The 72,089-nt window shown below is 42.3% G+C and overlaps 1 long non-coding RNA gene across 2 annotated transcripts; it reads right to left on the bottom strand.

The window, feature by feature from the left end:
• Window positions 1–16,602: 16,602 nt before the first annotated feature.
• Window positions 16,603–51,570, bottom strand: LOC139826468 (uncharacterized). Of its 2 annotated transcripts, XR_011736548.1 has the most exons (6): window positions 51,500–51,570; window positions 42,393–42,524; window positions 34,057–34,187; window positions 19,607–19,736; window positions 19,393–19,451; window positions 16,603–17,213 (listed from the first exon to the last, which is right to left on the bottom strand). It is a non-coding gene; the product is annotated as an uncharacterized lncRNA (long non-coding RNA). The 2 variants fall into 2 exon arrangements; XR_011736547.1 differs by lacking the exon at window positions 16,603–17,213 and having other exon boundaries at window positions 18,695–19,451.
• Between the last annotated feature and the right edge of the window lie 20,519 nt (window positions 51,571–72,089).

The raw sequence follows: 72,089 nt of genomic DNA, 5'->3' as shown, positions 1-72,089 counted from the left end.
AGATCAGTTTCTGCTTCCGGGTGTGCTCTTTCCAGACCCTGGGAACATCCTGCCAGTATCCGCCTTCTTTGAGCAGACGGTTTTGAGTACAGCACAAATGTTGCTCTTCTTCCAAGAGCAGCAACCTCTGAGAGTCAAGATCTAGGCTGTAATTTTCTGCAGTATGGACAAACATAACTACAGAGTTTCTGAATTCAGATATAATCCAGCAGCTGGCCACCCTGCAAGTACAGATATTGTTCCTGTATCAATGGATGCACACAGTAATGCCCATCACCCTTTTACTTTTATTAAGTCCAAAGACCAACATTCAAGTCCTCAGTCCTTTACAATAAGGAGGGAGGACATCCGTCTCCTGACAGTGCAGAGACTTGCAGTGTGTAGGTCTCTCCCCTCTGCACTTATGCTATTACTATTTCTAGAAATCCAGTCTCTACTCCTTAGAGTGAGATCCCATTTCTGTAGGTAGAGTGGACCCAAAAAAAGGTGTTATGAAACAGCAAGTTATTAGCTGCAACACTTTGGAATCAGCCTCTGAGGTTGTATTTGGCCCGTACTTAATATTTGATAAAACACAACATTTATCAAAACGAAATGCAGTAGGGATATCCCTCCTTTGATGAAGCAGGTAAATTTGTTGGGTACTGTGTACACATCTCAGCCAGCACAGCATCAAGGGAGGGGGAATAAACAAAGAATGAAGTCAAAGAGTGAAACCAACTGTTCAACCACAACCAACACAGCAAAAGTAAAGGCAGCAGAAGTGTGTGATGAGAGAAAAGACACAATTATGTGTGTAATACTACCTGGCTGCTTAAGCTAACTTAGTAGTTGCAATGCTGACTACAGGGTTTTTCATAATATGTGGGGTCAAATTTTTTGCAGACCTTCCTTCCTTGAGAAGCCATGGTATGGGCTCTCTCTCTCTTTGGGAGGAGAGGCCCAAGGAAGAGGGCAGTACTAAATCACGAGTCCAGAATGCGGATCTCTGTCTGTCGCCATGGAGTGGCTGCCTATGTCCACCCCTGATGTAACCACAGGGCTTTCAGCAACACAGCTGGCAAGTGAAACATTACCATAACTATGCTTTAATATTTTAAAATGTTTTACCAATGAAAGGAATTAAATTAATAATGTGGAGAGGGTGTGAGGATGAGGAGACCCTGCATACCTATTCAGCATCAGATGGAAATGAGTTATGATATTCTGTCGAAGAAGAGGAGAGTTAGTTATTCTCAGGATAGTTTGGGGAGCCAAATCTCTTGCTTAATTGTGAACTATTTCAGATAGCAGTTGCTTTGTATAAATTAATTTGGGCCAAATTTATTTGGTCAAAAATCATTGACCAAAACTGACAAAAATTGTGTCTCTTTCTGAATGTTTGCCATCCACAGGGAACTGTTGTTCATATTTGGACTCAGCAGCACATATGAGACTATTTGTTAATATTATGTAGGAAATTAAATCAATGGGTTAATATTCAGGCACACACAATGATGCCACCATTTCCTGCTCTGCTGATTAGCCCTGCTCTTGGGGCCTGCTGACTGGTAAAACAAACATGCAAATGGCTCAGAGTATGGGTCCATTACTATGTGGCAGACATCCTTATTTCTGCCTTCACTGTGCACTGCAGGAGCTCTTGAGCTCTTGAGAGAAGAGCCTCACAGAGGAAGGTCATTAACCTCTATTGTGTCCTCCAGAGAGCTCCTCCCTCCTAAGGTTATTTTGCTGATTTCACTGTTTTGCACTTGCTCTGTCCCCAGTGGGTAAGTGCACAGATGACTTCTTAAATCAACAGGAACCTAATGAAAATGGACACATCTACGAAGACATCTCCCTGTTGCTCACAACTCCCAACTATCCAACATGGAAATCTAAAGCAGTCACAGTGCTGTCAGTGGGTGAAATCCTTCACACGTAAAGCCAATAAATTTCACCAGGCATCCCAAACTCAGACTTGCCATGACTCTGGCCATGTGGTCTTGGCAGGCAGCACAGCTTCCCATGTTGCTTTCTCTCCCAGGAGCAAATGATGAAGATGCAATGTCTCTTCTTGGACAGCATCTTTTTTCTTCACCGGTTCACTAAACCACTCTAGTACTTTGGTCTGGGAGATGAAAGCTTCAGCCAATTATTGTGGTAGGACTATAATGTTTTATTGATTTTTTTTTTTTAGTACACATTTGCTAGTTTATTTCTGTGTTTGAATGTGTTTTTAATTTCACACCACAGTGAAAGGGTTTTAAAATCTGCTTTATCTACTCTGACATGCTGAAGCAGGAAGAGGCGCTGGCATTTTTGATGTATCTCTTGATTCAGTTAATGTGCAAGATGCGTGAGGCTCACAAAACAACTTTGATTCCTTGTGTCAAGTTATCTGCTTCATTTATTGCAATAAGAAAAATGTGGCAGAGAGATGCAGTGAGTGGTCTTGAGGCTGATGTGCCTGAGTGTTTTGTTTGGCAAACAGGCTCCTTTTTGCCACAAAACTCATGCAGGCAAGTTGCCTGTTCTGACCCTTGTATAAGTGGTTTCTCGCTGTGCATCCCTCAATTCTAGTGTCCGATTTGAGGCAGAGCCTGGATGCAGAACTGCCCGACATCCACTCCTATAATTATTCTCCTATGTGTTCCTGTTATCATCGCAAGCCAGCTTTAGAGCAGGATGGAGCTAAAAGTGACAGTGCCACCTTTACACCTTCTCCAGCTCCATGTTCCTGCCCTCTGCTCTGTGCCTAGAAAGCTCACTCAGGCAGAGCTCTATCTTTGCCAGGCTTTGACCAACTTCAGTTGCCAGCTGCCAAGTTTGCTGTATTCTACCAGGGATGTTGCTTCTCCCCCTGATTTTTCGAGTGAACAACTAGTTACCAGAAAACTTAGTGATGCCAGAATATAAAAGCCAGACAACAGATATTAGGAGTTGGAACCCAAATTCAGTCTTCTCTTTCAATCTTAATCACCTCTGCACTTTCAAGTCCCTTTTATAGTGTCTGCCTGAAGTGCAGTGACAGCTAGAGATTTGCAGGAAAATGATCCTGTGAAAAGTAGAAGTGTCACCATTGATAAAAGACAGAAGCAAGTACAAACAAATTAAGACTGCAGAAGACACCTGATTTCCGACAGTTCCTAAAGTATCTGTGTTGTATTTTATATTTTATAAGTTGCTCTTTCTTTAAGTATTCAACCGTATTTCATACAAATCCGTTTAAGAAAAGTTATTCTGAGACAGCTGATTTAGTTCTTTCTACATGAAGTTTAAGGGAATATGAAATGTGAATGCAAAAGAACACTAACTTAAAAGCACAAAAGAAAGTCTACTCTTCCTGAGGCCTGTAAAGCAAGATCACCTTCTGAGTCAGGGGAAAACTGCAATTATAGGGATTCTCCAGTACAAGACAGTTATTTTGGTCTTAGTTAATGCTGATTTCATTGCTAAAAATGTCTGCACTGGGTCATGAAAGACTGCATGCACTCACATGTGCATGTGTGTCATTGAATACACGTTTATAGAAAAGAGCAGAAGAGAAAGTGAGTTTTCTCCTGCTTGCAGAGTAGCAAGGGTGGGAGGGTGGGAAAGGTTGGGCCACTGCCCCAGGTGTCACGTGGCACTGCAGCCAAAGTGTGCCAGGATAGGGACATGGTTGGCTGTCACTTGCGTTTGTCCTGCCCAGACTGACTGTGACGTGGCTCAGCTGTGCGGTCCCAAGGGAGTCCGGTCTTGTACACATACGCATGCACACACACACATATATACAAAAATAAACACACACACATTCAGTGCATGCCCTCTCTGGTCCAAGTCATGTCTTAAAGCCACAGTAGAGCTCTAGATTGCTAAAATGATTTAAAGAGTTAGTCAGCTTAATTTTTCCTGACAATCACAGATTATTCGCTCCCTTTCCTTTTTTGCAGCCTGACAGCTGCCAAGACGTGAGATACTCAAGTGTGTATGACTCTAACTCCCCTGTTTGGAAAGGCAAGTCCCGAGGAAAAGCTGTCTTGCAGGCTCATTCCTCAACTACAATGCTGTCTGTGCAAGGAGAGGCTCATCCCCAGGGAGGGAATGCCCTTACCGCTTACTTTTGCCGTGACTGGTGAACAAGCACTCATGGAAAATACTGGCTTGGCCTGCAAGGATGCGCCCATACTCTGAGCCTTGTCCTCTTCAGCTTACTTAATGCAGGTGGAATTTTATCTGCTGGTGCGGGTGTGTAATATCTGACCCATTTTCTTTCTGATGACTACCTACCTCTTCCCTACAAAAGAAGCCTTTTTTTTTTTTTTTCGGTAATGTCCTGGAGGCAATAACCAGCAGATCCCTGCTCTGTGAAAACAGAAAAATAGACCCAGGTTTCAACATGCATTACTTCTGTCCCATTTCGGAACAGTTCGCCTTCAGCCTAGTGACTTGCAGCAGCTAGCCTGATTTTGTCCTGTCACTTTATTAGATCTTAAAATGACAATACTCTAAACACATTTATTGATTCAAGAACTGCAAAACTTTGGCATCCAAGGAGGAGCTGCTGCTAACTGCTATCAGTGTATCTCCATGGCAGTGGCTTGGTTTCCACCTTTGATCAGTTCCAAAGACCAAGTACCTCGCTTTCAGCCATATGCCAGAAACTCAGCTCACTTGTGCCAGTTTACGGGCATAACACTGATGGCTTCGTCACAAAAAGTTATTCTGAGAGTTTCTGAAACAAAGCCTTAATGATATATGGCTGCCAAAGTTAGCTGTTTCACAGCTGTAATAGCAGACTGTAGGCTGCGTGGCAGCCAAGCTGTCTTTGTTGCTGTATTAAGTGAGGTGCGAGTGCCTGGAATGCTACAGGCAGCAATAGCCATCGTGGGTGGCAGCTGCCTTCAGAGTCCTTGAAAGGATATGCTGTGATAACTTGATAAGGTGTTTGCATGTGTTAAAGGGCATGACATCCATGCAAGGCTGGGTGATTAGAGCACAATTTTCTTTGGATGTGAGGTGCTCCAAACAGCATAGAAATTGGACGGAAAATATGAAGCATAATGTGTGTTTTCCACAGCGCTCCAATTATTTCATGAGAAACAGTTTTCCTGCTAATGTCTGATTCAGTTAATGTGTTATGCATTCTTTGAGACTGCTCCTCAACTTTTCCAATCAGGATACACTGCGTTTTTATAGACACCATGACAATTGTGACATTGGGATGTGGGGTGACATTCCCATTCTGGGGGCTGGTCTCTGTAAGACTGGTGTAAATCAGCAAGAATTCCACTGACGTTATTTTGGTGGAAGTACAGGGTAGGTGAGATGAGTCTTAGACATGCTGTTCATATTCTCTGCATCCACATGGACTTAAACATTCCAGATACCATGACAATTTGACCACTGCACATGGCAATCTTTCTTCCTGCTCAAAACTTGTCAGTATATTTCTTGAACAGTTTGCACTTCTGTCAACCACAGGTTAACCCTCTTACACAGAGACATGAACCAAAGTCTTCTCTTAGTCAGATGCTCTCCCCACTCTGTTTGTCATCAGCAGAAAGCCCCATCAGCCCATCCATGCACTCAGGTGCCACTCAGCCATTCTTGTTAGGTTGCTGTGATTCTAGTCGATTGTTACCAGGCAGGGCAGCTCTTTTTAAAATATGTGCATAGGATCCTATATCTAAGGACTTATGCTAAGGTGCATGAGGATGATTGTCCCCTCAGTCACATTAGTCTGTGGAGCTATGTTAGCACAATGGAGTGAGATGCAGGACCCATATATAGTGTGAATACTGGCATTCCCTGCAGAGGGTTAAATGGCATGCCCAGCTTCTTTAAATTGCCTGTAGTCAGTCAGAGGTACTGTAGCTGCATTTTCCAAATAACTGAGAAAGCTGATTTTAACATGGCTCTGTTTTTCAGAAATGGGGATTACACCATATGACTGACTGGCATGCCGAAATTAGATGTGTATTCCGTAGTGAAAGAGTATTTTAAGACTGTATCTTGCCCTTGATGAACAAACTTAATACATATGATGAACAGGGCTTGGTCCCATTTCCTCTTGGTAAAATCTCCTACTTCATGAATACAAGTTCTCAGAGTTTTTTATCCTTATGTGGTTAATTTATCCAAATTCTACTGAAGTTGTTGAGTTATGACAGCTTAGCAAGAAGAAAATGAACTCTTAATGACTGTCTTGTTATGAAGGCTCCCTATATATTATATTTTATCATTAAACCGTGGATACAATCCAAATATGTTTTGAGATAAACACAGCACAGATGCTGAACAAGTTATCAATAGCAGTGAACCATTTCCATGGTAGGAACCTGAGATGAGTGATTTGGCCTGCACTACATGTAGCTCATAGCAAAATCTGTACTGCTTAAACTTGACAAGGCAAAAGCACATACTAACTTGCACATGACTGTATTTGGGTTTTCAATTATATTATGCCAACAAAAAATACAAAATCTCTCTCTCCCTTCCAAGATGTCTCCAACAAGCGAGAAACCTGTAAATCCTAACCATTGGTAAATGTCTCTTTTTGCAAAACAGTATTCACAAAATATTTCTCTCTTCAACAGAGGTAAATCAGGGTCAGACCCATCGCACCTAGACCAAATGTACTTCAGGAGGTCTTTTCAAAATACCAATAGAGATCTTCTGTCGGCAGTGTGCCCCTCAAACAGGGTAAGGCACGGTGTGAAATGAACTCGCTGCAGTGCACACATGCCTGTGATCAGCCCACCATGAGTGTAGAGCACCTTACTCCTTTCTCAGAGTAGGAAGAGCTGCATCACATTTACTCTAGGCTTTCACAGTGCATGAAGCAACTGTTGTGCTATAAATTCACATCTTTCCTTGTCTTCCAGTACCTTGTTCTTGTGCCCTTAACTTGAATTCCTGTCCTATCAATTCCCTAATATCGTTATTGGATAATGTGGTGTATTGGATCCTGACCTTCAGGTTATTTCAGTATGCTTTGAAGCGGGTGTAGCTGGAGATCTTGGGCACAGGCTGTAAAAGTGAATTTTGAACTGAAGTCAGCTATAGGTTAGAAATCCAGAAACATAAGGCTAAATTTCCAAAATTAATCTAATGAATGCTGCAATTCAAAAATTCTTTGGACCTATGATTCCATGCTGCATAATCAAATGGACTGTAGTTGTTCAGTTGCCTGCAATGAAACTATTTTCATGCTTTCTGAAGCTGCTTTTGTTTAATATGTAGTTAACCTGGTAGATGAAAGGGATATGTTCCACTTGTGTCTTCATATGTTAAGCACAATAGAAGTGCTGAAGATCCAGATGAGCTGACAGTAAGTTAACTTTTAATAGGTGTTTTCTAAATAGACTTGCAAGTTGCAGCAATGCTGGTCTATTAATACACACTGGGACTTGCAACTCCCCAAAAACTGAAAAATTAGCCTGCACTAAATTCCGTCTCTTTTAATAGCTTCCTGAACGGTGCATTAGGATTGTGTTTCTAGCTGAATACCACGTATTTTCAATGTGTTTGGTCTTCCATGTGAACAGAAAACTTGACCTTCTAGGCTCTGCTACACAGTCCTGCCTGTTGCACACTGAGTGAGTGAGTGGGTCAGATCTATGTCAAAACTCATGTGGTTGTTTATCTTTTAGTTCCTTTTTCAGTAGCCAGGAGTATGATGCACAGGCAGATGCTGAGTTTCATTTCAGAATCCAGGTACTGGGTGGCTGGCTGGCAGCTCTCCTAGGGCATTCAACCCTAAATTACAGAAAGACCAATGAAGTGTTACGTTTGTTCATACTATGAAGTAGTGTTTTTCTTCACTGCAGCTATTACAGTATTATTTTATTATTACTTTAGTATACAGGAGATGTTAATACTCTCCTTAGTAACAGACAGAGGTGGCCTGAGGAACATCAGTTCAGTATAAGCTCAAGTGGCTACTCACCTTATGTGCATAACAGATATGAGATGTGGAACAGCTTAGAAATGATAGATAGACCAAAAAATCAATGATGAGGTGATGAATCTTGGGTGCGTATTGGATTTATGTGTTAAGTCAGCCATCTGGGAGCTATTTAAATCAACTCAAATCGTTTTGTCAACAGATGAAGATAGCAAGTAATCATTCATGGTATGGCTGCTATTCAGAGGGCGGTTGGGTTCCTGTCCTGCCTGTTTCCCTGTCACATGGAAAGTTTCATGCTGAATTTGTGTGCAGAGTCATGAGCAGAAAAATTAGCATCCAGGGAATTCACTTTTTTAATAGTCTGTGAAAAGGCTGCTGGAGCCCCTTTTTGCGACCCTCTGCTCATCTTCTCTGATGGCTTTCCCTTGGCCTTGTTCCCTGACTAAGCCAGGTGGCTGTGGGAAAGACAGTTTTGTGCTGTTCCATTCTACATTTAGACATGGCCAGAGAGCAGAAGTGATACTATAAAAAGTTTAAACTCCAGTGAGAAGTTTAAATCTGCTGCTCATCCTGTAGAGCCCTCCAGAGTGCTGCCCTTTCTCCTAGGCCCCCTTCTCCCATCACACACAGGCAGGAAACATTTGCCAAGTCTGAAACAGAGGTCACACCTAAGCCCCAGACAATTTTTTTTGCAAGCCCTTTGTGTGCAATGAATAAGGTACTAATTATAGGTTTTTCTTCCCGCTTTGTCAGAAGAGCACATGAAGGGACAGATGCAGTCCACGTTGCAGAGGGAAAGCAGAGTGGGGCAGCTGGAGGATCAGCAAAGTGCACCTGTGGAAGTTACTGTCTCGGTGCTCAACTGGTGCATCTCTTGCATGTAGGAAAGGAGCAGGGAAAAAAAGGCTCATAGACTCAGAGAGGACTTCAGAGGGGATGCTCCCTGTTTCCCACTCGTCGCAGCTGCTGCTTCTGAGGGAGAAGGGCTTTGGCTATGGTTGGCTTGTCCAGAGTCTGCTGCTCAGTAGATTCCTGCTAGCTTCATTGGTCCCCCATTCAGTAGAAAAAGTGGTGAAGTTGTAAAGAAAAAAAACTTCATTGACATTTTTTATATTGCCTATAAGAGCTCTGGTTTGGCTTCCCATGTGATGAAAATAATGCAGTGTATATATGTGTATGTGTGTATATATAGAGGGTGTTCCAAAAAAATAAACCCTGTATATATATGTATACATTGAGCATGTTTCATTGTTGATTAGCCACCTTCTGGCTAACCTTGAAAAAAAAGTTACTTTGCCAAAATATCAGAAGAATCATAGAACAGAATCATGGAATCATTTTGGTTGGAAAAGACCTTTAAGGTAATCAAGACCAACTGTTCACCTAACACTGCCAAGTCCACCACTAAACCATGTCCCACAGCACCATGTCTACACATCTTAAGCACCTCCAGGAATGGTGACTCCATCATTTCCCTGGGCAGCCTGTTCCAGTGCTTGACAACTGTTTCTGTAAAGAAACTTTTCCTAATATCCAATCTGAACCTTCCCGTCACAACTTGAGGTCATTTTCTCTTGTCCTATTGGTTGTTACCTGAGAAAACACAATGACACCCACTATGCTACAATCTTTCAGGTAGTTATATGGAGTGATCAGGTCACCCCTCAGCCTCCTTTTCTCCAGGCTAAACAGCCCCAGTTCCAGTTCCCTCAGCCGCTCCTCATCAGACTTGTGCTCCAGGCCCCTGACCAGCTTTGTTGGCCTTCTCTGCACTCTCTTCAGCACCTCAATGCCCTTCTTGTAGTGAGGGGCCCAAAATTGAACACAGGATTCAAGGTGGGGCCTCACCAGTCCCGAGTACAAGGAGACAATCACTTCTCTAGTCCTGCTGGCCACACTATTCCTAACACAAGCCAGGATGCTGTTGGCGTTTTTGGCCACCTGGGCACACTCTGGCTCATGTTCAGCCACTGTTAGCCCATAATGCAAATGTGTGAAATGGTCTCACTCTGTAACACTGAAGGTAAAATACCCACCACTCTCTTCACTGGAAGAAGAGAATGCTGAGAATTTTCAGAGGTATCAACATTTAAAAGACCTGATCCAGGGGTTATAAAGTGTTTACTCTGAAGTCTTGCTTTGGTTAATTCAGTGTGTAGAGCAGGGATGTCAAATTCATTTTCACCTGGGGCTGCTCCTACACTTATACAGTCCTAAAACTACGTTCGACCATTTGAAAGGAACTGCGAGATTGATGTGGCCCCTGGTGAAATGAGTTTGACGCCCCTGGTGTAGAGCATCATTGCCTAAACAGTGTGTCCTTTTACCTCACCTTCTGCAGCATGGCCACCACCACGATTCATGTTTTCCCTCTCCTGGGTGAATGTTAAAAAATATGGTCAAGGATGAAAAACTGTGACATGAACAAGGCTGTAGAGGCTTTACTGTTGGGTGGTCTTGCCTGTTACAGTGTCTAAGAAAAAATGTTCCTGTTCAGAGACAGAGTGAACTTGCATCTTTGTTTTTCCTGAGATATTTTAGATATATGGCATCAAGTACCACAAGCCAGTTACTTTCTGATGTCACTGTAGGATCATTTACAATATTGCAGCCAGACTTATATTGCTATAATCATTAATTATGTTGGACTATTTGCTGCCTTCCCCATAGGCCTCAGTTATTTACGTTTCAGAGACCCAGCTGAATTTCAAATTGCAATTTTGTTTTTCAAACAAAACAAGTTTTGAGATTCACCATTAGATATGGTAATCCCTCATATATTATTTTTAAAGCAGTTGCTATTCCCAGAACAAGATATTTAATTGGTAGGGAGAACATCCAAGCAATAGTGAGTCCAGACAGACTTGTGGGACACAGTTCTAGAAATTCAGCAAAGTAATTTCAGACTGTTTGTACTAAAAACTGGTCTAACTCTGATCATATTTAAACTGATATAAATACATGAATCTATATGACTTTGAACACCTAGTAAGGGATTAATACTAAAATGTTTAGCTCTCCAATTGTAATTGGCCATTTCCAGCTCTCTTCTTCTCTTTTGAAAACTTTATATATAAGAGGATAGTGAAGCTGGCAACAATATTTGATATCTTTACATGCCTTCAAAAACGTTCATATTCAAGTGTGGTTTTCCATGTGGGTACTGGCATCAGAAATGCTAAGAGGCATTTCAGAGAGCCATGATTGTGCTCAGATGTGTTCTCACTTTCCCACAGCACAGGGACTGTGGAAAGAGGCATCAGGGATGTTCATGTGAATACCTGCAATGGCTTCTTTTTCCACTATTTTGACAGAAAGTCCTAAATGTCTGTGATAATTTGAAGAGATAACAATTAATATTGCTCCATATGGCCTCATAACAAAAGCAACTGAAAAATAATTTAAAAATACTGTCTTTACAATAAATAATTCTGGAAAAGCCTGAATAAGTGATTGTATGAGGGACTGTGCTGGTTTGACTGAAAATTGGTTAATTTTATTCATGCAGTTTAGAACCTTTCTTTTTCATAACTAGCATGCTCATTATTTGAACTTAGTTCGAGAAAAAAAGATAACACCCCAGCACAGAGTTAATGTTTTTAATTGCTCTGGTCTGAGGGCCAAGGACATTCTGAGGGCCAAGGACATTCTGATCGCCCTTCCCACAGGTGTGAGGCATCAAGGAAGAGGGTCAGAGATGGGGCAGAACTTGGCTGACATCCAGATTTATCAATAAGAGTATTCCATCCCAGTAGTGTCATGCTAATTATTTAAGAAGAGTTGGGACTTGGGAACTTCTGGATTTTGCTCTTCCACTATCTCTTGCTCTCTCTGGGATGCAGCCAGGGTAGGTCTGTATGGGACTTGTAGTTTGGCTTTTTGCCATTTTGCGGAGGCCTCTGAGCCTTTCTGCCTTTTTTGTCTCTTCTCTCTCCTTGGGGTCAGCTGCTGGGAGTCGGCTGTTTCCTAGGACTGGCTGCTCAGTGTGTTCAGGAGTATCTTTTATTTCTATTTCTATTTTATTTCTATTTTATATATATTTACTAGTAGTGTATTAGTGTTTTGTTATTTTATTAAACTGTGTTTATCTCAGTCCAGGTTTCTCCCTTCCCTTCTGATTCTCTCCCTGACTGGAGAAAAGAGTTGTGGAGGCGGGGGCGGTGAATGAGCGGCTATCATGCTTGTATTGCTAGCTCAGGTCAAACCATGACAGGGACATGTGGACATTGTGTAAAAGGGACAAACACCACAACTGTTTCTGTGGCAGCAGTCAAAGAAGGAATTTTAGTTCCCTGAACCTTGAAAAAAAAAATCTTGTCCTAAAAAATGACAAAAAGGGAAGACAAAACAGACAGTTTGTTGTAACTTTAATTGACTTATATGTGAAGGATTTATTTAACTATTTAATTGGTTTTGCCCCAAAGGGATTTTATTCTATTATCTCAGTCATTTTGTTCTGTGGCTAAGGTTATCTTGCTAATGAGCCCACAATTTGGTTTCCAGTGATGAACCAAGGCTCACTCAAAGCAATGTCTTTAAAAAGGCAAAGACAGATAATGACACAGCTAAGAAAATTCCATTAAGATGTCTCTCCAATGTTCATCGTGATTTTTCATTATTCTGCTAGGCCTACTTATGACACAACTGCAAAAGATAAATAATTTCCCAAAGGTATGAAGCTACTGTTCTATTTTCATTTCTCAATCATATTATTGCTTTCTTGAAGGCTATTATTGTAGAGTTACAATCAAGAAATAATACCTTTCTTTGCCTCAGATAGGACTTTACTAGTGCTTGCTTGGGGTGATATTAATATGCTGTATGTTAACTGTTCTGTTTGAATAGTTTAAGCTGCTGTTTAGCAAATGTGGAAGAATTCATGGTTTGGGGGTAGAAAGCAGGTGTTTACTTTCCTGTAAGAGCTTAAACAGTGCAGATTAATGTAGCCTTCAAAAAACAAGAGACCACAGTTACTCAGAATAACAGACTTGGGAGAATGATAAAATACACTTAACATTTGTATTTAGCATTTGGGAAAAGAAACAGCAAAAACAACAGCAAAAGCAAAAAGTCAAGAAAACAGAAAGTGTTCACAGTACTGACACTGAATAGTATATTTTCCTGGCAGCAATCTTAGAGAAACTACCAGGAAAAAATCAGTCTTAGCATAACTACAAATACACTAGCACTACTTATTTTAAAAGAATAAGAGTTGTCCTCCTTGTCATTCCCGTTCCCTCAGAGGGAATTTCTTGTGTATTTGTTACTCTACTGACATTTTTGCTTTCTTCTGATGAGGCCTTGTTTCATGTAAAGAGTGGTAGTAAGAAGGCTGCTTGCAAATTGAGTATTTCTAATCATCACTGTGTGTCCAGTTCTGGGCTCCCCAGTTTAAGAAGGACAACAAATTACTGGAGGGAGTCCAGTTCTGGGCTATGAAGATGATGAGGGGCCCAGAGCACCTTTCTTATGAGGAGAGACTGAGAGAGGTGGGTCTGTTCAGCCTGGATAAGAGAAGGTTGAGATGCTTATCAATGCTCATAAATATCTCAAGGGTGGGTGTCAAGAGGATGGGACCAGACCCTTCTCGGTGGTGACCAACGATAGGATGAGGGGCAACGACCACAGACTGAAGTGTGGGAGGTTCCATCTGAATATGAGGAGAAACTTCTTTACTTTGAGGGTGCCAGAGCACTGGAACAGGCTGCCCAGAGAGGTTGTGGAGTCTCCTTCTCTGGAGACATCCAAAACCCACCTGGACACATTCCTGTGTGATCTGCTCTGATGAACCTGCTTTAGCAGATCGGTTGGCCTAGGTGATCTCCAGAGGTCCCTTCCAGCCCCAACTGTTTCATGATTCTGTGATCAAAAATAGTCATTCTAGTCATGCATAAAAACTTTGTTTTGATGTAAGAGATTTTCGAGAACTTGGTTTATATCAGACAAGATTTTTCTCAATAGCATTTGGTTGTGACAGCAGCTGCTACTACTAAATACATGCAGTTTATCCAGATAAAAAGTAAAAAACATTCCTTCAGCTATGATTTTGCTATAAGCAAGAGCAGAAAATAAATGTCACTAAGCTACTCTACAATGATGAAATAAATGAAGCTCCTCTTTCATATTCTTATGAGTGCTTCAACATAAGGGAATAAAGTAACATTGAAAACTATTAAAAAATCAGAGTTCTTATCTGATATTACTTATACAAGCAAGCAGTCCTACAGCAAATCTGGGCAAAGTCTCGCTAACAGAAAGGAGAAAGACCATGGGGAAACTTCTTGTTGTTCAGAGATAGGAATATCTGCTTATTGGTCTGGCTGAAGATAATCTATTTAGATGGCATCTGGTAGTTAAATATGAAGTGAGATCATCCAATTTCAGGTATGCAGAAAGCATAGCAAAATATCCACAAGGACTTGTGTTAAGACACATCTTCCCTGGGGGAACAAGTGTGCTCATGTCCCATAAAAAGCGAGGACATTTTATCTGCTGAACATGTGTAAGTAAGCAAGTTTACCCTCTCTCTTAGGCTTTTTCACTGGAAGGAAAGCAGAAATATTGTCTTCACAGGTTACAGCTCCACCTGTCTTATTACTGTACTTATGTTTCCACACTAAAAGCTCACGCAAAAATCTGTGGCCAGAAAGAGACAGTTTTAAGGGGCCTGGAGGGAAAGCTGAGGGACCTTTCATCTTCACAAAGCCCAAAGAAGGTGTCCTTAGCACTTGTAAGTCTGTTTGTCAAACACGTAATTCTTCATTTATGTCCCACCCTAAAAAACATATGGTGATGAACGTACCCAATTAGCTTATTAATAACAGCAAAGAACATGCAAGTGGACAAGTTAGTTTTGCTGCAATGTACATCTGCTTCTGCAGAGATGCCCAAGCTAGGCCAGAGGAAGCCAATTCACATGCCTGAGCACAGGACCCCACCATGGCTCCGTGCTTTCCTTGCCCTTCAGGACCTCTCTGCAACCCACTGCACTGAGACATGCAAAGGGTTTGGGTCTACACTGGGCCTCCCAGACAGCAGCAGGATCCCTCAGGCGTGTGCCTGAGCACAGTCTGAGGTGGAGGTTGTAGCAAGAAGGGTGTTGGTCTCTTCCCCTGAGTAGCAAGTGGAAGGATGAGGGGAAATGGCCTCAAGTTGAATCAGGGAACATTTAAGTTGGATATTAGGAAAAAATTCTTCACAGAAAGGGTTGTCAGGCACTGGGACAGGCTGCCTAGGGAAGTGGTTGAGTCACCATACCTGGAGGTGTTTAAAAGATGTGTAGATGAGGTTCTTAGGGACGTGGTTTAGTGTTTGAGTTAGGTTGGACTTGATGATCCTGAGGGTGTCTTCCAATCAAAATTATTCCATGATTCTGTTATTCTATGTTAAAGCACAGTATTAAACTAGCCCTATTGATATATGCAGAACGCAGGTAAGCCTGTGTCTGCAATTCCTTCTGTCAGTTAATTTGTATTATATGTAGTGTAAGCTGTAGCTTAACTTTGATCAGGATCAGCTCCAGCTTGATGTACGGGAGGCAGGCAGGTTTCCCGAGATGCTTCTGCCTCTGTCTTGGTGCACTGGTGCCAGACACAGCCACAAGAGCCGACGGGGTCCCTAGTTGTCTTCAGTACACTCATCTTTTCACACAGAGATGGAGTGACTAACACTGGTACAGAGCATGGCCTCAGGGGGCCCTTTTATAACGTGTCACAGGTTTCTGCAAGGTTGCTTTTCAGCACATTGCTTTTATGGTAATGTTCTTGGCATTTCCTGAGACAGCGTTGTTCCTGCCTGTACAGTGGCTCCTGTTGAAACACTGTTTTGTAGTACAGTATTGCCATTGCCTTGAAGGTCTTCTCAGACCTGTCTTTTAAACAGGATATATCGTGGTGTGCTGATCTGAACGTTGCACCTTTAATTTCCCTCAAATTCCTCCTTGTGAACTAAGAGGTCTCCCTAGCAAACTGCCATACAGGGATGGTTGAGCATAAAGTCAATGTGATAATTTCATAGAGCCGAGAAAAATAAGGAAACGCTGTCAAGTGAGAGATGCTGAGGTTAGGATGCTTTGTCATTTCCTCAAAGTGGTATGAAAAATGACATTCCCTGATACCTTCCTCATGAAGAAAACATATCTTTCTAAAAGTGGTATGAAAATGGCTACCTGTGACTTTGTTGTTTGCCTCTGTTACACAATATATTCCAGAAAAATGAAATCTGTTATGCTGACATTGGCATGAAATGTCCTGGTTTCTTCAAACCAAAGCATTTCTGTCATCCCCTGGGACTGCTGTTATACATGCTTGTGGAGCATCTCAGTTTGGTGTTGCTTCAGCAGCATTTGCAGATGCAAAAGCATTCTCAGAAAATTTTCAGGCATAGCTAATCATATATATAATCTGTCAATTCAGGACTCTTTGACTCCAAGACTTTTCTGGGTTTAATGCACTTTCAGAAATGCACTTAAAGAGCCTAAATCCATGACTTTTTGCTTAGAGGCATTTCATACCGCTAAACCATCCTATCACCCTTCTCCCTCAAGACTACAATATTTTTCCCTTATTAACATAGAGTCTGTAAGCAGTTTGGAGGTGGGATGCCTTCTCATATAGGCCAAGATTTCCAGGAAAGACCAAAGATTGTGGAGACCAAATGACAGATACTTCACAAGGACAGGACTTTCAGCAGGTGTTCTGCATTCAGGAAAAGCAAAGTGGCTACATCCAATCCACAAAAAGAGTATTGTACTGTGTTCAGCTTTTTAAGTCCTGGATGATCACTAATGTGTTGCAAATCCAAAACAAATCCTCAGAAGCCATTTGAGGTCTGCAGAAATAACCATGGGATAAGAAAAGAAGGCAATCTCACTGTTTATTTAAACTGCCACCTGGTGTGAATTTCCACCCCTGTTGCAGGTACCTTTATTCTGAGGATCCTGTCACATCTATTGTTTCACACAAAGCCTTGAAAACCCAGTCAAAGGTGTCGAAACAACTCAGACTGGAAGTTGCCAAAAAAAGATGGAAGATTTGCAATAATTTCAATGCATGGCCTGTCACTGTTCTGCTGACATGGAGAAAAGCAGCTGCTCCAAGAGGAAGTAATGTCTCTTGCAGTCAGAAGAAGGGGTGATTAACAGCAGTTCCCAGCAAGAGAAGAAATTTTCCTTTAGCCACAGTTATTTCATTTTAGGAGATGGTGGCATTTTGAAGGCCAGTCCCAGTGAAGTGGAAAAGTGTGATCCTGCTTGCAGTTGTGCTGTTTCTTAATGTGAGTCAGGCACATCCAGACTTCTGGCATCTTCTGAAGTTCTCCCAGAAGGTCTATTCTGAGCTCCCTGTGCAATGAAGTGCATATGTCAGTGTATTAAAGGTTCTGCATGCTGCAAAACCCAGTTAAAGAAGTTTCTCACAGGCTCCCTGTACTTTCGTATTTGGAGCTCCAGCAGCCCTGCAATGCCACAAAAGTCTGGTGAGAACCTTGATTTCAGTTCGCAAGTAATAGAGGTTTAAGGCAAATTTACCTCTCCTTAAAGCATAATTTAGCAGATTGCTGTTCACTCTCATTACTTCAGTGATGCAGAATTGAAGAGTACAAATTCAAAGAGCAGGAGCTGCCTAATTATGAACTCTTACTGGAACTTAAAATACTCCCAATCAATTAAAGGATGAATTCTCAGGTGCTGCAGTGCAGATCAGAAAAAAAATGGTGTACACGAAATTATCTCACATACTGGTACTGTTCTTGTGTTGATAGCATGGACACTTTCTGCACACCTTGAACTGATAATAATTCAACATAAGGTCACACAGGCCACCAATGCCTCTTTGAATCTCAGTGGAAGAATTAGGAAGAATTCATCCAAACATCAAAATCAGTTTTTCCAAAATAATTTTTCCACTGAACAACAGCTTGATTGACAAATATGTTTTAGTAGATGTCAAAAAGCCTACAGTTACGAATGAGAAAAAGCATGTTGTATTCATTTACTGACAAATTACAATAAATATTTATTGAATTAATTTACTGATATACTATAATAAATATTTCTAGATACTCCAGGCCTATTTGCTTCCAACCCTGCAGCACATGTTGAGGTGGAAAACTGGAATATCAGTACTGGACACTGCCAGGCTTCATGTAGAAATAGAACTGGCTAAAGAGGACAACTGATCATGCTGCACTTTCGTATGTCTTGAAACAACTCCAAATAGGTAAATTCTTACAATTCAGGATCCATTTATATCTTAAGATGTGTCCTGTATGTGACAACAGAGACGTCAGTTGGGATCATGAGTTCTGGACATAGATACCTATCCACCAGAAAACTCACATTTGACCTGACAAGGAAAGAAAAAATTTTCTCACAGTAAAGCTGATTTAAAAAAAAAAATTGCCTAAGGTTCTTGAAAACTGTGATTAAATTATCTACTTACCCAGGAAAAATAATGCACCTGCAAAGGCTGAATTCTAATTTAAAAGAAACATTTGTGTTTGCATTCCAACTACTTTCTTCCTTAGTGTTGCTTGGTTCTCACCCCAGGAGAACAATATGGTGTATCAGTAGATATTAAAATGTTAGTGAACCTTCAGAAAAGCTCAGGTTTCTACTCCGCCCATTTAATGAGGACCAGAATAAACCAGTTAAGACTTACTTTTCTAGTGATTTAAAGCCATTTTTTAAAAATCTGGAGCAATCAATAATACACTGTTTTTAATGGTCAGTACTGTCTCCCTCTTCCACATCAAAAAAATTTCACAATGATAAAGCCACTCTTAGACCAGTTCAAATGGAATGAATTATTGACATGAAGGAGTAATCCATATTATTAAGCCCTCCTGAAAATTAATGCAATGAGGACAGGATCCTGGTGACATTACCCACATAAACTGGACAAATCTAACAATTATTTATTTCCAAAACTTGACAAACAGTGAAAAGTTCAGATCAGCAGCATTTTGTCAGATAAACATAACCTGATTTAAAAGTCATTAACAGGAGGACAGATGTAATATCTCACTGTACCTTGCACAAACACTATTTTCCCTACCAACGCCATTAACAGGCTACTTTTAGAGTTTTTGTTTTTTTTTTTTTTAAAGTCTCCACAATATATAATGGCAAGAAGAGCAGTCTTATTATTGCTGCTACAAATGTTATTAATGAGGAAATTCAAGCATGATTTAAATGACTGTATCAGTTTATAGCAGAAGACAGTGTCAGACATAGGCAATGCCATCTGGAAGTGTTTTGTTGTTTCAGCCAAGAGATCAGGTAAACGGATTTATCTTTCTTACTAACAGTATTTACTGTTCTTTATCTTTCTCACATACAGCCCTCCAGAACTATTCAATTATAGCAACATAGAGAAATAGAATACGCTGACCTCATTTGGATTCTCATCAGTGTTATAAACTTGGTCTAGATACAACTTTTATTTTCTATCCACAGCTATGCAAGCAAAGAAGTTGTACAATACACCTCTTCTATTGGAGTGGCACAAAAGGATATTCACCCAGAGCTCTCCATCAACAGTGGGATGTCAGTCCATCTGGAAAGTTGTTTACAGGCCATCTGAAAGGGGGTCAGAGAAAGGGATTGACTCATAGCAGACAGATTCATAAACAAAGACCCAAATATCATTGTTTCAGAAGGAACAGTGCAAGAGATAAGCTCCCTCCCAGGAATTTGTGCAGCCAGTACTTAGGTGGCTGATAACCTCAGCTGACCTTTCTAAAATTCAAGGGGTGGTAGTTTTGTTGAGATGAACCAGTGTTGAACAATTTTTCCAGTAGACCAGGCAAAACAAACTCTTGGTTAACACCATTCGTCTCTGCTGTCTTTCTTCATCTCATGTAGCTGTGGCAGAAGCATATGAACAGAGAACAGTTGCAAGCAAATGCCATGCTGCTATTGTTCAAATTCCACTACCTTCCTCTTTCATTATATCTGAACAATATCTTGTTCTAAACCCACTTGATGGGGGATGGGAAAAATTACTAACCTTTAAAACTTCAGTGCCACGGTGTAACTGGTGCCCCCCTTCCTCATGACCATTTCAAATCATGCTATTAAAATCCCTTTAGTATCTCAGAATACATTTCTAGCTTTTTCTTGAGAGTTTTGGAGACAGGTAAGCTTCCCAATGCCAAGAGTGTAGTTATTTCTCAGTTGTTTGCAAACACCAAGTACTTTAAGGCAGAAGAATTCATAGTTAACTGCCTTCTAAACCTTGTGTTGCCTAGGATATAACTTTCATCAGATAATACGTATTTCATTACAACACAACTATCTGAACTCTGGTTCAGATAAAGAAACCACTAGTTTTCTTACAGCCTCAAAGAATAAACATATTTCCCACTGAGTGAAAAAGGAATTATGTACATATTGCTTAGCCTCAACTGCATCCCCAGACACAAGCCGAACATATGCCATCTATATTTTTATTACTACTATTTTTGCATTTTGGGAAATGCCCAAAACAAGCATTTCCATCCCTGCCTTGGTGAGGTCTTGAAGTGGTGAAAACTGACTTGACTGACTTCTGTGTACAGGGCAAATTAACAGCACCATGCCATAAATACCTTCAATCTACTATAAATGTAAGTAAAATTAATTAAATTAAACTAATAACTGTTATTTGACATGAAGGTAAATACAAGCTTTCTGACTCTGAGAGCCCCTCCAGAAAGCAGATTCTGTGAGAGCCAAGCATACTGAACCAAAGGGATACTCAGTTTCGTAATATTGCATTAGTGCATCCCTGCTGTCCTTTGCTGAACAAAAGGGGTTCACAGGAAAGATATCTAAAAAAAAATGTCCATGGAGTAAGAAACATTGTTCTGTGGCTAATGTAAATCATGCAGAAGTATCTGAATTTAGTTGCTTGTCTTGGGTGATTTCATGAGCTATTTCTACAAGCATACCTTCCCTTGAAGCAGGTGTCTCAGGCACATCTTCTCCCCTGCAGGTGTGTTTTGTAGGTACCAACAGTGAGCTGAAAGCTGGGCAGAAGTGGGTGACATCTGCAGTAGCTTGTGCTGAATGTCACCCTTGAAGTGTACATTCAGCAGTGCAATCTTACACCTCCAGGTCTACCCCTGTTACAAGTCACCAGCATCACAAATGCCATGACAGCATGTGATTGTCCATACACAAGCATCATTGCATCATCGCACTTCATAGTAATGATAGTGAAAAATCTCTTCCTAAGTAGGTCTCAGAAATGCAGAAATTATAAAGGAGCTAAAGAGGCTTGACTATGTCTGGCAGGGCCAGGAATAGAATCTGGAGAGCCCACATTACTGGTTACCCTTCCTTTCATGCTGGCCACTCAAACACATCACTTTCTTCACCTGGCAGTTAGCTATTGGTGGCAGACGACTGAAGAGTTCATGTATATGCTTATGGTTATCACCTTCATACTTCCTTTCTCATTTAAACTTCCAAAATTCACCTGGCAATGAACAGATGTCAGTGCTTTACTTCCAATGTGTTTGTCTATGGCTTAACAACTCTTTATCCCTGGTTCACAGCTCCCTACCTTAGCTTATTACATGGAATGATGTTTACAGCAACCTTTTATAGAAACCCTAGCTACTTCCTTCCACTCATAACTAGGTGCACCTCAAGGTTGAGGCTGCAATGTGCCTAAGACACCCTGCACCACAGTTCTCATTCTGAGGGGTCAGTGACAGTTCCTGGGTCCTCACCACATCACCGTTCCTCTGCTGACACGTGGGAGCTGGGTCTAGGTTGGTAGGACAGGACAGCTTAGGTGATTCAGCATTGGACTGCAGCATAGGAAATGTAAAGCCTCCCATTCTCCATCAAGAAGCTGCTGAAGGAACTGCAAAATGGGGGCAAGTGGAGGGGCTCTGATGTCAGCCTGGCATAAAAACCGTTTCCCTGATGTGCCCTTTCGATGCACAGGATTCTGTCTCCTGGTGCCCTCTGTATGCCTGCCATTCAGACTGCATTTCCACTGGTCTGGTAGCACTCTCCCCAGCATCCCCCTACCCCTCTACCTTGCATTTCTTTTACCAAGACAGACACAACTTGCTCTTCTCCGTGTGAAGACAAACCGCACATCTGAGATGACAATTGCTCCCTGCAGGTTTACTTGCATAGCCAGAAAAACAGTCCTTTGTAGAAGGGATTTTTCAATGGTTGGTGTGCCTATGCCAAAATGCCTCAGCAGATTCTCTCATCATTACTTCTCTGCTGAACTAATTACATTGCTGGAGTCTGTTACTGTTTTTCTCCGGGAAGCCATGGAATAAACTAGATAATTGAAGCCATAGAAGTGGCAAATGTCCTGTGTCCTATTCACCTGCTCTTCCTGCCATAGGAAGGATGTGGGTTGATCTTGAGAGGAAAGACATCAGATCAATTCTGTTTCTTTCTTTTTCCAAAATCAGCTGCTAAGTGAAATAACAAAATGTGCACGGTAATACTAACAGAGCTTTGTTTTTCCTCCTCGTTAAAAGCCAGCAGCTGCCTGGTGTTTCACAGAGCAAGATAAGCAATGTGACATTTGTGGCCATTCACATGCACTGATTTGTTTTAGTTTATTTTGTTCTCAACAGAATTCCTTAGTGCTTTGAGACTGAAAAAAAAGCCCAAAGAATATAAAAACGATGAAATTTCTAGGAAGAAAAAAAAAATCAACTAAACAAATTGTGGGTTAATAGCTCCTCTATAAAGTGGCTTTGCTGACAAGAGAATTAGAGCAAGATGATCCTGGCAAGCAGGATGTTATGTTAGCTGCACAAACCTTTTCTGTGCTCATATACAATCTCTTAATAGCTGGGTGGGATCTTCTTTCCACATTTCATGGAGAGACTGATGTACAGGTTGAAAAGAAGATTTTTTTTTTTTTTAATTACACAGCATTTAAACAAAAAATCTTTCAGTATTCCAACTAAGTTTTTCTGTTTACTTAGCAGCTATCTAAAACTCTTCTTTATTTTCAGAGATTTTTTATTTTGCCAGATTCACTTCATATCTTCCTTCTTCAGGGCAGAACTATCCTCCCCTTGGGCTCTCCTTTATTATAGATTGTTCGAAAAGCATAATAATTAAAGATGGGAAGATGTAAATGAGAGGAGTTGATGTCTTCAGTTATGGTTTGACTTTTCTAGCTTCATAAATTTCTTGAGACCCCTTATACCGCAGCTAGCATCTCTTGAACAAACTCTTGCTTGTCATAGCTCTACCTCTGAGACTGACAAAGAGACATATTTTTATGCATCTCAAATTAAAACCACCTCCAGAATCGAATGGTCAGAGCCCTGAATTGTCACATGGCAAATGCACAGTCACAGAATCATAGAATCATAGAATCGTTTCAGTTGGAGGTGACATTCAGGATCACCAAGTCCAACCATAACCTAAATCTAACACTAAACCATGTCCCTAAGAAACTTGTCTAAATGCCTTTTAAACTCCTCCAGGGATGGTAAATCCACCATTTCCCTGCGTAGCCTGTTCCAGTGCCTGACAACCCTTTCCATTAAACCCTTTCCTCTTGTCCCGTCATTTGCTACTTGGGAGAAGAGACCAACACTCTCCATGCTACAGCCTCATTTCAGGTAGTTGTAGACAGAGATAAGTTCTCCCCTCAGCCTCCTTTTCTCCAGGCTGAACAGCTCCAGTTCCCTCAGCCGCTCTTCATCAGACTGCTGCTCCATACCCCTCACCAGCTTTGTCGCCCTCCTCTGCACTCTCTCCAACACCTCAATGTCTTTCTTATAATGAGGGGCCCAAAACTGGACACAGGATTCTAGGTGGGGACTCACCAGCACCCAGTACAGTGGCACCATCAATTCGCTAGTCCTGCTGGCCACACTATTCCTGATACAAACCAGGATGCTGGTGGCCTTTTTGGCCACCTGGGCACACTGCTGGCTCATGTTCAGCCACTGTCAATCAACACCCCCAGATCCCTCTCCGCCAGGCAGCTTTCCAGCCACTCTTCCCCAAGGCTGTAGCACTGCCTGGGGCTGTTGGGACCCAAGTGCAGGACCCGCCACTTGGCCTTGTTAAACCTCATACAATTGGCCTCAGCACAATGATCCACCTGGTCCAGATCCCTCTGTATGGCCTTCCTACCCTCCTAGAGATCAACACTCCCACCCAATTTGGTGTCATCTGCAAACTTTCTAAGGGTGCACTCAATCCCCTCATCCAGATCATTGATAAAGAGATTAAACAGAGCTGGCCCAAATACTGAGCCCTGGGGAACACCACTTGTGACCGACCACCAACTGGATTTAGCTCCGTTCACCACAACTCTTTGGGTCCAGCCATCCAGCCAGTTCTTTATCTATCGCAGAGCACACCCATCCAGACCATGAGCTGCAGTTTCTCCAGGAGAATGCCATGGGATACAGTGTCAAAGGCTTTACTGAAGTCTAAGTACACAACAACCACAGTCTTTCCCTCATCTACTAAGTGGATCAACTTGTCATAGAAGAAGATCAGATTGGTCAAACAGGACCTGTCTTTCATAAACTCAAGTTGACTCGGCCTGATTGCACGGTTTTCTTGTATGTGCCGTGTGATGTCACTCAGGATGATCTGCTCCATGACCTTCCCTGGCAACAAGGTTAGACTGACAGGTCTGGAGCTTCTTGGACCCTCCCAATCCTTCTCGTAGATAGCATCGCTTTAGCCAATTTTCAGTCAACTAGGACCTCCCCCAGTCAGCTAAGATTGCTGATAGATAATGGAAAGTGGCATAATGATCATCTCTGCCAGCTCCCTCAGCAACCTTGGGTGTATCCCATCTGGCCCCATAGACTTGTTGGTGTCCAAGTGGTATAACAGGTTGCTAACCATTTCCCCTTGGATTATTTGGGCTTCATTCTGCTCCCCACTCCTGTCTTCTGGCTCAGGAGGCTGGGTACCTGGAGGACAACTGTTCTGACTGTGAAAGACTGAGGTGAAGCAGGCATTTAGTAGCTCAGCCTTTCCCTCATCGTTAGTCACTATGTTTCCCCCACATCCATCAGGGGATGGAGATTCTCTTTTGCCCTCCTTTTGTTGCTGATATATTTATAGAAACATTTCTTGTTGCCTTTTCCAGTGGTAGCCAGACCAGCTCCAGTTGGGCTTTGGCTCTTCTACTTTTCTCCTTGCATAACTTCACAGAATCCTTGTACTCCTCTTGAGTAGCCTGCCCCTTCTTCCAAAGGTTATAAATTCTCTTTTTATGCCTAAGTTCCAGCTCCAGCTCTCTATTCAGCTGGGCCAGTCTTCTTCCCCACCAGCTTGCTTTCTAGCACACGGGGACAGCCTGTTCCTGCACCTCTAAGATTTCCTTCTTGGAGAGACCAGCCTTCCTGGACTCCCTTGTCCTTCAGGACTGCCTCCCAAGAGACTCTGCCAGCCAGCCTCCTAAACAGATCAAAGTCTGCCCTTCAGAAGTCCAAAGTAGCAGTTCTGCTGGTCACCCTTCTAACTTCTGCAAGGATAGAAAACTCAATCATTTCATGATCACTATGGCCAGGGTAACCTCCAACCAACACATTGCCCACAAGTCTATTTGCAAACAACAGATCCAGCGGGCCTCCTTTCCTTGTAGGCTCACTAACGAGCTGTGTCAGGAAGTTGTCTTCCATGCACTCCAGGAGCCTCCTAGACTGCTTCCTCTCTGCTGTATTGTATTTCCAGCAGACATTTGGTAGGTTGAAGTCCCCCATAAGAACAATGACAAGTGGTTGGGAGACTTCTCCCAGATGATTATAGAATATTTCATCTGCTTCTTGATCCTGGTTGGGTAGTCTGTAACAGAACCCCACCAGGATGTTCACCTTGTTACCCTTCACCTTGATTCTCACCCATAGACACTCAACCCTATCATTGCCCTCACCAAGTTCCAGACAATCAAAACACTCCCTAATATACATGGCCAACCCATATCCTCTCCTGTCCCTTCTGAAGAGTTTATAGCTAGCATTCCATTTTTAGCCATTCCAAGAGTTTATAGCCATTCTAATGCAGCAGTCTCTAAATAATTTCAGCATATATGTAGATTTAATAGGAAAGGGAAGCTGAGGGAAACCTAAAGAGATTCCATCCCTCTTCACTTCTTCCCTTTGCCCTGTTTCTGTGCTGCCTCCTGGTCACATAAGCCAAAATAAAAGTGCATCTTCTCTGCTGCCATGCCAACTCACGTTGTGGCTGTATTCATTCTGTCTTCATGCAACAAACACCTAAGTAGTTTGAGTCCAAGGTGTATCATACAGAGCAGACTCAAATCTCCTTTTGCCTTTGAATCAGTAGGATCAACATTTCTGTCTGTCACATAAACTATTTACCCCATGATCTGAGGCACTGGAATTAGAGTGGGCCAGAGACCAAAGCAAAAAAAGGAAGGTTTGCTGTAATGTTCACAAACTAAAGAAAAACTGACACGAATAGAACTTCTGAACAATACACTTGCAAAGAATTAGACAGTCACTGACTTTCATGGAAATGCTTCTGTGATTCCGATTTCTCAAATGCCCTTCTGAAGATGAAATGGGTTCATCTTGGCCAAAGAGCCATGGGGAAAATTGTGGTTCCCAGTTTGTTTATGCTTAGCACAGAAAGCTGTTTACAGAAACATAAACAGAAGATATTTCCAGCAATGCTGCCCTCTCAGTGTTGAAAGACTTGCAGAGCCCCAGACGTCATTGGAGCTCTCTTGCTGGATCCTAGTTAATGCACTGCCTAGCCACTTTCCAAGCTCTGTTTGTAAATTCCCTATTCTAACAGCAGTGGTGCACACCAGACAATATATTTTGAGAGGATTATTACTCTATAAGCAAAACCATGTCATTGTTTGTAGTCAGCTTTTGGACTCATGTTTTACAATACCATCTGAAGCATATTGATATGAAAAAGGCACTATGTGAACTATTTTCCACTGATGTACCACATGCACAGCCCTTCACAAAAGCAAGAGATGGAAGCAGAGGAGACTGTATACTTTGACCCAGTCTAAATGGTATCTTTTCATACGGGAATCTATGTCTCTAACAACTTCTTCTGTGACCATAAACAATGTTGTGGGCATTATATGTTTGTAATATGGTAGTGAATAGAGGTCCCACAGTGTGGGAGCTGGGTGTTCTTGTCACTCATCTACTCCAAACTGCTTCCATCTGATTACAAACAAGATGCAAAAGTCAGTTGATCCACTGCTAGGAAAAGGCAGGTTAAATAAGAAAATCAAAATACCTATACAAACATGAAGTTCTCAGGAAGATGACTTCAGCCATATTATATCAAAACTGCATTTTGCTATCATTCTGGAGATTGGGATTTATCAACAAATATGGCATAGTCCCTTTTCTTGGTAAAAATGTTACCAGAGAATTCATCTATTTTCTGCTTCCCACTTCCTTGAAAGAAAAGGCCACTTCTCCTGTAACACTTTTTAAACATGCATACTATTTCTATCCAAACACCCCTATCAATAAGTGTCTGCATATTTGGGATGAACCATCATTTCCTTCTAAATGATGATCCTACACACAGAACTTCTGGTGTGTTCTGGTGTATTCTGACACCAATACAGGGGCAAGCAAGTACTGCCTGAAAGCAAGACATAAATATGACTTTTCCACATTCACTTGTCAAGCTGTTTTCTCACTTGATATGTGCTTCCGTGGTCTTAGATTGCAAACTTCTTGAGTCTGGGACTGTTTCATGTAACTCACTTAGCTGTGTACATTATGACTCTGAGTCCTGCTGGGAGTTCCTAAGTCCAGAGAAACAGAAATGGAGATGGAAGTTGTACCTGCCACTGCTGACTGAACCTTCATGTCGGTGGAGTGTGTCATACTCCAAACCAGCAGTTTGAGCTTAAATGACAACAATTCTCAAGGGAAAGAAAATGTGCTGGTGTGCCTCTGCATAGGGCCAGGCCCACAGACCAAACAACCATGAGTCCACTACCAGGAGGACTTTCTTCACCTGTTCTGGGTGAGGACACACATACCAGCACTGGATAATGTAGGTCCTTAGGAAATACAGAGACTGTACATGCTTGGAGGAGATGTTACATTTGGAGACAGTTGTTTTATCTGGCATTTTGAATGCAGATGTTGCCAAGTCTGATGTCTTTGACCTCTTTACTTGGTAGGAAGAGATACCATGTATTCTAATCTGACAAAATTGTGTTCTCTCCTGGCAGGGAATTTGTCTACCTCCCCAAAATCTCACTACAGGACAAGACAGATTATTTTCATATGAAGTCTAGAGGATAACTTGGTGTTTCTACTCATTCACAGGCTTCTGACTTTTCCTTTGCCCTTTCTACCCATTTTTGTGTTCATTTACTATTGTTCTTGTTAAAGTGCAGTTTTTAATTCATAGGCTTTTCTAACATCAGGGATAAAACTTAGTTTCTGCAACTCAATTTAAGTCCATAAAGGAATGATTAGATTTTTCACATATATAAAACTAAAGCTTGAATACATTATGATTCATCTACTGTTGTGCACACCCCCAAATTAAAGTGGAAATATGAAATATGGGGAGCAATTAGTTGATGATTAATGGAGACTAGTGATTTTGCTGCTATAAGAAGACAGTTTCAATGTCATGTTAGTTTCAGATAGACTTCACACACCTACAAATTGTCAGCTGAAGCTTGCAATGGAATGAAATTACACTTTTAAAGTTAGTCGAGAGGTCTCTTGGAGATCCTGAAGTGCATGTTCATAGTATGGATGTTTGAGGTGAGCAGATAAATAACCATTAATAAATTCAGCTACAAAGTCTTTAAATGCTAAGGTTAAAACAACAGAAAGTTGTATTTATGAACATGTAGATAATCAGAAACAACAATGTAGAAAGGAGTGAACTGCCTTTATTAATCTCAAAATAGGGTTTATTATAAAACAAGGCCCTCACAGCCATTATCTAAGTATTAGCGTCATTTACTAATTTATTTTAAACTTACATGGGAAATTATCTCCTTGTGAATATCTGCATGTTCTTGTGATTGACATTTCACATGGGGCCCTGTAATGAATAGAGGTTTGGGGAATATAATCTCTTTCCCATCTTCTAAAGGAGTAGAATTTGCAGGGATATTAGACCTTGAGGCAGATGCAAGCCCCTGTGTTTTATCAGAGCATGGGGATTGCATTTGAACTGCTCTACATGTTGTTCCAAAAAGCATGTTACTGTCAAACTTCAAATAGGTGGAGGAAGCTCATGCAGCACACAGAACTTGGGATTGCACCGATATTTCCTATCACTTTTCATATGAACAAGATTTACTTCTTAGCATGGTCAGATGAGTGAATCCAAACATCAGTGTGATGCTTAAGAAGCAAGGCTATATTAAGAAGGTACTACCAATAAGACATATGTTACAGAAGTTATAGGATCTCAAGTGCATTGGCAGCATCACCTTCTGAATGTTCATCACAAAAAAGTGCAGCACTGGGAAGAGTTTAGGGAAGTTCCACAATTATTACCTCCCTGAGAATGAGAGTTGAAGAAATAGGAAGGACTAAAAAATTTCTGAGTAATGACTTCTATGCAAAAGATACATGGGAAATACAAGCTCAGTGACAGGAAAACTGGTCACCTCCCTGATCTTATGTTTTATGTTTCTACTATTTTCTTTTCACATGGTAGCTAAGTTAAAGACAATCATATTAGAAGGAAAAATGTTATTTTAAGGCCAGTTTGAGCCTTCAGTCCATGAGATCTCAGTTTTGTCCCAAAAATAGAATGAAAAACTCGGGGCGGGGAGGTGAGGAGTAACATGACAAGCTTTTGCAGGTACTTCAGCAGCAGAAGAAAGTCTAGGAAAAATATGGGCCTACTGCTAAATGGAGCAGGGGACCTGAAGAGAATGAACATGGAAAAGGCTGAGGTGCTCAAGACCTTCTTCACCTTGGTCTTTATTGGTAAAACCTGCCTTCAGCAATCCGACATCCCTGAGAGCAGTGGGAAAGTCCAGAGCAAGGAAGACGTACTTGTGGTGGAGGAGGGTCAGGTGCAGGAACGCTTACAGAAACTGGACATGCACAAATCCATGGTGGCTGATAGGATGTACTCACAACTGCTGAGGGAGGTGGCCAGTGTTGCTTATCTTGGAAAGGTCATGAGGACTGAGAGAGGTTCCTGCAGCTTGAGAGAAAGGAAATGTCCCTCCTGTCTTCAGGAAGGACAGGAAGGAAGATCTGGGGAAATACAGGCCTGTTAGCCTCACCTTGGTCACTGTGAAAGTGATGGAGCAAATAATGCTGGAAACCATTTCCAGACATATGAAGGACAAGAAGGTGATTGTGAATAGTCAGCATGGACTTGGGAATGGGGAGCCTCTCCTGACCAACCTGACAACCTTATATAATGAGTTATCTAGTTTGGTGGAGAAGGGGAGAACAGTGGATGTTGTTTATCAAGAAGCTGAGAAAGTACAGGCTAAGTGGACTGTGAAACGGACTGAAAACTGGCTGAACTGCCATGTTCAAAGGGTGAACCTCAGCAATACAAAATGTAACTCGGGGTTCGTCACTAGTGGGGGACACCAGCAGTCAATATTTGGGCTAATATTGTATAACTTCTTCATTAATGACCTGGACAATTGCACAAAGTGCACCCTCAGCAAGTTTGCAGATGCTACAAAACTGGAAGGAGTGGTTGATACACCACATGGTTGTTCTGCCATTCAGCAGACCTCAACAGACTGCAGAAATGAACAGAGGGCAACCTTGTGAAATTCAACAAGGGAAATGCAAAGTCCTGCACCCGGAGAGGAAAAGCCCTGTGCACCAATACACACTGGGGACTAACTGTCTAGAAAGTAGTTGGTAGAAAAGGACCTGGGAATCCTAGTGAATAACAAGCTGAATATAAGCCAGAAATGAGCCTTTGTGTTGAAGACAACCAACAGCACGTGGACATAATGGAGTGTGTCCAGCAAAAATTCACAAAGATGATTGGAGTTGAAACAGCTGACATACAATAAAAGGCTGAGTTTGCTGTGACTGATCAGCTGGGTAAGAGAAGCCTCAGGGAAACTTATCAATGTGTCTGAATACTTGAAAGGAGGGAGTAAACAACACAGACGCAGGGTCTTGTCACTGGTATCTAGTGAAAGGACAAGAGGCAATGGGCACAAACTGAAATGCAAGACATTCCGGTTAAATGTAATAAAAGACTCTTGTCACTCTGAGGGTGATCAAGCACTGGAAGAGGTTGCCAAAAAAAAAAAAAAGCTGTGGAGTCTTTATCCTCAAAAGCATTACAATCTGACTGGACACAGTCACGTAGTGACTCTTGTTTGAGCAGAGGGGCTGGGCTGGGTGACCTCCAGAGGCACCTTCAGACATTTTATGACTCTGTAAGATGAGCTGAAAACATATAAATGTCACCTGAATGACGATAGATTCTGCTTCCCATTAAAATTGCTTAGCACCTTTGCATCTTCCACTGTTAAAAGTAAGAGATTAAAAGCTTCTTTCTTGAATGGGATAGAAGTTGTCTTGATACCAGAGGGTGTGTGTGTGAGGTCCATCAGGAACATTAAGGAAGTTATCAATATTCAGTGTCAGTGGCTGAGAGCAACTTTTGTTCATTTAGTCTTTTTGCGGTCTATTATATTTCTAGAAATTCAGTGCCCTATACTTTTTCAAAAAACAGATGACTTTCTTTCGTCTAAAAGAAAATGGGTTTTTTTTAATATCTTGGATCCTATAATCCAATGACCTATGTAACAAAAGTGCTTTGACTCTATTATTATGGCAGGCTGCACATGAGAGAGCTAAGTAGGAGATTATCTCAGTTTTAAAAGGTGTGTAAATTTGGTGCTTTGAAATGGTGGAGCACTCTCAGAGCAGGTGGTTAGGACTTCTCACTACGACCCCTTGTTTAGAGGCATAAACCAGCTCCAGCTTTAGAAGCATCACCCCTTATGAATGCTCTAAATGCTACCATTTCCGAAGCCTAGATGCGTTACCTATGATCTGTCTGTAGTTTCTGAAAGTTTGTGGGGTTTGGTTTGTTTGTTTTTTTTTAAAGAAGTCTTGTGACAAAGTTATATCAGAATAAGAAAAGACTGAAGATTTTGTATTTCATTAACTAGTTTACCAGCTGTCTAGTCTCCACCAAAAGATTTCCATGAAGTCGGCTGATAAATATCAGAATAATTCCAGAGCTTTAAAAAAACCTGAGAAGACACACCTGGCAACAAAGCTCTCTAAATTTTAAAGAGGGTACAACTTAGGAGCTGTCAGTTTAAAATCTGCCTACTCCCACTTCAGTAATGTTGTTTTGGTGCCAAAAAAAGAAGGATTAAAAAGTTAGATGTCTAAAAAAGATGTAATGTAATAATCACACATAGAAGAAACAATGCATGTATATTCCTTTACCTCACCCAGAGTCAGATTCCCACTTTGAGTCTTGCTGTAACAAATACTCAACACGTATTTAATGTAGCCATCTCTTTCTCCTTCTTTTCTCTAATTAGTTCTGCCTAACCATATTCAGGGTGAAGAATTTTTACTGAGAAAAATCCAGCCATTTCTAGTATTTCATCAGACTGGAGCTGATTGGCTTCCACTGAGGCTAGCTGTAGTTTTCTGTTGCTGTGTAATCTTAGAAAAACAGCAGAACAAGCCCAACTGAAAATAACTATTGACATAAAATATGTCTTAGTGCTGTTAATCTTCCACATAGTGAAGTTTCAGAGATGAGTAGTCTGTGCAGAAAGCATTTTCAGGATGGTCTATTAAATAACAGAAACATCCTTACCTAAACCTTTGTTTTTCATAAGAGATGAAAGATGTTCCCTCATAATGCAATTTCTGGAGAAAAATAACTAAAATCCATGTTCCGTTCTCATTTAAGAGATCACCAAGAAAGGATCAGTGAAGTTTGAGAGGAGACAAAGATTTGCAAGATATTGTCTCAAAAGCAAGAGAAGAAATCAGCTGAAGCACACTCCCTTGGAAATTTTTGCAGGAAAGAACAAAATTTAATCCAAACTCAAACTTTCTCTGGTTTGGCAGGACTGATCCACCAATATGGAACCAGCCTGGACACAGCATCTTTCCTTGAGGTCTGTTTTTGGAGGTCGGGAATGCTCTCCTAGATAAGATTCCTGCTCATGAGGCCACCAGGCAGCAGGAAAGGAGTGGTGATGTGCTTGTGTTGGCAGTCTCTTAGAAACCAAAATGGAGATCCTGACTGCGTGAGTGTCCCATCCCTCAGATAGCTGGTGGGGAACTGAGACAAAGTGCCAGCAGGGAGAATTCAGACAAAACTTAATATAGGCAGAGCTGTGCTTTTAGAGACAGAAAGAAAAAAGGAGAAAAAAAAAAGGGTTGGGGCTCTATCAGGTGTCACAGCTTTTAGTCCCACCTGGATCTATGTCACATATTCAAACCCTTACAAAAATGAAAACAATAAATAGGGTACACCACCACCTTTTATTCTTGCTGTTGTACTGTCAACATGGTGACTGACTTAGTTTCCTCCCCCCAAATATCTCCCAAAGCTATATAGATTCCAGATTTAGTTAATCTCATTCTTGTTTGCAAATATTCCCATAACAGCAGATCAGCACATCTGACTCTTAAAAATAATCCACTTGGAAATGCATTTTTTCCCTCATGCTTCTGAGGTCACCACGAGCACTCAATCATAATTACAGCATCATGGGGGTGGCTGTTTTCTGCTCTGCATTTTCCTCCTGCTACTGCAGAGCAGGAGGATGTGGCCACCTCAGTGGCTTTGAGATTTTGTGCATCTTCAATTTATGGCTTCCCTGAGTCTGCTCAGCATGGCAGGATCCTCCAGACCTTCCATAGCAGCAGAAGATGCAATCTGCTTTCCAAATGAAGGCTTTGAAACACCTGCATATGGGTAAAAGCACAATTTAAAATGCCTCGCGTAAGGCAGAAGTGCTGGATTGAAGGTTCCATGAAGGGAGGAACACCGTTTTCCCCACAAGGACCTGTCCCACAAGACACTGGATGCTCAGAAACAAACAACTTCGGGTACTTGCTGAGCAGGGATCCCCAGATTCCTTGACATAGCGCACTACAGACGCAGCCTGCCACGTTACCTCATCCCCCAGCAGGGAGCTGCCTGTCGCACCCTGAGCACCCCAGCCCTGGCAGCATTCTCCACCACTGAAGTCAATAAGATTGCTGGATTTCATCACCTCCAGGAGGACGGGGACTGTCACATAGAGGAGTCAGTTGAGAATGTGGCACATTTCACACACATCCTTCACGCTGCTCAGCGTCACTGGTCCTCTGGGAAGCAAACGGGCAGCATGTGTCAAACACATCTCTGCAAACAGAAAGACAGCTGCAATTTGCAAATGGTACAACAGAGTTTTACAAGTAGCTGCATTTTAAACATGTCTAGCCTGAGTTTACGGGCATCTGTCAACTAAGAAGGCTATGGTATGTAAACACAGCCTGGACCCTAGAGTAGAAAGACTTCAACTTGAATTTTTAAAAAGTCTAGCTCTTTCTAAACACTATCAATAACAACAAATAATAAAGATCCACAAACTACTGTACTACTTGGAGACACAAACCAGAAAATTTGCGGCAAAAGCATTTTGCAATTGCTGAAAACTCCAGACTAAATTGTTTGGCAAGATGCAAGGCCATCCGTACACTCAGAGAAACAGTCTCTGCAATTATCACTCATTAACCACCACCTAACAGTTGGGAACCAGTTGGAAAGGGTTTAGTATGAATGTAAATGAGGAGGGAGGGGTATGTGGGAATGAGATTGTGTGGTATATTTGTTTTGTTTTGACTTCTTTCCAGACATATTTCAGTTTACATAAATATTTGAAGGTTGTATCAGACAGGATTTGCAGCACAATATAATTGGGAAAGCCTTTGCAAAAACTGTGATATGTTCTAAATTAGTCTTTGAGGAGGGGAGGGCAAATGAAGCTTTCTCAACATATACATTTGAGCACCACTCAGCGTTTAATGATTTACACACCACAGTCACTGGCTTCCCTGCCAGTTTCTCCTCTTTTTCTTGGTCTCCCCTCCCCCTCTGTGATTTGATTAGAAAGTCAATTGCGTTTTTTTAAGATGACTGGCACTATCTAAAATTCCTTGCAGAAAGAATGATGCGTGCCAAACGACAGAGCAAGGCAGTACACATGGGATGTCACATTACAAGTGGCCCCTCGCTGACCTCACAGTTTGGCTGCAGAGGGTTAAAGCTGTTTTTTGGTGTTGGGGCATACTTGTCTCCGCTGGGGTGTGCAGGGACGGGCAGGAGGACCCACCCTGCATGAAGGCTGCTTCCTGCAGAGGCGAGTTGGAGATGCTCCCAGCCAGTGCCTGGTGAAGGCAGAGGCCAGGGAGCCAGCGTGGCACCGCCAAGGCTTTTGCTGCACTTGCAAGTACCTGATTTTCCAAGTGTGCAAGGATGTCTTTGTGGAAGGGTGCTTGGAGGTAGCAGGAGGTAGCGCAAGATACTTGGAGCAGAGTGCTGCAAGGGTGAGACCTGTGATGAGAGAGTCTTGCAAAAACAAAGTATACGTTTTTGTCTGATTTTCTGTTATGTAACTCTGGACCAGCACTGCAGAAATCAGTAGCTATGTTCTGGGTTTAGAGAGGAGTAAATGACATAACAATCTGACCCTGGTGCTTAAAAAGCTCTTTCTGAGAGTTGCTCAGGTCAGATTTCCTCCAGCTCTATACAGCCAGGATAAAACAGATTTTCAGAAGCATTATGGTGAATATAAAACATAATTTTATTTAAAGTGTGTTTTAACTTGGAATATTTTCATGCTCTAAATAAGAAAGGTGAAATATAAGAGCCCATTGCTGAGTGAAGCAGGAAAGGGCTTCACAGTGAGATTTTATTGTTTACATTCAATGAAAGGAAAAGTCTGATTTGGAGTGCTCAGATTTAATCTTGGTGGAGATTAAAATGGTGCTATTGTGTTCTGCTGGCCTGTTTGGAAAGGTGAACTGAGGCTTTCCTAGGACTGTACCATTGCAGTATATACACAAGATTTATATGCAATCACATCGGGCAGTCACACAAAATGGCAGTCAAGGTTCTCCGGCATAAGCTACATTAATATTGTCTTTCAGGTTTTTAATTTGTACCTGCTGTTGTAAATCACCTCTGAACATGCCTCTTGGTGGGTTTACCCAATCATTTCCTGATGTTTCCTTTTTCTCCCGCCTGGCTGCAAAAGTCAGTTGTGCTGTACCATGGATACAGTTTCATTTTGGGAAGGAATCCACAACAGATTTTTGCTAGCACACTTGTCATGTCTCTGCTGCAGTGCAATTAATCAGTGCCCACAACCTTCAGTGGAAGGAGACTTGAGAGTAGTGGTGCCTCACCCTTAAGGACGACCATAAACACTTGCTGACTTAGTGCAACAGATTTCAACTCAGAAATAAGGACTCATGATTTGATTCCTAAAAAAAATAAGAAATGTGCTGAGTTACTGCTTTTCTGTAAGAATTATCTGCATATATATGACATGAGACAAGGCTATTGGAGCATGGGAGGGAGGGAGCTGTATCATTTAGCAACCCAATAAACTTAGCAGACACTTGAGGAAGGGGCTGCTTGGTAACATGTGCTGTATAGCAGATCGGTGTTTCTGATTAACTGTCTACACTCTGAAGTTTGTCAGAGGAAGGACACATTAACCTGGGGTGATACATCATGATTCTTTGCACTGATGGAACCAGTGTCTGGCTTTCTGAGATCAAAGCAACAACCTAGGGGTTTCTAAGATGAATGTATACTCCCAAGGCTTGGATTTTCATAGACAAAACATGCAGGTGGCTGCATCCTCCTGGCTGGCTCTGATGTCAGACAGGTCAATGCACTAGGTTCCCACCAGCCAAAGTTAAGTTTATTTCACAGCAGTAAGGGAGGATCACACCAGAACTCTTCTTTCATCATCTTTTTTGTTTTAATGCTTTTTGATGTATAGAATTCAATTTTTAAAATTTTTTTTAGAATGGAGCACAGCAACTGCTAATCCTTTCAGTGCTGTTATGACTCAGACTAGAAAATGCAGGAAACAACAGTTACTTCAGAGAGAACTAAGGCTGTCCTTGGAGATTACGACATGATGCTTTTACTGACCAACCAACAGTCTCACAGTGACAAAGACAAGAGAAAGAAAACTATTGCCTTTTTCCTTACATTCCAGGTCTTTGTTTCTTGAAAAATAACCATTAAAAGAAGCAACAAGGAGAGAAATGGTGCAATTCAAAATGAGCAGATTTCATGCTGGTGCAAACAGATTTGCATGTTCAGTAGTTGAGAAAGCAGCAAGAGACAGGCTAACGGTGAATGCCCAATCCAAAATGGACCTGAGAGGTAACATCTGAAAAACACACCAGTCTGAACTAATATTAGCTGTATGGCAGAAGACTACACCTGCAGCCAAAGAGGGATCTATTCTGAGCATCCGAAGCTTGCAGTTCAAGTCAGCATTCATCTGGTGCGCTGGTACCATTTGTTGTTTCTTTCATTTTAGCTCAGCTGTGCTCTTCCCAGGACAGTGTGTGGGTCAGGTCCACACAGTGCTCATGGCTTCCCTTGCACTTTGCATCCCATCAGAAGAGGTCACATCAAGCAAGACCTCACAAGGACAACAGGAGCACCAAGAGCCCAGTCTTGATTGCACCCAGCAGAGAGGCCAAGAGGAATTCTCTCGAGTGCCTGCCAGCAGCTCGGGACAACAATAAAACCAGTGAAGCGATGAGGGAGGAGCCTTGCAGCTGCTGGGCTGACTCAGTCTGTAATGAGCATTCCCTGCACTTTTTATAAGCTTGTCTGATCTTCAGCCCAGCTTCAAGAAGTTCCCTGCACATGTTTTGTCCCAGCTATCTGTTTCTGCTGTGTTTTGGTTCTCTTTCCTTATGTGCTGTTAATATATAAACATGTCTCTCAGGCAGTTTCACACCAAGTGAAACCTGAGAGAAAATACATATTAAGCTTAATTATTTATCAAAAGACTTTTAGCCAAGTTTCCTTTGACACCCACTACGTGTTGAGTAGGAGGCAGGCTCCTTGTCTGTAGCTGAAATTGGCAGTTGATGCTTCACGTGGCCTAAGATGCAGCAGCAAAAGTGTGACCTCAGTTAGCCAACGGAAGATTGAAATGAGGCAGAATTTCTTTTAGCTAGTCCTAGATTGAAAAAGAAAATAATTTGCTCTGCTAACAAGGACTGATTCCTGCAATGTCTCTGTGGTATCTATGAATCCTTGTCTACCTCTGACATTCCCAGCTGTGTCGACACGGGAAGTTCCTGGGGAAAGTCCCACCTTGTGCTTGTGCTTTCAACAGTCCCAGGTTGTGGACAATGGACATGGAAAAATAAAAACACGCCCAGTTTTCCTTTTCATGCGGACTTCAATTTTTTTCATACTCTCTCTCTTAGGATCACCCCTCGTGTGGAATTTAATAAAGCAAAACTTTCAACATATGTTTAATTTCAGTCACAGGCTTCAGGTTCATTGATTTTTGCAGGACATAAGCATTCACAGAGATGCATCTGGTGCAGACAAACACCCAAGACAGAACAGAGAAGTATGTGGACTGTGGGTATGATGAGCTATATCAAATCCTACTGTCTTTTACCGAAATAAGGACCCGATGTTCAGTATTTTTTACATTGCCTTCCTCTTTTCTATTTTGTTCTAAAGCGGTAGAGTGTACAGCACATGCTTTGTTATATCCAAGTATTGCAGTTAGCCACATTCCTCTCTTCCCATTGAGAGATAACACCCACTTTTCTACTCTTCCTACATCTGGAAACCCCCACAGATGTTTGCTCTGCAAAACCACCCTCTGTTCCAGCAGCAGAATGCCTGTAGCTACATTGAGAATCATAAATTAAAATAACCTAGGAAGGCCAACACACATGGAAAGCACTGCAGAAACAGGGAAATAATCCTCTGGAGAGATGTGAATGCTTTCATTATGATGAAACAGATTCTGAGGCCAATTTATCTAAACACTGTTGTGCTTTTGAATACTCAAAGAACAACATTTTTCTGTCAGAGCGACTTAAAACAAAACAAACAACAACAACAACAACAAACAACAAGTAAAAATGTTCCAGTTTGCTCCAGTGTTCACCTGAAGTCTGACAAAAGCCAGTCAAACCCTGGTTTCTCAGTATATCCAAAATTCAAGGTCCCTAAAAGTGTCAAAATACAAATATAGACATCTAACAGTAAGCGAGGAAAACTGTATAGCAGTTATTGGGCCTCTGTAGTCACAGTGAATTAAATATGACACAGGTCTGAACCAGAAGGCCCTGTCAATCTCCCATGTTTCCTTTTGCACTTGAAAGCCTCCATCCGCCTCCTACCCAGCGCTGTGCTGGGTCGAGGCCGGAGTGGCTCTTCCTTCCTGAACTGCGTTTGGTGCGACCAAGACTGCAACTCAGGAGAGCAGGACAACCCACCATCTTCTCACTAGTCGGAGCTGAAACCTCATAGGGATTGCTCCGAGATTTTGTACCATCAAAACTGAATCTAAGCCTTGAAATTATTCTGAGTCCAGAGTCCTGAGCCAGACAAAGGATCGTAACATCACCTACAGAAAACAATAAAGTGGAAACAAAAAATGGCTCAAACTGCTGTCTTAAAACACATGTCATAGGGAAGCTGCAAATGTGAACTCTGGTCGTTGGACTGGTTAATCAATCACCATAGAAAGAGGCAATTCCCTTTGAAGATAAACAGAAGATGTCACACAGGACCTCAAGAGTTCAGACATAACTGCATGTAATGAAAAGAGGTCACATAAACCAGAGTCATGTTATCCACTTTCTTAAAAATTTTGCGGTTTTGTACTCTGTTGTTCATTTTTAAAGCTGATTTGTAAAATGAGGATAATGTTTATCCCTACATTATAATTATATGATTGGCAAGACGATAACATACAAAAAATGCTTTGCACTTCCAAACTCTGACAGGCTATACAAGCAAACAGCAAAATCAGGAGGAATTTGCGTGGTTTAGAACCTCTGCTTCTGAGTGAATGATGGTGAGCAGGGGGATATTTGTGCACAACTCCTATGCAACTTACAAAATTAATTATAGGAGTGCAAAGATCTCTCCTTTTGATGAGTCACGTCTGAGTATTTTTACATGGGTTATGACTGCTGTCACAGTCATAACAAACCTTTAGCACTGCTAAGTACCACCTCAATAAGATCCCCTTAAAACAGGTACACAAAGAAAACAGATTTTTTATTCTGTGTATCCTTTCACCTGTTTCTCGGTGTTTTATAAAATAAAACATTTCCAGCCTTGGCATTTTGCTACTGCCATCTCCTTCTATTAAGAGCAAGACAGTGTTATGGTGTGTTACTCCTACAACTTAGGATCAGATTACTTTGTAATGAAGTGTGAGACACCATACAAAAACACAGGGTTCATTTATCTCTATGCTGCTGCAGCCAGAAGTTTAAGTACTGAGGTATTGTAATCATCTGTAATATCATGACACTCAGTTGGGCTATTTTATTCTACCAAAAAATATAAAAATGCACCATGATTTCACTGTTGACATACATGCTTTGGAATCAATTTAAAATAAAGCGGGAGTATAGAAGGAGTATTTTATCTTCCATTTTGCAAGTGGGGATGGGGAGTTTTGGCTCCTAATACAGAGCTCATTGACTCGATGACAACCCTTCCCAGTGACTTCTTGAAGGTCATCCAAGGAACTTTTCACAGCATTAATCAAAAGCCCATCCTTGCTGCAGGGAAAAGAGCTTGAAAGGAGGAGAAAGACACACTTGACATGCTATGTCTTCTTCAAACTCCAGAGCATCTCATGTTCGTGAAAGCTAGGAGTAGGTTTTATATTGCACTAAGTTTGTAAAAAGCTGCCGGGGTTCAAGTCAAGGCTTGCAGGTAAAAACTCTCTTTTCTCTTAATGGTGTAGCCTCTCCCATTCTGAGATGAACAAACAGATTGTGATGTTTGAGGCAGCATCCACACAAAAGATTTTTGCATTTAATGGCTTCTCTTCTGGTCATGTTTGATCATGTCTTTCAAGTACATACATTGCAGTATAACATCTAAGGCAGACACATGCAGAAGATGTAATTTAGCCTTTCTCACGCAGAAAGACTGTGGGCCAAGAAAATGCAGAAAAGCCTGTTTATATTCTTCTTTTTCTCCAAGAAGAGATCCTTTGTTTTCAGGATAATTATGACTGCCTCCTAGATCACCAAAATTTGTGCTGTAGAAGGCTAACAAATCACACAACCTGATTCAACCTGAATCTAATGTTCAGGGGAATAATTATTCTGAAGAGAGAAAAGTAAAGAAAAACTAAGCCTTTATGACTGGACAACTGAGACTTGACAGTATCTTTATGAAAAACCATTAATCTCAAAAAATTTCAGAGATTTCTTTGTTGCTCATACACAGTTATTAAATGGTCTAAGGCTAGATTAGAGAACACCTAAAAATAAGCTATTATTAGAAGAGCTGGCAATTTTCCATTGCACTCTGTGTGTATGGCCTTCTTTTATTGTGTGATCAGCTTTGCAATCCCAAGTAACATTTAGCAATTTGTTCAAGGAGTAGCTATATCTTTTACTAAAATAATAGTGACCAAAATATAAACAAATTTCACAACACCTAGGAGGGATCAGGTTGACACTAGCATTGCAAAACTATGCTTCAGAATGATAAGAGAATCAGAAAAAAAAACCTTCATATCAAGGCGAGGGGAATTAAAATCTTTAACCCTTGGCTGGTAGAATTCTTATTTCTCCCACACCTACATCTCCAACACCTGCATCTCAGTTTTAAAAATGTGGAGTTACTGTAAAAAACAGGCATTGGAATAAGAGCAGGCGTAATAAATTAGCAACTCAACGAAAAATGAGTAGTCAAGACAAGCTAGTATTCATCCAAGAATTCTGAAGTAGTGTAAGAATAAAGTGATTTCACAATTCATAGATGTAAATATTTTAAAACTGTGATGAGCTAGTCTGATCACTGAAAAGCACTAAAGATTTTTGGGAAATGTTTGCTATGTCACATTCATATCATCTGAGTGAGACACAGTGTACCTATTCAGAATGCAGTAGTCAGCATTCAAATGTATTTTATATAACATGCTAGGAATTGGACTTAAAAACTGTAATTATGAGAATGACACTAAAGAAATTGCTGCTATTATGGTCCCTCTGTTACAATAAAGGAAAGACATACAAAATGCCATAATAAAGGAAAAGTGATGCTGAAAATAATGAAAAGGTTAGTTCAAGTGAAGTGATATAAATGTAAAAATATTTGTTTACAGAATAGAAGTTGCCTCCACCCAGTATAGCAGAAGTCGAAAGCTTAAAGGATTCAAAAGCATTAAACGCACTCCTCTGGAAAGCAAGAGTACCCTCAATTCCATTACAAATCATAAAAACTACTGAGTAAATACATTAGCAGTATAAGCATTTATACTTTGAGTCAACAGGAAATGAAGAAACATTTGGAATGGAAATATACCTGTGGCAGATTGTTAGATAATTTTCTTCTGTTGGGTTGCTTGTACCTTCTAATTTCTCTGCCATCAGTCTCTACTGTTATAGATCTGGATTAAAGGCATATCTGGGGTTCAAGGCAATAACTGCTGTGTTCCTAAATGAGAAATATGCATTACATTAATTTCAAATTTAATGAACTAATAGTAAAAGAAGATGTAGAAATTTATAAATGCGAAGTATTTATTATACATTTGAACAATTTTGTGAATTTAACCTCTGCAGACATGAGGTAACCATGATGGTCTTTGGGGTCTGGATTTTTTTTTTTGGGGTCTGACACTTTTTTGAAGTTCACACATTCTCAAATCGCTCTTGTTTTATGTATCCCTTCTTTGGTTATGCTGCTTTTGTGCTTAAAATCATGGAACAATCAGTTATTCACTTTTCAATAAAAAGCGGGGGGAGTAGTTTGGATCTAAACACTGTTTTGTAAAGAAGTGTTTCTTCAGGCCACACCCCCCAGAATTTACTATAACAGTAATTTTCAACTGGAAACCTGTATGTAGTAAGGGGTCTGCTGACTGCTTGAAGATGTGTGAGAAAAGGAATAGTAAAGGCAAATTCAGCTAACTGTTTGACACTTATAATCTATGCGACATTTGTAATGGGGTTGGCCTGCATCAGAAAAGCCTGAGGTTCCCCAACCCAAGGAAGATGATAAGCAGTGCTCTAGAAACACAAGGGTAATAAAACTAAAACAAAGTAAAATTAATTTCACTGTAGCAGAAAGTCAAGAAGTAAACATTTAGAGGTGGAAATGTGTTTTAATGAAATTTATGCTTTCTCAGAAACCGCTTGAGGTAGTTTCACTTTTAGCAGTCACTACCTACATACTCAAAGTTAGTGTGTTGATGTTGATGGACCTTATTCAGCCTCAGTGATTCTGATGGGCATGATTACACTGGAGAAAAGTGAACTAATAAGAGCTAAACCATTGTCGTTTATTCTGTCAAAGCTGAAATTAGAAGGCTGGTCTTTCATAAGTTAATTTAGGGTATCTCTGTTTTCATTCCCTCTTTGTGCTAGTGGGGGAATAGGGGTGGAGGTGAGGCTGGATATGAGATTGGCTGCTCATTTGCATTTTACCAAGGCTATTGACAAGCTAACCATTGGACTAACCCAAGGCCAGAAGGCCAGTGCCAGGCAGAACCAAGCCATCACTGTCCTGCTTGCTGCCTCTGATCTGAGTCCAACCAAACCATTGTCATACCAGTGGAGTTTCGTATGTTGTCAAGGCAAGACAGATTGAAACGCCCATGTATCTGGGCTACACCAAACTTCAAAGAGAGAATAATTTTTCATCATTAATCAAGAAGATCCTCAAGATTACACAAGGCTCGCCATCAGCAGCCAGCGTTTTGTTTTAAAACATAACATTCTCATCACAATTTCTGTGCCTTAAGGAGACCACAAAGAAGCCCTCTAGCCAACCACCACTCTAACTACCAAGGCATGCTCTGAACTAGCTAACATTAGAAATCCCAGCACACCACTTTACCTCAGAGGCTCCACACCCAAGATATTCCCAGGCTCCACAATCACCATAAATACTTGTAATGAGGAGCTTTCACTGTATCTTTTGTTTACACAAACTTAGTACTTCAGTGTCAGAGCCTGCTCCTGTTTCCATTCAAATCAATGGGAGTTTTGCCATTCTCTGTAATGGAAGTAGCCCCCAGCATTGCGTTACATTTGATGATGATGGATCGCTCTTCCTTCCTTGCAAAAACAATGGTTTAGCAACCATGCCAACAAATATACACGTGCTTAGCTGTAAGCACCTGAATAGTCTTATTGGTTCCAGTAGAATTATAAGTTCTTGAAGATAAACGCTCTTTTTGTTTGTTCTAACCTAGCCAAACGCTGGAATCCTCCTCTGTCAAGTAAACATGTCTTCCATTAGAATATATACAAACTTGGTAAAATCTAGATACTATCAGAAAGCATATGGCTGATCTGGCTTAATACTACAAGTCCTGTAACTGATTATGCAAAGATTAAAAATGCAAACATGTGAAATCAATTTGCAGTGCACCTAGTTTTATGTTTTTAAGCTTTTACAATAGAAAAAATAAACCTAGTGGTGTTCATATAGAGTATAATTCTGGATGGAAATGCAATGTATTGGGTCATATACCAAATATAGGAAACTTATGTTATTAAACATGGTGACTCACACAATGAGTAATGTAGTCTAAAGGGTATATTCTCCCCTGTGAACAAACATAACCCTCAATAATGCTAATAATCCCATAAATCCCAATGGGCCTCATCTGGCTGAAAGTATCTGCAGCCTTGTGGGCTGTGCAGATAGTACAGGGCCCCAGATGTCAGCTCCTCATCACCAGCCCAGCCCTCCCCTAGGAGAGCTGTGGTTCAGTGGCAAGTTTTTACAGAACTGCCCAAGAGCAGAGCCCGTGCTGGATCTTCCCTCATATGACTGTACTGGAGTTTGATGTCACTGGTTCCTGTACTACAACTCCATAATTATCCTTGAGACTGTGATGGCAACTGGGACGTTGACTACAAAACCAGTTTGAAAATGACCTGTTTCCTTAAGAAATCTGGTCTGCTTGGTGTGCAGGGCTTCCAGTTCCTTGCCATATTTGAGGAGGAGAAATATGTTTATAATTGTTATTGTGAATGATTCTGGATAACAAGGAATGACATTGTGGGACTATACTGGCCTCTCTACACTTTTCTAGAACTACCTTTTTGACTGAAGCTTCTCACTGAGGAAAGCAGAATTATATATATGTACTAGAGAGTACCAAACTTCAGCAAGTTACTGATGGACCTACCTGGAACTGGGCTGGGTGCCTGGAAGACAGACAACTTGTGGTATATGCCATAAGGTAGGCAATAACTTCTAGAAAGGGAAATATTTCCACTTTGAAATACAGAAAAGCTACAGCCTCAGATCTGGAGCACTGGAAGACTACAAGCCAGTGTGCAGCCTTCACTGATAGGTAAGAATCATGGAAATCCTACAGTGTTGGGCTTCGCACGCCCTCTGAGCTACAGGTTACACTGATGTCATGTTTTTCTGGGCCAGAGTGCTCAGAAATTGTAGCACTCCTGAAAGAACGAAACAAAACAAAACAACAAAAACTACAAACAAACAATTAAAACAAACAAACAAACAAAACAACACAAAACACAACCAACCAACCAAGAACAACAAAACACAAAAAAAAGCCACAAACACCCAGAAAGTGGAGTTGGTATGATCTGATATTAGCCAGATTTCCCAGCAAAAGGAGGTATATGCATTCATGCCAGCCCCATATACACAGTTCTCTGGAGCTGCTTCTCAGTCTGATCTCAGTAACCTTTGAACCACTCTCGACAAAGTGAATGTATCCAAAAAGCCCAGCAAGTTCTGTGAAATTATGTCTTTGGGTAGACAGGCAAAAGGCTTGTTAGTGCCTCAACTGTGAGCTTTTATGAGATATCTGGAAAGCTTCATGAGAAACACGTTCTCACTGCATCCATACTGCTAAAAGAGGTCCATGAAGGCAGCTTAGCCTCTGGATACCTGCTTACCCACACACCTTATTTCTTTGTTCACCTCTTAGCTTTGCTTTACACAACCCCAACCACCTTTCTCCAAAACAACAACCAGCCTTGACTTGGCAAATAATTTGTCCACGGGTAGCGTGAATCAGTTCTTCTCACTACACTTGGTTCCTCCCAACCTATATGTCCTTCAACACTATCCCAAAGGTGCTGAATCACCACTTTCTATATGCTCTGCCCTAGAGCATGCCATATATATGCTCAGTTTTATACTATAAAATCCCCATTTACATGAGCTACAACAAAGTCTGACCTTTATTTTCAAACACTTTAGGAAAAAAAAAACACAACACACTAAGAATAATAATTGTTTCTTAGGGACCCAATGCTCTGCTGGCATGACAATTCTTCTCCACAAGCAGCCAGGGATGTATAATCAGCCACTTTGCTTTACTTGTCCTAAGAACTAGGAATCAGTGACTGGCTTCCTTTTATCAGCAGCATAGACCTATATACCAAAACCCAGACTCCATTAGCTCTGTTGCTCATGGGAGCCTTTGGTTTGTTCTGATTTTTCAGAAGATCTTCATGTTATCCAAAGGAAGTCACTCTACTGATGGAGGAACTCCTGGCCAATTTTGGGCTCTCAGCACTGTTAGCAGCATCTGGCCATTTTCAAGAGTTGCTGTCTGTGGATAGATTTAGAAGTTTCACCCCAAATGGTGAAATTAAGTCAATGTGTGAGGAATCCCTCTGAACCCAAGAGGATGTGCCAGGACCTGCTGGGTGCCTTTCAGCTCAACCCTTCATTCAGAATCAGCATCCAGTATTCCCTGCCTTGAACACAGTACAAATCACTTGATCAAATAAATGCCAGATTGGGCAATAATTGGACAGTTAATTGAAACCCTTTCCTGCCCGTGGCCTCCCCAGCACCTAGAGCCTGTTGAGAGGCATCTGGAGCCTGTGACACACTGCTGCCCAGGAGCCTCCACTGAACTGGCAATGCAGCTGCAGTGTCTCAGTAGGGATAACTGGCCGGCTTTGAGGACAGTTTTTATTCTGGGTATTTCGGAGAGCAAACATGCCTGGGAAGGTGGGTTCTGGTGTTTGTTTTTACTTCCCGAGGAGTTAAAAGAGCCATTCCCGGCATTAACCAGAATGTTGATTATAAACCCACAATCCTCTGTAATCATGCCTCATTAATAAATTCCTCAAGTGTTCCCAAAAGCAGAAGAGGTAAAACAAGAGCCACAGGGATCAGAGCAACAGGGAACTGTGAGGATTCCTGACCGTGTTGTTAATTCCACTTAATCAGCTCAGAGAAGCTCTGTATTCAAAAGAAAATAACCATGACTCACAAAATACCCTGCCAGCCGGGAACAGGATTCTCTCCATTTATAGTAATATTTTCCTCATTTTTTGTCCTTTCTTTCATTCCAGTTTTGAGTAGGGAAAACGACCCTCCCTCAGGGAACCTTGAGCACTCCCCGTGTTCCTGGGCCTTGGTGAAAGCTGGAAGAGATGTGCTCCCAGGGAAAGTCCAGTGTGAATCCCTGGGGGCTTATGGGAGACCCATTCTGCAACCTGAATGTGCCAGAGGGTTTTTCCATCAGACCCAGACTGAAAAAAGTTTGAAGCAGTCTCAGAAGCATAGCAAGGCAGATTCAAGATTTATTGCTGTTAAAGGGATGCAGATAGCAGCAAACTTGCGGAGACAGAGCAAGATGTAGTCCCTATTCTAAACTGCTTGCCATGAAAGGTAGGCAAATCAAACAAAGACAAGACAAATTACAGGGATAATAATTCAGGTCCTGAGAAAAGTAGGGATTATGGAGAGTGAGAAGGCAGGAGGGTTTGCCAGGAGTAGTGAGCTTTCTGAAGGGGCATGAAGGAGCATCTGAAGGCGCAGATTCCCCAGCACTATGTGGAGAGCCCTAAGTGGTAGACTTTAAAAACAAGGAAGGCAGAAGGAAGGTCAAGAAAGGGAGTAGAAAATTTTTGAGAAAAAAAGCAGGGAAGAAAAGATTTGGTGGGAGAAGCTTTGCATGGGACTTGGAAGATGCTTGTAAATTTGAGAGCATAAGAATCTGCAAGCAGCTGAAAAGCAAGGGAGGTTGTGAGGCTGCCAGAGCCTCTGCTCAGGCTGCTCATACCTTTGTATCTGCACTCCTGCTTTGCCCTTCTTCTCAAAATGGAAGACAGAGTGTGAAGCTACTGTGTTATGTGTGGCCTGAAGGGATGCCTGGATATGTCTGTGTATAGTGTGATACCTGGGCATGTATAGCAAACCGAGGATCACATGCAGAGGTGCCTGCATATCTACAAGGGAAGCTCTTCCATCCCCTTAGCACTTCTGTATGATTCATCTAGTAAACACATCACAAGGAGTCATTAGGGCAGCCTGCGAGAGGGAAAACCCTCTCTCAAAACACGCACCATCTCTTCTGCAGCCAGCATGACTAAGGAAAATGTGCACTGCCATGGGCAACAGGTTTTTTTCTTTGGACACTCTGCTTGAAGTTTTCCAAAATAAAAATCTTCCTTGAAACATGCAGGTTTTATGTCCTGACAAGCAGCAGGAGGGGAAATAGATATTACAAACGAAAAGAGTTCAAATCACTGACCCCTATTTCTTTCTCTTTTCCACGTACAGAATTGCTCCCTTATTTGATATATGGGAATCCTCTAATCTCAGTGTCTATTTACTTTATTTTATTTTTATGAGTATCCTTGAATGTAATGGAAGAATAAACATTTTAGTTTTTACAGCCTTGTGGCTTTTCATGGGAGCTTAGCTGCATCTACTGTGTTTACAAAACAGAGCTGCATCATCGCATTTGTTAATTTGATGATTCTTGGACTATCCATAGTTTTGTCTGCCAAGCTCCCATTTAAATGTAGAGTTTGTTATGTTTTCCTAGGCCTCAAGAGGAATTTCTTGATCAAAGTTTTAGAATCAAACAGAACCAGCCAGTTTTATAGCTTATAGAATTACCAAGTTGTCAACAGCTGTAGACGACTGATGGGAACTCTGTCACAGCAAGGAGTCAGCCCTCCATGTCCCCTCCTGAACCTACACCAGTCCTGGGGATTGCACTCTGGCAGGGGAAATGCCAGCAGGCTGAAGCCCTGATCCTTGTGGAGGTGCATTTGTGCTGCAATCAGAAGAAGAGCCTTACTGTGCTTGGGAAGTACCTCTTCATGAGAGGCAGAATCTTGCAGGAGGGATGATGAAAATGCAGACCTAAATCTCAAAAAATCTGGGAGCGATGAATTAAGATAACACAAATTTCAGCTCTAAGTAAACAGGAGATATGAAGGCGGGACATACAGGACCCCCAAGTGGTAGGGAACAATGGGATGGCTGCACTGGCATAGGGAGGAAGGCATGATGGACTGTTGTAAGAGGAGAGTAACTGGACCATGGATATGGCTGGAAGAACTTGGCTGGAGATGCAGGAGGTGAGTATCTGGCTCACTGCACAGCTCAGCCAAGGAAAACAAAGGAGGGTTTCCCTACGGGCTGCCATTTATAAATATATAAGCAAGAGCAAGCAAGAAGTCTTGTATGTACTGTGACTTTCAGAGAGTTAATATCTTAGAGATGAGTTAAGATGAAAATTATGGTAGTGGCTGTACATTGCAAAGATGTTATGGGGACACGACTGATGAGAGGGAGAGAACTGTGTGTTACCATTGTATAAGAGATAGTGTGACCAGCAAGAATGGAGTTGTCAAGGGGTTTTGATTAAAAATCCTACTTAATGGCTTCTTCTGCTCTGCAGCAGTTATGCCTTGTAAATATCATCTGTTTCAGTTCTGTAAAGTAGAAAACAAATCTAGAAGAACTCTGCAGAATTTCAGCAGGTCCTTCACCTAAAACTGGAAACAAAAACATGCCACCTGCACAGCCCGAGAGTAATGGCAGCTGCCTAAATGTGTAATAAGGAGAAAAATTCTTCTTCTTTTAATCACTAAGAAATTTACTGGCAAAGATATGCATTAATGCAGTGCCAAGATTGTGTGCTTCTGAGTACTGAGCTCAGCAAAACTTAAAACTTCTGAAAACCAGCGCACATGCTAAGCGTCTTAGCTCTGTCCCTTGAAGCAATGCCCCAGCTTGCCCATCACACATGTTCTGCCTTTGCACCATTGCCGAGCTCCTGGACCATGACCACAGGAGGCAGAGAGAACAGCACCTTGATGGGATGTACCCACTCCAGCACTGACCCTGCTTCCCTGAAGCAACATCAAACCTATTGCATTTTATAACCAATCTTCCCTTCTGAAAAAAAAAAAAAAAATTAGGGGGGAGGGCAGGGGTGCAAAAAAAAAAAAAAGCAAGCTGTCCAAGAGTTAAATGCCTTTAACTCACAGGTTCATTTCATATCCCACCTTGCTCTCGATTCTCTCCATGGCAAGAAGATGTTTGTAGATCACAGAGTGATAACATGGTGTTGTTATACTTTCATCTTTTCCTTTTAATCACCCCCATGGTAGAGGCCAGCAGGAAGATCTGGTTCCTTCACTCAGATCTTCCCAGCTACTCCCCAACCATGGCTACTGCTCAGGCCACCCTGAACACACCACCAGCACTTACTCTGTAAGCCCTTTGCTTTCTCCATGCTCTGCTTCTAAGAAAAGCTTTTAGAAGGCTGAGAAAACAGGAAAGAGGAGCTAGCTTTAGACTATCATCTGAACATTTTATCTATTTATACATGTACCAGAAGCAGAAAAGAGATGGTGAAGGGTCAGGGTAGATATCCCATGCCTTGTTTCATGTGAACAGTCCCCCCAAATTGATGTCAATATCTGTGCTGAGGCATGTGTACATGAAATTGGATTTCAACAGATTTTGAGGGCTGAATATTCATTTTTAGACTCAAATGTATAGTCAGTGGTCTAAAAAGAGTGTCTAAAGACATGGTGGGGAAGGGAAAGCACCTGGTGATATATCTTGTGTTCAAATGGGGTCCTTGAGCATGGGAAGCCTAGCAGAAGATCTAAGTGCAAAGCTGCACGAGTGACATGAAATGGGAGGGGAAAAGGCGGGACACAAACAGTGAAACCAGAGGAAAGTACGCAGTGTGCCTTGAGAAAAGGTGATTAAGGGAGTCCTGCTCTCCACAAGCTCTGACAGGTCCGTGAGCTACTCCAGCCGTGCAATACTCCATGTTTCCTCACACTCTCCCCGGCAGCACAGCTGGGGCTGTTTGCCACCTGGGCCTCTTCCTTAAGCTGCAGGGAAGGCTATTCAAGAAGGGGGCAGCAGGGGAAGGCAGGAAGAAATGTGATTTCCTTTGTTCTAAGCAAACCTGACACCGCAGTCTGAGCCTGGTTTGAGCTTGGTACACAGCCTGCCAGCTCTACTGGCATATCTTCACCAAGAGCATACGACCCTCTGCACACATGCAGCCATCGTCAGCGAGTAGAGACAGTACTGCCATCGAGCAGTCCTGAGGGTGGTGTTGGCTGCCCTGCTCTTCCGTCCTCTCCTGTGAATGCATTACTGATCGTGATCACAGAGCCAGGGAGCTTGCAGCTTACCTTGTGCATGGTGGCACTCGCTGTGGCTTTCCTGGGACATTTCTGCTGGCACCGACCAACTTCCCTGTGTACTGCAGGGGAGGGGAGAAGAGGGGAGGGACTTTTGGACCAGACTTGTCACTGCATTGCACTTACAGCTGAACTTTTCCTTGGGACAGCAAACTGCAAGCCCAGGCTTCCGAAGGGCTTCAGCACGCGTACTTCAGACTCCCTCTTGGTCAGCCCAGGGTGTGTAAAGCTGCCTCCTGCAGCATGCAATGTAATTCAATGTGGCGGAGGGGCTGTCTGTCTGCCTTGTCTGCCGTGCCTGCGAGGAAAGGGGAGCTGACAGTGGGCCAGTGGGCCTTGTGTGGGGTGCTGCCATCCTGCCCACCTCCTGGGAACATGTAGCTGGGGAAGCCCTGGAACGTATGATGGGACAGAGCAGAAAAACAATGAACAGCAGTGGTGGAAAGACCTGGAGAGCAAAGGTCTTTTCTCAGTGGACCCACACTTGAGCCTTTAAGATAATGGAGAAAACCTGGCTTTCCTAGGAACTGAGAAAGGACAGTGTGGAGTTTCCTGCAGTCCAGGAAGCCACAGAAAATTGCTGTTTCTGAAGTGGGGCTTGTCTCTGCAGAGAGTGGAGATGCGTTTGAATCTATCTCACATAGGAGGTCTGAGTTTTCCCATTAAAAGACTGTGGCTTAAAATATGGTGTTCTGATAAAGCTAACCCAAGAGTCTGGAAACCTGTGGTAGCTTTTGGTATGTTCAGGGGTGTGGCAGCCATACCTCAAGGCTCTGGCCAATTCAGCGTTCCATTGTATCTTGCGCTCTCCTTCCTTTAGCACTGCCGAGAGCAAGGTGGTTGCTGAGATCTTTGGCCTCAGAAATAACTAGTAGCAGAAGAACCACCAGGATGTTATTCTACACCTGGCTTCTGCCAACACGAAGTAGTGTGTCCTTATTCCACACTGTAATGGTCTGGTGTAATAGTACACACTTATGCTTCAGAGAAGAGGCTATTCTTCCTGAATCCCAATGAACAGATTATAAGGAAATAATAAGGAAATTTAATCTTTGTGATTCTTCTACCACAATTCAAAAATGCAGGTTAGGCAAAGCTATCAATCTCTCTCCCTTATCTATTTCTTTTATATTAAAAAATAAATCCATTTCTAGTTAACTAGGAACTGTAGAATAACAGAAAATACCACCTAAAAATGTGTTCGTCTCATTCAAGCCAAGATTACCAATCCATTATCTTGGAAAAGAATCTGTAGTAGGCTATGTAAGGAGCCAATTAGGATGCAGAACACAAAGAACTAAAGAAATCTCCCCAAAACACAGGATTAGCGCCATATTTTTTTGACAAATTTAGTGCTTGCTTTAATCTGAAAGCTCTTGGTATATGTCTGCCTCTTAAAAATGCTCAAGGCCTTAAAATTATGGGTGACAGCAATAAATGGTGGAAATACACTGGAAATGTTGTCCAGGTCAGAAGAACGACGGTTTCTAAATCAAGTTCCTGCCTTATCTGCAACGATTATGTCTCTTCTCAAGTGTTAAAAATCTTTTCTGCCTCCTGGTTTTACAGAGGAAAGCACGTTGGTTGGATCTGTGGAGATAGAGTTCTCAGGCTCAGTTCTTTCCCACCAGAGGCAGGTATGTGCTACACCCATCCTGTAATTAGTGCCTGCTCTGGGCCTCTTGTGGAGGAGGACTGCAGTTTGCCAGCATGTTTGAAACAGCTCTCCATGTCATTGGGAGTGCTCCCATGAAAGCATTCTGGCTTGTTAAAACATCCAAAATCTAATACATGCCTGCCAGATAGATCATCCCAGCTAGAGATGAAAAATGCCTTAGATCCGAGAGCCCATCTTCATGCTGAGGTAGGATATAGCTCTCAACAGACTCACATATCTCTGTTACGCTTCTTGATTTCTCTGCAGGATGCATGCCAAAGGCTTTTATCATCAATCCAGAGGAGGATCTGCAAAAGAGATATTCCAAAACAGCATCAGGGAACAGAATGCTTTTTTTCTTCCCTCTCTTGTTATTTCCTCACATTAAACAATTCATTGACTTTAATTGTGCTCGCCTCAGGCAAAGAAGCCTGGCAAATTTGAAAACCATTTTTATTATTAGTTAGGTGAGTTTACTTGCCAAGCATACTTTCCCAAGTTCTCTGAACATCCTACTCATCAGTCTCTAACAAAGGCCCCATTCACACAAGGGCTACCAAACGGGTTTGCAGCACGGTTCACAACTGGCTCAGGGTTAGAGCTTTCAGACTCCCCCTCTGTCTGCTGCAGTGGCATCCAAGGTCATTTATCATTAAGGAGTGCACTTAAGCCTCAGTGTGGGAAGGACTTGCCTAAAGGAAAGCTTAAGTGGAATTGCAGTGCCTTGGAACAAAACTGCAATCCAAGAAGTCCCTATTCTTAAATACAGCTGCCTCTGATATTCGGCTGAGCACTGCCAAGGTATATCAGACTTTGCTCCTTCAAGTGTCCAGACCTGATGCACATCAAGCAGCCCCTTCTGTGTGCAGCCAGTCGCTGTTCCTTGTCTAATTTAATAGCTCTCAAAATAGAAGACACAGGTTCAGCTCCATCTTTAGCCTGAGAATGTTTACTGTCTGTTTTCCGTTTTCCCAGAGAGTGCCTCAAGCACCAGACCATGGAGGGCAGGAAGACGTTGTCCTGCTTTGTGGCTGAAGCTGTAAATAAGATTAAGTCCAAGAATTTATAGAAGAGAGGGGGTGAAACTATAGTGGTTACACCATAAGGCTTAAATAAGGCTTTTCAGGGTGAAGGAGGAATCCAACCTGGATCTGAGTGCTGCTGCCTCAGCTGTGGACATGTGCCGTTTACCAGGAAAAGGTCTCCATCTGTCCTCCCAGGCTCTGGGCAGGTGCTGGTGCCCTGCAGTGCTGCAGAGGCAGGTGCCTGCCAGGCAGCCCTGAGGTTCTGCTGGGAATCACCCTGGGGCAGGGAGCGGGTGTGTGACGGGGTTCCATGGGGCACACTGACACCTCCTCTCTGCCACACTGACCCACCAACCTGCTCAGAGAAGCTGTTTGAAGTTGGGTGCAAGTTAACTGTTTGGTAACCTGTGCCAGCGCAAAACCCTTGCCTGAATTTTTGATGCTTATGGTCCAAGGAGGAACTGTGGCTGAAGTGCTCGGATGTGTTTTTGTCTGTAGCTGGCACAGCCCTGCACAGGCAAGTGACAAGATACTGCTGCTGAAGCAGCCATACAGAGGTGATGAAGCTGCCAGGCAATGTGCTGGTAGGGCCCAGGAGTGGAGAAGAGCTGGAGAAAAGGTTGCTGAACCCTTGCAATGTGGTGAAGTCTTTGCACAAGTGTGGAAGTAAAGCTGCCTGGAAACTTGACACCAGGGTGCTGTTTGTGCAGTGTCCTCTCTGTTTCCTGGGGATAAAAGGCCTGCTTTGCAACTGGGGAGTGCTGAAGGGCACGTGTAACTGCTCCCATGGCCTAAAGCACCATGCTTATGAGGAGCCTGAGCTAACAAACCTGCCTGGAAACAAGAGTAACAGGGAATGCAGAGCCTGACAAGGGGGCAATAGGCCTTCACTGGTTGTGCTAAGCCACAGGGATCTCTGTCACACACCACCCAGAAATCCTATACATCCCATATTATCTTGTATTGCCATGAACGGGAGGGTTGCAACCACTTAATGCTGCTGGAAGGAATTTTGCTAAGATTTCCTATGAAAATTAGTTGGAATCTTTGGTAGTTTCTGCCCTGGAAAAGTCCAGTTTGACTATTCAGAGAGTGTGAACTGTGCAGTCTGCCCCTTCTGCACCCTCCTCCCCATGATGCAGACTGCTCTTAAAACTCACAATATATCCTTTTATCTGAATATAATGCATAGGGCAACACAAGACGGAGCTGCTGGTGGAAGAGGTCATGACGTTCCACTGCACTAGCATTTTGAAAGGGAATCCTTTAAAAAAAAAATAGCCTGTGACAAGGCTGAAGAGAACGATCCTGCACTCTGTCAACGTCTTGGCATGGAGTTAGCAGGGAACATGGGGCTGGACACAAGCAGAGAGTGGGCTTTTCTTGGCATGGGCCACAATGAGTGTGGTTGTCCAAGGAAAGTTTCTGGGGGAGGCTGAGGGGATAGGAGACGACAGACATGTTAAAGGGAAATGTGTTCCTACATAATGAGACATTGTAACATATGTTAAAAAAAATAAAATGAAGAATTAAAAAAAAAAAAAAGTCCAGGGCAGTGAAAGGATTTCCCTAGCAAGGGGGTTGAGCAGAACATAGTTTTGGCTTACCATTATAGGCTATTGTGTCTTCGTAGGCACAGGACTCTTGCACTGGACCAGCCTTTGTGTCAAATCTAGCTGCAACGCCTGAGTTCCACAAGCTGCCCCCATCTGTGAATCAGCTTTGGTTTGTTTCTGCCCATGCAGCTGCTATTTTTTATTTAGTCTAATTTTAGCATATGTACCAGCAGCTGCAAATGTAAATGGTCCCATTTGGTATCCAGCGGGTCCAAACAGAGAAGTGGCCCCACGTGAAGTATGTTGGGTTCCTCCTCTCTGCATAACTTAAAAAACAGGCAAATTATAAACAGTTTAAACAGTTTCTGCAAAGTTTATTATGAAAAATTTTATTGCACAATTTTGTGGGGTTGTTTGTTTTGTTTTGGTGGTTGTTTGCTCTGTTTTGGTGTGAGTCTTTTTTTTTTTTTTTTTTCTGATAAATTCTGGACAGTAATTGTAAAGTTCATGCACAACTATTTCCTTGCAGAACTGGATAATAAAGGACTTCGTCCCTGAGCTGTAACACCAGATCTGGAGGCTGAAGCTTACTGGAAGCACAGAAACAGGGCAGAAAAGCAGACTTCCTGCAATGAACGGTATTTTCAGATAACAGTGTGTTTGTTTCTGGGGAAAGGAAATGAACCACCTAGGGGGAAAAAAGGGATGATTAAAAAAAACAAAAACCAAACCAAAACAGGTAGAGATAGTAGTAAACTGATGGAAAATATTAAATATAATATTAAATACATATCAGAAATAACTAGTCTGCCAGGTTCAAGACAGTTTTTAGAAAAAGAGGATTTTGATACATTATTTTGAGACATGGTTCTTTTTCCCTGCTCTCTCTCCTGCTCCCCAGCCTGTGGCTATGCCCAGCACCCACCCCTTCCCACCTCTTCCCACAGCTCCCGCGTCCAACTCACATGTGAGGATCAGTGCAAGTTTGGCTTCTGCCTGTTTCAGTGTGTAGTTCGTTACCTGCCAAGGTTTCACACACATCAGTTGACTGCTACACAAAAACCAAGCCAAGAAAACACAAACAGGAAGCTTGCATCCATTGTTCAGTACCGCCTTGCTAATCCAGCAGGCTGGTGCTTCTCAGGCATGCTCTTTACCACTCCGCTCACACTATGGAATACATTCAGAGGTGGATATCTTTTTTGCCCAGCCAAAACTCGATGATTTCTGCTGAACACTGTCTCTGATTTGGGTTATTCTTTAATTTTCTTTCAACAGGACAAGATGAGAAATGTAGGTTCATAATCTCAAGATTATGCAGCAAAAAATAAGAAGTTTTCTTATTCAAGAACATAATTTGAGGTCTTGTCTTCTCCCAAATACGTTTCCATTTTCTAGCCAGGGACTAGGAATCATGGGATGGCTATAAAGATCCTCAGACCAGCCCTATCTTGCCCTGGTAGTGTTCTCCCCATCCTATTATGGTCCTGCATATCAAAAGAGACCAGACTGGTTTCTGTTTATTTTTATCTATATGACAGGAGACAGACAAGTTGAGTGGGTGTTTGAGAATAATAATTATTAAAACATCAATACAATAAAATTATCTTACACCTTTTCTCTTCAGTGAACTTTGAAGTTTCATGATGAGTATTTCAAATCATCAATCCAGGTGTGATCTCCCAGACTAGTGGTAGTCTTTGCTCATTAATCTTGCTAAATGAGAGGTAAAGATCTGTTACAGTCATTGAATAAGTCCTAATGTTGATCCTTGCAAGGATGAACCTGGAAAAGACTGTGGCAGTTGAGGGAAGCAATGACAAAATATTTGTTAGTGAATAGATCAAGAATTCAGTACCCTCGCTTGAGCACTGGGTTGAGCAACATTGTTTTGGGCTATCACTTTTCACAGTGCTGCTGCCCAGCTCCTTGTTTTCAATCATGAACATGCTGCACACTCTGCCTAATTCTCCAAAATGTACCTGGTGCCAGGAGCAAGTTTTGTGATCCTTATGCTCTTAAGTAGCAGGCTGACTTTTGCATGTAGTAGTTTTCCTTTTTGATTCAAGTTTCAACATCATTACAGGGTTGTCAATACTTGTCAATACCAGATACACTGTACTGAAAATAGAGTAAGTATAGCTCTGAAAATCAGCAGAGCAGAAACAAGACTTTGTGGATAGGTTCTTCAGCTCTGTCACTTTGTCTTGCACATCACGCTATTTGTACAATAGAAATAATAACTAGGCGAGGAATCCTGTAGTGAGAATAATTTGCACTCTCAGTGAGAAGAGGCAGAGCAGGCCACTGGCAGTGTTGCACTGCTCACCTTGTTGTCATCACCATAAAACTCTGACATAATAAAGTTGCTATAAAACCTCCCTATCATGGCAGCCACAAGCCAGCCACAGCTTCTCACCTCTGTGCTATACCAGGGTGCCCGAAGGCAGCTGAAAAGCAGCAATACCTGCAGATGTCATGAGGAACAGCCACCCTCCTGGCTTTGTCCCTCTAACAGGGGTGCTGCAGAGGGGATGGGGGAGCCAAACACACAAACACTGTTCAGGTTGCAGCCTCTCCATGGAACAGTTTGCTATCAAACGTGTTTTTGTTTCAGAAGCACAGGGGCCTTGTGCTATAACATTATTCAGTAAATAAAATACAAAGCACTGGGAATTGAGGTCTGAATTGCCTGCAGTTCATTCTTGGTCAACAGTCGAGAGATTACATCCCTTGTTTTTGGATGAGTCTCTGGTTTCACCCTCAGATATCTTTTGCCATTTCAAGCATCCTGGTTGCCTGTGGTTGTGCTGACCTTTCATTTATGTACAGCCAGCTAAAATGTATATCCATGCTGGTTGTAATTTTCAGTTGTTCCTGATCTTCAAAAGCTGAAAAAGTTATGTTATTGCAGGACTGACCTCCGCCGCATGTTTACACATATTAATTTTTTTGAAATATGAGTTGTTGCAAGCATTTGTCATTAGAGATACACAATATCCACATGTATTTAGATTTGTTCTGTGAATATTTACATGGCTATAAACAATGAGTGTAACTTGGGACGGCAGGATCATATCATTCATCATTTGTGACCATTTGACATTTTAAAAATCTCTGAGTACAACCTTATTTCTCGACTTACAGCAAAAACAAACAGTTATGCTGAAAATGCATAACAAAAAGCACCATATTCATTATATATCATTCTCTCTTTACAGAAGTTTCGGTCAAGAAGATATACAGAACACATCAGATACTGCAGGGCTTATAGGACTGATAGGAAGTGGTTAATAATAACAGCTTGTTATTCAGCTGTACATCAAAATGGCTGATATGTGCTATCAGGCAACTACCTAAAAAGTCAGATCACCTACAAAGAGGGAAAAGTACTCAAAATGACATTGTGAATTATTCACAAACAGTAATTTTACTAATTCCATGCCAGCATGGTAATTGAGACAAAGTTGAATCAATCTACTTTTCCAGTGTAATGTGCTATTTACATTATTGGCCATTTTTCTTTTCCGATGGAAAATTTAATATGATTGGAATGAAAGACAGTGGAGAAAAACACTTAGTGTCCATAGAGTTGGATATGCTACTCTGTGTACCTCCATCACCTTACTTGAAAACAGGTGCAAGGAAATAAATGTGAAAAAAACAGAGATCAACATTTTGTTAGATTTTATATCCCTTCTGTTAGGCATATAATTCTATTAGCTAAGTTGCTAGTGAGTCTTGCTCAGCATTTGCCAAGGAGAGCAGCCCCACCAGCCATCAGCCCTGCTTTGCCTGAGAGTGATGCTGGTTCAGGAGAGAACCACTGAGTCTGAAATCACTGCTGATCGCAGAGTCACCACTTGCTTAGGCCAAAACTTTCCACCCTATAGTCCTGCCAAATTTGGAGAGCAGCTGTCCCCAGCACTTGCAGCTCACTTAGTGTTGCTGGGGCCATTCTGCCTGGGTGCTGACCTCTCAGCCCAGGCTGTGAACTACTCAGGCTGCACTTCATTCTGGTGCATAATCAGAAAGCCAGGTTTTAGGCAAGCCTGGTTCAGCTGGCTGGCAGGCTAGCAGCTCCACGCTCTCATAGCTGAGCTGGAAGGCCTTAGGAGTTGATCTGAAGAGTGACAGACTTCAACAAAACTCTCTTCTTTGGTTCCTCCTTCACCTTTGCTGATGGAGCTCCTCACCCAAGGGCAGTGCCCTGCCCTGCCAGCACAGGAGTTTTGTCTGGGGGCAGCAGGGATGGGGTTCAGTGCATCATCTCTCCTGCAGGATTCATCCTTCTCTTTCACACCCTGCCCCAAAAACTCAAATGACAGAGTTCTCACCAGTGTTGGCCTGGCTGGAGCCTTGTGGCTCAAACCTGTGTCACCCCACACCTGCACCACACTGTCAGGACATGCGCACAGCATCACAGTTGGAACACCCAAAATTGCATTCACTACATTCAACTGTACCCTCCTTGCCTCAGTTTCCCTACTGTTTGAAATAATGTTACTGCCTCCTACAATGGGCCATTATGATTTATGTGTGCACATCTATAACGTGCTTCGCAAAGGAAAGGTGCTGTATGCCCTCAGCGTTGAGTATATTCATTTTTCAGAACAAACCTGCTGTAAGAACACAGAACTTACACCAAGTACAGTAGACATTTCTGGCATAGCATTTATTGAGGTTAATATAATATTCATAACACTGCTACAGGACTATTTGTTGGACAAAAGGATTTTGCTTCTGGCATTTATCTACAGAAAAGTTTTTCTGTTTTATGCCCACATACTAGCATATAATTGTAGTAATAAAGTCTAGTCCCTCGCTTGAAGTGACTGCTGCCAGTATTATGAAATCATGGCAATGGTTGTAAAAATAAAAGGGGTCATAACCCTTCCACACACACACACACCCACTCTGTAGCTGATATCAAATAGCTTTGGTGGGAAAATGCAGACCTTTAAACTTTCTCTACCAAACTCAATGCATTCTGTATTTAACTTATCCTCTGAAACAGTTTGTGTTATAGGAATTTGAAAACTGCATATAACCATGGAAAAAGTCTGTACTTAATTAGCTACTGAGTCCAACTCAGTTTAAGCAAAATAACAACCATTTCTTTGTGCTAACTATTTTTAATGGTATGCATTACATGCATCAGCCTGTCCTTAAGTCAAGGCTGATGGATGTAATCAAAACATCAACTCCTGCTTCACTGTTCTAGTCTGTCAAATAGAAGTATCAGGAAATGTCTGCATGGAGTTACTTTTTCATGTTTACCAGGGCAAGAACATTTATTTCTCAGGAACAAAGTCAATTATCTTAGAATTGCAGTGGCATCAAGGACAATATGCTACAAGCTCCCAGGTGCCTCCTGGGAAAACAGTGCAGGAAGCTGGAGGAAATGCAAGAGCTGGTAGGAGAAGTTGCTGCTTGTATTCTTTGCAGACAATTTTCTCGGGGCTTCTGCAGCAAATAGCCCTTTTTCCCTATTTTAAAAATCAGCAGCAGAATAAAAGGTGTTAGTGGACTTATGTTACTCATGCAAGGAGGAAAAGCAGAGGGACCTGAGTCCCTGTGTTTCACAACAAACCATGGAAGACGGCGCCCATGTGCAGCACCTGGGATAGAGCGAGACTGGCTCTGGCTGCTGAGCACCTCCAGATGCAAAGTTGCACATTGGGCTTTTTGGTGCCGTCCTTTCAGGATGCTTACACTGACATTCGCAGTCAGCCCTGGTTTCTCGAAGTGTTTGAGCCTCTTTGCTGAAGGAGCTTGAACTTCCTCAGGTGTTCAGACTGAATCTCCAAAAATTGTACCACGCATATCTGTCTCATTTGGGCACCTGATGTCAGTTCTTACTTTCAAAAATCTGCAGCTTCAGATTTGGATCTGGCCAAAAGAAGACAAAATTGAAGGTATAGACACAGAGTAAGAAGAGGAATCAGGGATGAATCAAAAAGTGCAAGAGTGGTGCATTTGACAGCCTCTTCCTGTTCCCTAAACTCTTCACGGTCTGAAGAGTGTCACGGGCATACAGTGGAGACAGTTGAAAAGTACAATTCCCAGCATGGCCCTGAGTGAGCTGCCTTGTTTTGTTTTCTTAGCTGAGGCCTTTGGAACCAGTGGGAGAAGACAAACAACAAGAAAACTCTTTGGTTGTTCACTTTTCTTTACTGTAAGTGAAAAGGAAAGAAGAATAAGCAATGTAGATGGGGAGGAAGGTAGCAGGAGTAATTTATAGGTTGCCAAAAGGAGAAAAGATTATCAGAAACAGCGACACAGGACAGAGGTTTTTGGAGAATGCCAAGAACAGTGAAAAACTCAAATGAAAAACTGGAGGCTTCTTAGATCTTCCTTCCTGCTCCTGTGTCTCATTCGGGAAGAGGAAAATTCAGAAAGTGAGTGCAAGCTGGACAAGAACAGGTTAAGCTTAGAGAACAAAGCAGTAAAGCCAAAAATATGGTGACAGATCCTGCTCTTGTTTATCCTGGGGTAAATACTGAATTATCCCATAGGGACAACTCTGGGTTTGCCTCAACACAACTGAAAGCAGAATGTGGCCCTTGCACAATATGTCCAGATGTTCCTTTATGCTATGAAGAAAATGTGAGAGATTCAAAGAGATCTCTCAGACTGATGAAATTCGCAGCCTCCACCCTCTCCCCATGTAGCTCTATTTAATTCAGCTGAGTTACACCACAGACAACTAGACTCTTGGCTCATGGAATATTTTTTCAATGTTTTATACATTGCAAACCTACTATAAAAGTTTGTTGGTGCCAGCAATTTAGCAAATCAAAGGCATCACGATGCTTTTACAAAGAAGGCAGATTCGAGGGAAACCTTTCTGAGGTGTAGAACAGCAACATCTTTCTTTGCATCTTACCTTACCTACAGTCTGCAGAGGCTAACAACAAGCCACAGAAGAAAATATTCCTCTTGTCCCTCTTGAGCATCATGCCAGCAACAGATAACGAGTAGGCAGAGAGGTAATTCATCACTTGCTGCTGAACTGCCTGGTACAGGTGTATATCCTTTACTTCAGCTGTCTCTCACATTGTGTCTGGCTGAATGATCTCATTTTGCACATATTACCCGCACTTTGTAAAGAAGCCCAGAGATATAGAAGGGATCCATCATTTTACACTCCCATGCCAGATTCTGGCACTGTATAAGCAGGTGCTCAGATATGCTAGAGATCCAGAAAATCAAGGTAATTACAAAAGAAGATGGATAGTGGGTTTGACTCACTACACTTCAATGGATGTGCTCGTGCTTATCGATGGAGCCAAATACTGCCCCAGTTAAACAGTGTACAGGATCTGGGGAGAGCAAAGCAGGGGAAAGGGGAAAGAGGGGGTGAGTAAATATGTAGCACGCTGCCATTTTCCTTCCCCAGAAAACCCTCCACATTGTGAGGCTGAGGGGGTCATGGGGAGGGAACAAAGGTGCTGTGTCCTGCCTGGCAGTGCAGGCAGCTGCCTGTACCTTCCTCTGCCCTCTCCACCTTGCAGTTAAATGCCAGGGCCAGCCAGGCCCTGCCTGGGGCCAGTTGGACCTGCCCACGACTTGTCCACTATGGTGGCACTGGCTGGGGAGGCTGTACAGCTGGAGCTGCTCTATGACATTTGCAGTCAGCCCTTATCTCCTTCATCTGACAGTGTTCCACTGACTGTCCCCACCAGGTAAGTCAGATCTGACATAGAAGTTTCAAGTTTGTCTGGGCAGTAGAGGATGCTTCACTGTCATCTTCAAAAGAAGATAAGCTATGAGTGCCTTGTCCTCACGAGTCCAGCTGCAGAAAGAGTTAGTCATCATGTCCAGAGAACCACCTTCCCTCTGTCTCTACCTTCACCCAAATTACACAACTGCTGGTGTCATGCTGGTAGAGTCCCCTTTGTTCTCTCACCTCTTTTAGTCATGCAGACTTCTCTATACTTGATCGTCTACTATTGCAGCTGTAGGACCTGATCCTGTCATATCTGGGGTCCTCTATGGCACTCAAAATACTCTGCATTCAATAGGCAGCCCCAGGGCTGCTTTTACTTGGTGACATTTGGACAAGCGAAGACAAAACGGATGAATGGGCTGTGCTATAAGGTTCCCATGGAAGTCCACAACAGACTCCTGTCATTTCACTTGATGCCAGTGCAGGCTGTTTCCAGTTGTCTCAATAAAAGATATCTTCCACAAAATTTTAACTTCAGCAACCCAGGGAATTTTTTCAAGCAGTAATAACTGGGAAAAAATAAAGCATGGTGGTGCGTCAGTGAAATAGTTTACTTTTTTTCTGCTACTGAAACAAGGATCCTTGCAGGCTCTCTGGTGGCTCCTTTCCTGGAGCAGCACAACATCCCTGCCTGCAGCTGAGAAGGGGGTTCCTTTGATTTGCTGTGGTGGACCTTGGCTACAGCATGGTTGCTTTGCCATCCATAAGCTGGGTTGCCACAAGGAGTTGGGCAGACAGCAGGGCTTCTCACAAGATTTCTCCCTCTCACACTAAACTGTAACAGTAGATGGAGGTATCACCAGGCCAGTGGGACCAGGGGGGCAGGGAGAATCTAGAGAGGGGCTTGTGAACTTGTAATAGTGTCACAACTCACCTCATGTATGTCCCATGCTCATGGACAACCTCCTCTCAGCTGATGAGCTTGGGCACAGTAAGCCACACATCAAATTGAGTACCCAGCAGGAAGCAGCATTTCTGTATTTGGGGTCTCCGTCTTAACCTCTCACCCCACCCTCACATGGCAGTGGCCCTACAGCAGCCTAACATGGCCTGGCAAACCCACTGCCATCTGGGACTGCCATTCCAACACTCATCCTTTGGGGTAAATTAGCTTAAATCAGCACTTATGTGAGCATGCTTCAGCTGCTGTTTTTCCTCTACAGAAGCAAAGATTCTCAGGACAAGCACCTTTCTGGCTGTGTGCTTGCATGGGGCTCCCCACAACGGGATTGAGTCTACAGAGATTTCCCTAACACTTTTAGGAGACTGATAAAGAGAGCTCCCCAGTGAGTACACAGGCAGCTGAAGTAAATCCTCTGTGCCATTGCTATCCCCCTTTTTAGCTGCCTAATCAGGGCATAGCAGCAGCAAAGTCAGAATTGTTTGATACCTTTTGCCCGGCATGAAAGACACAGAGAAATACCCAGATACCCAGGGAGAAAGAGATTGCCCTTGGGCACAGACTTTAAATACACAACAATGAGACACAGGAGGGGGGGAGACACATGACATTGCCTCAGGCCAAAATCTATTTCTCAGGGAAGTGTTCAGCAAAACAACAGCCAGCACCACCACAGAGCTCTCTGGGTTGTCACAGGAGATGATTATACTGATTAGCCTTGAAGCTAAAATCAGGAGAAAAATGTTTAGATCGATTCTTGTTAGCAACTGAAAAGAGAGACACATACTGCCCTATATGGTAAAAGTGCAGCTCACATTCAGTGGGAAAATGTGGATTTTATTTTCTTCAGTTACAGTGGTTAATCCTGTCAGCTCATTTTAATAATGCTTTTTATAAACCCACTCTAATCCAGATGTGGTACATTATTGTGTTCTTTTCAGGGATGCTGGGCATTTAGTCCACATTTACAGCACATTAATGATGCTCACATAAAAAGAAGGTATCCAAAAGCTAAGATCCAATAATTATTCCTAACATTTTCCAGCATCTTTTTCAAAATGCCTAAATTTGCTTTATGTCTACAGGATAAGGCTTGTCTGCATACCAGGTTTGAAAAAAAGATAAAAGATCCCGGCTTGACCTGAAGTTGACCTTTCTGTACACAAGCTCCGCTATTGTAGAGGAACCGAAAGCAGCAGTGCTTAGCAAAACCAAACCAAACAAGGCCCGAGAAGCAGGGGGGGAGGAGGGAAGCGGGGGGGGGCTGCCCCGCAGAGGGGTGCAGCACAGAGCACTAGACCCTGCCTCTGTGCACGCCCCACGCCCCCGTGCCCGACAGCCAAACCTCGGGGAGCACTTGTCCGCAGTGAACCCCAACAGGCCAGGTTCCTCCCCGACTCCAGAAAGCGTCGTGTCTGAAAGTAGACACAAAGAGCTGTGATGTTTGCTCTCATCTGCTGTTCTGAAGGAAGATTTTTTTGTTTGTTTTTGAGTCAGATTTGCTATAGCCTCCTTGGTTTCATCATCCTGAGCAAGGCATGTTCAAAGCAGGCTGCAACTGCTCAGAGATTGCTGTGGAATTTGGACTTGCAGTTACTTGCAGGAATTTGAATTATTACTCATCCTTTAGATCTGAGACATTTTATACCCATGCAATTCTTAATTACAGAAGCCGCATGAAATTTGTGATTCCCTGTAGATGGTTTTTAATGGGTCCTGTTATGTGATATGAGGATTTTTCACATGGGCATGGGAATATACTTTTGGCTTCCTGGCCTTGTTCCCACATTTGAACTATTGGTGCTTTGACTTCGCTGCAGGAAGCTGCTGACCATGCTCCTGCTCTGCAGATCTCTGCTGTGCTCTGCAGATCTCTGCTGCTTAGCAGAACAAATCAGGAAGTGATATTTCCCTTCAGAGAAAATTTCCTCCAACTGAAAAACAAACCACGTTTTAAAGAACTACTTTGGCAAAAATCGGTCAGACTCTTGCTGGAAAAATCTGAAAAGTGAGGCTCTGAGTAAAAGCTTTGAGATAAGGGAATTGCAGCTAAGGGTGGTACTCTGTGGTAGGGGCAGCTTGAGGACTGACTTTGAGATGACATTTGTCACCCTTCAGTGCTGTGAGCCCACCGGCAAGGCTGGATGATGCAGTGCATGGGTCCAGCAGTGGTTTGCAGCCTGCCCCCGAAGCTACTGCCCCACAGGGTTGGTTTTCCTAGAGGGAGTCAGACACCCCCTGCACCATAGCAAGAAGACCAAGAGGGCACCTCGCTCTGGGGCACCCTGGGGTCACCCTTTCCCAGAACAGTTCAAGGAGGTGGACAGTCTTACTGACTTTTAATGCAATCACTCACATGAGTGACGTGATCAGGATCAGACAAGATAAGTCCCATCCCTATTGCTGGCTATATACAGCTCTCTGTGTCAAAAACAGTTTTACCTACAAGATTCAGTGCTTCCTTTCCCAGAGCTGGACAGCCCCAGCCTCCCAAGGTACATCCAGGTTACAGAAGGATAGGCTGAAAGGAACAAGCCGACCTTCTCAGGGCTCACAACAGCTGCAGCTCAGCTTGTGCTCTGGAGGAAAGGGGTGGTCTTACTGTATCAGAAACAGTGCAGCTGCCTGAGCCACTAAAATATTAACATGCTGCATCAATTTATGTGCTTCCTGAATAAGCTATATTTTACTTTTATCAGCCATCTGTTTTGCAGACTTGACATTGGTGGTTTCAGTTCTGCTGCTAAAATGCACCTTGCGCTCAAGAAAATATTTCCTGTTCTGGTTCCTTCCCTGTGGCTTACAGAAACTGTAAGAGATCAGACAGCAAAGGGCAACTGTGACCACTTCTTCCTGCAGCTGCTGAGCAGCAGAAAAAGCAGATACAGACAGCTACTGCTGCTGAGAGGAGACACAGGTGACAAAACCACCTCCTGCCCAGTCCCTCTGCCAAAAGGGAGCCCATATGAGAGCCTGACCTATGTGGAGCAGGGAGTGAGACCTGTGTCCATGAGATTTTGATAAAAACATCTGCCTTGCCCTTGGGGTCACTCTCCTGCACCCTGCCTCCAAGTAGACCCATGCTCCTGCATGCAGCAGCAAGGCCAGCAGGAGAACATCTGCCAGGACATGTGTGCCCAGGCACAGCTGGACGTGGGGTCGCCTCTGACCAGACTGTCTCATTGTGATCAGGCTCCACGTAAACCATGGGTGATTTCACACTTGTATCACACTAGTTCCTGCTGATATTTAGATTACGTGTAAAGTTTCATCAATGAATACAGAAAGCAACAGTATTGCTCATAAGGCACTGATTACACACCAGGGAAAGGGAAGTCTAAGAAGTCAGTGCACATGCCGACAGGGCTATCAGTGAGTATGGCACAAATCAAATACCATCAGAAAGGTGCATCAAACAGGACTGAAGCATGTGTAAGTACCAGTGGGAGAAAAGTCAGTCAGACCAACACTTCAGTTGCTTTATTAAGGGTGAGTGAATAATGCAGAAACAACCATCAATAATTTAACCAGCAACTGAAACACTGAGGGATTTAAATTATTAAACAAATGCTCTTCAACTAATTTATAGAACTGGATCTATACCATGAAAAAATATTACTCGAACAATTTGAGTGACAAATTATACTTATTATTTGACCACGGCTAAACAGTATACAAATGTGTCACTTGTTTCTTAGACATATTTATGCCCAGCACTGAGGCTGTTCTGCTGTGGGCATGTTCATGGCTGTCAAACACAGGCCTGCCCTGCACACCCTAGTACACATGCATGACACCCCTGCGTGGCAGACCATCTCCTGCTGCCATAAACACACAGAAAAATTATCAAATCTGTCTAAATGGTGCTGATACTTAACTTCTCTTTCCCTCCATATTATACCAATTCATGTTTATGCTAATCTTGCTGTTAGCTAGTTGGCACCTGTAAGAGGTGTGAACATAGATGTGTGGCTGTTCCATACTCTGTTTATCCTGAATAAGGCAGTCAGGTTTAGCTGTTGCTACCTGCTCCAGCACTTCTGGGAAGGCAGGGTCCCAAGTGCAGGCAGGTACTACCAGGTTGCTCAATAGCGTACTGGATTACCATCTTCTCTTACAGACATTTTTCCTGAAGCACTGGGCATCTAATTGCAACTGGAAGACTGAAGAAATTCTTCTTTGAAGTATCTGCATGGCTGTTTTTTTAATTTTGTCAAGCATAGACTGCTTGCAATTGATATAGAAAGAAGATAAAGACAGAAGGCAGGGAAAACGGCATGGTGTGGTCACTGGACCTTAAACTTTTGGATATACGAAGAATATCCAGCGTGATGAAGCATTCATCTCTTCATATAACTTTCACATGTTGTTGTTTTTTTCTTTTTTTTTTCCAATGGAAACACTGATAGCCACAACAAACCAACAATAATTAATCACGGTAGTCAAGCTCTCCTCCTTACTCATTTGTGAAGTGCGACATAGCTGACTACACAGCACTCTTTAACAAACACAGATAGCAAGAACACATTGAAAAGGCAGCACTTTCATGGCATTCACCTGGTTTGCTCTTGAACAGACAGCATTCTTTGTAAAAAAGCAAACTGAGCAACACAGGAATCTACAAATTGTAACAGACTCTTGCGAAAGAACCAACACATTATCTTAATGTACATCTGCAATTATAAAGGTTGTGAGAAAGCTGTAAAATAAACTGCAACCCTGGAGGACCTGGTTCTGCACATCTAGCTGAGGGCAGCTGACAAAAACCTCTTTATATGAAGCTCAGAAAGCACTGAAAATTGTAAACGAGACTCGTCTGTTCTTTGTGTATCCAAGCAATTTCCCAGAAAAGTTTCAAGTTTTACAGTTAGCTTTTGTACTGAAAAGAAAAGAAAGATAGTAGCCTTTACAGTGAGTGACAGCTCTGTGAAAACATAATACTGTGAGAAAACATATAATACTACATATTGCATCATGAGGTGGTTTAATTAATTAGACAATATTAGTTTCTGTTGACATCAAGTATTCTTACTTTACCAAATCAAATCATAGACAGTTTCACAATCAGAACAAGTTTTTCACCACAGAAAAAGTAGGCAATTATGTTTTAACATCATAACCCCAATTCTTGGGTTGTATTAACCTGCATTCTATGAGAGATTTGTGGACTTGATTTTACCTTGAATCTCCACCAGCCAGGACTTCCTCTGCATTCAGGGAATTATGGTTTCTCCATGTGACAAGAAAAAAGGAAGCTGTGTCAGAGCTGCAAATTGGGTACTCCATCTTCATCAGCATAATTTGTTGGATAAATAATGTGGTCTGGCAGCTAGGGAAAGGCCTGGGAGACATATTTCCTGGGTTATGTGCCCATTTTTGCTACCAGCCTACTTTATGAACACTCAGCATTTTACGAACACTCAGCAATCCCATAACATTCCTGTGCATCTGTCTACTCCTTTATGAACAAGGCCAACGGTAAATTTAGCTTTGTAAGGAGTAAACGGTGTTACCTTCGTCCTGTGGATTATCATTGTTATTTAAAAAAAAAAAAAGAAAAATAGGTTGTAATATATGTTGTAATATACATAGGAAGAAAACTTTCTAAGTAAAATGCTTAGTGGATGAAATGCTCTGGATCACATGACAGAGGAAGCTTTACACAGCAACAGTCAAATTGACATAAAATCATATAAAAATAGAGCTGGAAAGGGCTTCATTTACAGTCCCATTCCATAAAGCCATATCAAGCATAACCATGACATCCCAGACAGTATTTGTACAGTGGCAGGGACACAGAGACAGGGAAGACAGGGTTGCCACAACGATCCTAAGCAACCTATTTAGACACTACCTCCCTCTGCGGTTAGAAAAGTTTTCCTCCCATCTAACTGTGCTGGCCTTTAATTAACTTAATTACATCTTATTCCGCTCTTACTGAACTTGGCAAGCAATTTATGCTTGTCTTTTGTTCTAGGTACAGCTTGTACGTCCCTTTTCAGTCACATTTTCTCAAGTCGGGGTAAATCCAGCTCCACACAAGCTGCATTTTCTCTTGTTATATCTGAGCTTCTTTGAGCTTTCTCTTATTTGTCTACAGCTTTAAGTGCTGAGTCCAAGTGTAGAAAATTCACTCTGTGTGAGAGGCCTCACCCAAGCAAATACAGCAAAGTTACCTCCCATGACTTTCACATGATAAACCTGCTAATATTTAATGGCATAACATTCGCCATTTAGAAACAATAATACTTCTCCAAATGAAAGCCTATTGCCATTATGAAAATAAGGACTATTTTAATAATATTTTCATCACATTTTAACCTGAAATAAAAGTGCAAAAACCCAGAGCTGGAGTAATTAATTACTGTGTGTGTACTTGATCACAAAGCTCTCATACAGTGGTGGCCAGTACTTCCACAGCCATTGAATTTTAAGTTCATTTTCATGAATGTATGTTCCAATGAATTTTAAAATATAATATGCTTGTGGAGTCAGATTGGCCCTTTTTCTTTAACATCTTCCAGGCTCTCCTGGGGCTTTTAGGTGACCAGGATCCCATCTCCACCCCCTTATAGCAAAACCTGGTAGCTCATCCCCCACTCTCAGGGCAGCTTCACATTGTCAAAAGTAGGAGTCCAAGTTAAACTTCCTGCTCCAGTTCCATTTTCAAAAGCTGTGAGTGCCTTATTGCTCCCACTGGGTGCACTTTGCATAATAGAAACATGGTCATAGAACATAGCAGCCTCAGTGCTGGAGGCAAGTGCTGACACTGAGATGAATGCTCTACCAACCAACCTGGTTCATCCTCAGAAGCGCAGAAATCGTATGTTGGTGCAAACAGAAGAACTTCCAGTGGTGACAGTGGCACAAGCAGAGAAAGTCAGTTTGTCAGTACACTCCCTTCTGCCTCGTAGTGCTAATGTGGTTTGTGCCTGCATCCAGCTGCCCTAAAATCCAGCTAAAATAATCTGTTTGGCTTTCTCCTTCTGACAGAAGTGTGTAAAACATCTAAATGGCAGAATCTGATTCCATTTTTGCACCAATTTAACAGCTGCTGAAGGCACTGGAGAATCATGATCTCCTCCAAAAATATATCACCTGACAACAGTGCTGACGTTACAACCTTAATGTGGTAGATGGAGAGCAGCTTATAACTTGTAAAGTGCAATCATCACATTTCCATGCTGAGCTGCTAGTGCTAGACAAGCATAAATTCAGCTCCCCCAATCCTCCCCTGGTAACAAAAGAGAAAGACACACCTAGAGAAAACAACTGAGAAAGCTGTTTTTGGATACCACATTAAGGCTAAATGCCGCCCTGCTTCTGCTGAAGACCTTCTGAACATTGCAGCTGAGTCAATAATGTCTCTTCAAATTGCCTTACTTTTCTGCAGGCACTTGCCTAAGCCAATGCTTGGAGCAATCAATCCCAGCCCATGGAACTGGGTTTCTGCAGGCTGCTTGCTCTGAGCCACAAGGAAAACTGCAGCTGTCTCTGTGTCTGCATAAAAAGTGAGCACACTGTAGCAGACTCCCTTTAGAAAGATAACTTTGGGACAGCTTTTCACAGCCTGTTGCGTGAAAATGCTGAAATACTTGTTGGCTGGTGCCTGGGACTTCCCATGCCACGGAGGTCTGCTATGCTCACGTGTTACATTAATGCAAAGTGTGCTCTCAAAGACCCCATCTGCACTGCAGGTGCTTCACCACA

Source organism: Patagioenas fasciata, chromosome Z (assembly GCF_037038585.1).
Source record: "Patagioenas fasciata isolate bPatFas1 chromosome Z, bPatFas1.hap1, whole genome shotgun sequence".
In the NCBI taxonomy this organism is placed as follows: domain Eukaryota; kingdom Metazoa; phylum Chordata; class Aves; order Columbiformes; family Columbidae; genus Patagioenas; species Patagioenas fasciata.
Note: the sequence above shows the minus strand (reverse complement) of the source record. Positions and strands in the feature narration are given on the sequence as shown.